This window comes from Rattus rattus, chromosome 1, assembly GCF_011064425.1.
Source record: "Rattus rattus isolate New Zealand chromosome 1, Rrattus_CSIRO_v1, whole genome shotgun sequence".
NCBI classification, from domain to species: Eukaryota; Metazoa; Chordata; class Mammalia; order Rodentia; family Muridae; genus Rattus; species Rattus rattus.
The window spans coordinates 165,537,525-165,607,291 of record NC_046154.1 but is presented as its reverse complement, the minus strand read 5'-3'; the positions used below and the strand labels follow the sequence as shown (position 1 = coordinate 165,607,291).

The following is a 69,767-nucleotide window of genomic DNA, read 5'->3' as shown; positions in this document are numbered from 1 at the left end:
AAACATGCCTAGCACATAGCAAATGTCGTGGAAGTGTCTGTTAAAAATAAATACAACAACAACAGGAGCAAACCCTGCTTACTTTTCCCGTTTTCCTATCAGGACTGAAAACCTTGGACTTAGTTTCAGTATCTGACTGTTGCGGGAGCTGTATGCATGCGTTTGTGTTTGTGCATGTGTGTGGGTATATGTTCGCATGCATATGTGTGTATACATGTATATGTGCACATGAATGAGTACGGAGTCAGAGGTGGAGGCCAGGTGTCTTCCTCAATCACACTGACCTTAGTTTTTGAAGCAGGGTCTCTCCCCAAACCTGATGCTGATCGGTTGGGTTAGACCAGCTGGGTGATGAGCTCCGGGCATCTGTCTGTCCCTACCAGGCATCTGTCCGTCTCTACCTCCGCAGTGCTGGAGTTCTTCTGAGCCAGGCTTTTCAGAGGGTGCCGGGATCAGAACGTAAGCCTGTGCGCCTGCGCAGCAAGTGGCGTAATGGCTTAGCCATCCCCAGTCCTGCCAGTATCGGGCTTCATTGCACGTAAAACCAATCAGCAGTCATTCCAAATACAAGCGATCCCAAGTACAGTAGCCCCGAATGGAGCAGAAGCCACCCGCGGAGCCTGCTTGCCTCGAACCGTTCCTGTTTGTTGCAGCTTGCAGTCAAACTCTGAGGGAATCAGAGAGGACCACTTCCGGCCCGGCTCTGGCTCTGCTCCGGATGGCGGGTGAACTAGTGATGATCTAGTAGTGGTAGATTCCTAGGGAGCTGATCCAGGTCCCAGATCTTTGACCTGTAATAGCATCTCGTATCCCTTGATTCTACCACTACCACCATGTCTTTGCTTTCCCAGTTAGTCGGGGCTAGCCCTTTCGTTCACCCCAGGCTGACTTACATAAGTCTCTAATGGTGAGGGCTTTCTCCTGTAAAGCGGTGTTGGTTGAGTCCATGCTTAGGAAGTACAGGGTTTCCGGCAACCTTATCTAGTACCACATCTGAATAATCCGAGGCAAGCCAGGTCTTTAGACAGATAGACTCTGGTTTTGTCTTGGCAAACATGGGCTTCTAAAAATGTATTTATTATTGTTGTGTGTGGGCATGTGCTTGTAGAAATCAGAGGACGACTGTGTAGTCAGTTCTCTCCTTCCGCTTCGATGTAGACTGTAAGGATCAAAAGTCAGGTCGTCAGGAGTGTCCGGCAAGTGCTTGAAGCTGCCTGCCTGTCCTGTTGCTCTAAATATCAGTTCTTTAGTTCTGAGTATACAAACTATTTTCCTCCTCCTCCTCCTCCTCTTCCTTCCTCTACCTCCTCCTCTTCCTCCACCTCTTCCTCTTCTTCAAGACAGAGTCTCACTATATAGCCTTAGTTGGCCTTCAGTTCAAGGCAATTCTCCTGCCTCAGCCTCTCAGCAGGACACCCCTATGCCTAGCTCTAAATAAGAAAATTTCAGATTTATACCAATTAATAATGAAAATTAGTGGGGTTGGGGATTTAGCTCAGTGGTAGAGCGCTTGCCTAGCAAGTGCAAGGCCCTGGGTTCAGTCCCCAGCTCCGGAAAAAAAAAAATAATGAAAATTAGTTTTCAAGGTCTTTGGCTATGAAGATGGCTAAATACTTCTCTTGGCAGTATCCTGCAGGGCATGATATTATGTTGTATATATTTATACATATTTATATATTGTTGTGTTATTAAAAGGATAAGGAGAGAGGGGGATGTGTTCTATGGAAGTCTGGGGAAAGAGGGCGCCTCAGCAGGCCTATGCTGACACATCCCTTCCCCCTGAGGGACCAGCCTCATGACGGTATAGTATAGAACAGAGTTTATTCAGGACACAGGGAGGGGAGTCAAGAGGGTGGTTGGGCAGAGAAAGAGAGAGAAGTAGAGAAATAGAGTAGGGGTCGGCCAGGAGCATGTGGAGAGAAGGGGGGAGGGGAATGGGGAGAGAAGGGACAAAGGGGTAAGAGAGAGCAAGAGGAAGCAGGAGCCGAGCAAGAGAGTGAGGAGGGGGCAAGCAGCCCCTTTTATAGTGTGAGGCACACCTGGCTGTTGCCAGAGAACTGTGGGACTAACAAACATAAAATATAAAATAAAAATATAGAGGTTGGGGATTTGGCTCAGTGGTAGAGCGCTTGCCTAGCAAGCGCAAGGCCCTGGGTTCGGTCCCCAGCTCCGAAAAAATAAAAAATTAAAAAAAAAAATAAAAATATAACGTACATAAATATAGACTTAGCCATTTTTATTAATCTTTTTACTGATCCTGCTGTTGATTTTTGAGACATGGTATCCCCGTGTGGCTCAGACTGGCTTTCAGTTCACAATCATCTTGCTTTTGCCTCCTGAGTTATCTCTAGGCCCACAGGTACTTGTCACCACACCCAGCTTTAATGTTAAAAACAAAATGACCTTGAAGGAGACTTTCCCCAAGTTGTTTCCTTCTTAGATTTTATCATTTCATGTAGCAATTGCGATCTGAGTAAGTCAATGGGGAGGAGCTCCATTTTCCTGTTATGCATAGTCTGGGCTGTATCCTTGTCTCCGAGGTGAGCAATATCATTTGCATTAACTCGGGGTGGGAAGTGCCCATAAGGAAATTGGCTGTCCACAGGGAGGTAGAGCTGTACTTGTTACATAACACACGCCATCAAGTTTCGAAGGAGCCCTACTCAGAAAAGTGGGTTTAAAGTGCAGCGCTCAGCTCTATCTTTTCAGATGAGAGCTACAGCTCACTGAGCATGCGCATCAGCCGAGATGGTGACAGGTGGAGCTCACTGAGCATGCGCATCAGCCGAGCTGGTGCTGACTCATTACAGCGGTGTCTAATCTAATGCCATTGCTCAGTGCTGTGTTTACTAGCACATTCTAGAACTTGTCACTTATAGATCTTTAATCTTGTAGTGTGGAACTATGCTAAAGTTTACTAACTCATCCAGTAACAGTTTCTTGGGGTGGGACAATGTGGACTCCAGAGTCTAAAGATAATATTTTACCCATCACACTTAAAAGTTGTGATACTGACTTTTGGAAGGTCCTTTTAGGATCTTCCCTGAACCTAAAAGTCTTGATTGTTTGCTTGTCTTTTGTTTCTAAAAGACCAAGGATGTCACAGGAGTCTGTGGTCCTCTTAAGATTATTTTTAATTATATGATATGTGTGTGAGTCTGTATGTAGGCGTGTACACACCAGTGCAGGTACCCACAGAGGCAGACGCATTGGATGCCTTTAGAATTTGAGTTACAGGTTGTAAGCTGCCAGATACGTGTGCTTGGAACCAAACTCACATGTGCTTAACCGCTGAGCCAATCTCTCCACACCCCAAGTCTGCGGTCCAATGGGATCGGAACACGTCTTATCTGTTTATTGCTTATTGGTTTGTTTGAGATGGAAGGGTCTCTCGTGTAGCCCAGCCTCGCCTCAAAATCTCTATGTAGCTGAAACTGGCTTTGAAGTCCTGGTCGTTCTGCCTCCCATCCCAAGTTCTGGGATTCCATATATGTACCTCAGGTGGCTTGAACGTTTAATCTTAGAAAGTGGGCACTGGAAAAGAATTGAGTTTCACCCCAGGAGAGCCCTAGTTCCAGCTTTCTGTGTTCCTTCTCCGAGCCCCATTTTCCTGGCTCGTCATTCCAACCTCAGATCCTCTAGAAGGACTGGGAGTATTCTTAATATTTCCATCCTAATCCCTTCCTTAATTTATTTTTTCTTTTGACAGCATCTGGTCAATTGTATATCCCTGGCTAGCTGGCTAGTCTGAAATTGCTTATTAGACCAGGCTAGCTTGAAACTTGCAGAAATCTGTCTGTCTTTCTCCCCCGCCCCAAGTGCAGGATTAAAGACATATTTAACTACCATGTGCAGCGTCTTTTTTATTATTGTTGGTGTGTGTGTATGTGCATATGTGTGAATGTATGCTGTGTACATGCATGTCTGTGGTGGTCAGAAGCAGGCAAGCACGGTTAGATCCCCTGAAGCTAGAATTACGGGCAGTTGTGAGCTTCCTGACACGGGTGTTGAGAACTGAACTCCAGTCCCCTGGAAGAGCAGCAAGTGTTCCTAACTGCTGAGCCATCTCTCTAGCTCCAAGAACGCATTCTCCTAATTAATGATTTCCATCAACCCTACGTACTCTGGTCCTTAAAAAATATTTTATTGTATGATACAGGGATACGATTCTAAAGTTCTCTAAAGTTTTACTGCTAATTTGTGGCTTGTTATGTAAATGGTACATCCCAGTCTCCTTTATTGCAAATAAAATGATACTTAGTTGTGTAAATTTGGCAAGCATAACTTTTATTTATTCAATAAAATCTTGTTTTGTCCTATGATACTTTTCACAATCCTGAGCATACATATTGTATTTGGCTTATTTCGTTTTGTGGTGTGTGTATGTGTTGATGTGTGGTCTATGTGTATGTACATGTTTGTGTGTGTGCACATATGCATATGAGAGTGTGTGTGTGTTGTGTGTGTGTGTGTGTGTGCAGATGTGCAGGTGTGCATATGCACACGAGCTTTTGTGTGGAGGGCAGAGGCCGATGCCTTTCTCAGATGCTGTCTCACTGAACCTGGAGTGTGCCCTTCACTCTACCTAGACCAGAGGACTCTAGCAAAGCCTGCCTCTCCCTCAAAAGCACTGTACCTAGTTCTCTGTGCAGGCCCTGGGGACCTAGCTTAGATTCTCATGCTTACAGAGCAGTTACTTCTCTGATCGAGCCATCCCTCGAGTCCCTGCTGTGTGTTTTGAGACATGCTCGCTCTTTATAGCCCGTACTGGCTTGGAACTCACTCTGGAGTTCAACCTGCCCTTGAATGTATAATCATCCGATTGCTTCACCCTCCCTACTCCTGGGTTAACAGGTATGCATCGCCATATTTGGAAGAACATAGGATTTTCTTTTTTTAGAGATGTGTTGAAGGTTTTCTGGTCAAAAATAAATATTTTGAATATTTTAAGGATGTGTCCCCCCCGCCCAAGGAATATTATGTAGTGTTTTGGAAACATTAAGTATCCTAGTGCTTTTAAAAACATGGTAATTATTAAACCCATTTGACGGTGGGGTAGACTGAGTCACCAAACATGTAAAGTGTCCTTTATGAAGTCATCTAGGTAAACCAATACAATAGACTAAAATCAGCATACTTCAAGTTCTCTATCAAAGATCACCCTCAACAGGGAGGATCTCTTGAGTTACACAAGATGAGCTGGAGACTGGGAGGGAAGGTGACTCCACAAGGAAAGGTCCTTGGCACGAGCCAAACCATGTAAGTTCGGTCCCCAGGACCCACCTGATGGAAGGAAAAGAACCACCCCTTCCATGGAGTTACCTGGTGACCCCACACTGGCCGGGTGGCACACATGAGTGCACACATGGATACGGATCTGTGGTAAGCCGTCTACTGAGCCGGCTGGCTTTGTAGAGAAGGCCGTCCGTCCGCACAGGAAATCAGGGCTAGGAAGACTCTCCCATGTTGGTGGTGACCTCGTTTGTCATTCTCCGCCTTGCTTTTCAACTTCTTCCTGGTAAAGACGTCACTTAGGTCTATAGGTGACCCTTGTTTTGTGCTTCAACCTGACCAAACAAGTAAGGGTCTGTTTGCCTTGTAAGCTATGCCTACAACGTGTTTTATGTCTCTCTTCTGCCTGGCTTGTGAGTTTGTTTGTTTTTTGTAAGTTCTTCCTGGTACCTCTGTAACTGTCAAGAAGGTCCTCTCATAGAAGAGTCACACCCACCCTTAGCCTCTGGCTACTTTGTGGCAGTGGTCTACCTTGGCGTTTCCTGTTCTCCACATCACTCTGCCTGATGATAATCCTTAAGCTACTTCCTGGTATGGAATTTCCTCGCTCCCTGGTGACTTCATAGCTTTTGTAAATCTGTCTTCCGGCAAGTAGTTCTGAAAAAATACTTGAGTCAAACATGAACAGAGATGGATTCCGGAGTCCTGTCAGGGACATAGGAAAATCAGCTGAGCTGAAGCTCCGTGGAAGGAGCCGTGAGAAATCATTTTATGAGTCTAGACTCTCTGGGGCAAGGATGCCAGTTGGTGGAGGAAAATGGAAAGTTGCTTCTAGAGTCATAGTGCTCAGGGCTTTGTGGGTGGGTCAGGATATTCCAAAGACTCAGCCAACGTTAGGGATGCAGTCAAGTGCCCAGTGTTCAGAAAACACCAGCCTTCGAGCCTAGTAACTCAAAGGGAAGTAGAGGCCTGGGCACGTACGGTCTATGTAGTTTCTAAGGGAGTAAGACAGAGTAGGGACTCAGCTAGAGAGGAAAGATGACAGGATAGAGGAGTGTTTGGGGGTGAAGTCTGTTTCGAGGGCCAGGAGGAAGCCGATGTGTGGCAGTTCCTACTGACTTCCAACGTGGAGAAAGGAAGGCAACGCCTACCAAGGGTTAGAGTCAACTCGCATAAACAGTGTTCTTCCCCCACATCCTCTCAGCAGGGTGAGCACCTACCACTGTGGGAACAGAACATAGTTTGTAGAGTATGGTTTGCACAACCCTGGAGGTGCCCATGACCTTTCATGACCCTCAAAATCAAACCTGTTCTCAGAGCAAGATGCTCTCTGCCCTTTCTACTGCTTTGGCCTTGGTTGTATAAATGCAGCTGTGGACAAAACTGCTCGTGGCTTAGCGAGGGGAGGATACCACCAGCATGGGAATTGTGGTGTTCTCCACAGGAGCTGGGGAAGACGATGTCTTCATGAAATAATAAAAGTTACCTTTTCCGGGCTGAAGGCGTGGCTCTTCAGAGGGCCCAGGTTCCATTCTGATGGGCCCCATGATGGCTCACATCATTAACATCATTAACACGGTCCTTCCTGTGTCAGAGACTTATGCATATTCTCTCGCTAAGTCTTCGAAATGCCATCAGTGGCGTGGATGGTGATATCACCTCCTTATGACTAGGAAATGAAATGTAGGAAGACATTAGCTAGCTCTCTGGCGAGCACAGTTAACCCAGTCACTTCCCCAGCTTCCTCTGACTACTTCTTCAGAACCCTTTTGGCCCACCCCACCTGCCTTAGGGGTGATGTTTGTGGTACTGGCGCTTGTGATAGGTGTTCCCTGAAGTCATGGCAGCTTTTGCAACTAGAGGTTGTGCAATAGACCACCATGCCAGGCACATCCTAGCCATACCTGGGGCTGAGCTGCCTCTCGGATGCAGAAAGGTTCCTCTAGTGCCTTCAGCCTGAAGAACCAGCAGGCTCTCCGTTAACATCGATGAACGTGAACTTAATATTGTTGCAGATTCGCTGCCGTCTTATAGCTATCAATGTGGGAAACAGACCTAAATTTCGAGAGTACTTAGGCGACCATTCCCCCAAAGTATCTGTCCAGACACTAGCTTGGGGGTTCCAGTCTAGCAAGGGGAGCGGGAGGGCCCAGTATTTGAGTCCCTTTTCATCTCAGGGTGTCTGATTCTCACTTAGTTCCCAACAGCTTATGGGGCTGTTAGATGAGTTCTATCTCACGGTGGGGAAGGAGATGTGGATGGTTGAAGAGCCTGTTTACGGATGCTGTGTCCTGCCCAGACCTGTCTGCCCTCCAGGGTGCAGGGATCACTTTCCTTAAGCAAATAAAGCTCCTTACAAGCACAGACACCCCAGCAAGAGACCTGGCTTGGTTCCCTCCCATATCTGCTCCGCTCGAGTGCCAGTGCCGGGTGCTGGCAGTGCCGGCAGGCGTGAAAAGGTGAGGCGCCTCCCCTCATTCTTAAGACCATCCTGCTTATCAGTGTCAGCCTCCCTTGTAATCTCAGTGTTACCCGCTGTCTGTAAAGGATCGTGGGGAGACCTCAGAAGACGCCTGTCTTCTCAGGGAAAGGTAAGGAAGGGGCTAGCAGTCCACAGCGAGGGGCAGAAACATGTTACACAATATCACGGCTTATCCACTGAAGCAAGTCAAAGTGGAGGGGCAGAGCAGTAGGCGAGGAGGAAGGGTGGTCTTATCCTGCAGGAAGTGAGGGCTCCTGGAAGTCGTGTTTATTTATGAATTTTCGATTACTTATTTTATATGTGCGCATAGACACATGCATGGTGCAGGGCGTGTGTGGTCAGAGGACAGCTTTTCAGAGAACTCGTCACCTTCGTCAGGTTGAGGTGGTGTCTCTCTCATTCTCTTTGCTCTTGTGAAGCCTGCTCCAGACTGGCTAGCTCGTGAGCTTTCGCAGGTCCTCCTGTCTCGGCTGTGTCCCTGTGCACAGGCCTGTGGCACCACATCTAGCTTTTCTGTGGGCTTTAGGGGTTAAATTCAGGTCAGGTCTTTAATATACATATTAATGAATTTTTTAAAAAGATATATTTACTTATGTATAAGAGTACACTGTTGCTGTCTTCAGACACACCAGACACACCAGAAAAGGACATTGGATTCCATTACAGATGGTTGTGAGCCACCATGAGGTTGCTGGGATTTGAACTCAGGGCCTCTGGAAGAGCAATCGGTGCTCTTAACCACTGAGCCATCTCTCCAGCCTCTATGAATGAAACTTAGGATAGTCACTGAACATTGAGATTTTAATCTGTAACCTATTAAAATAGGGATGGGCTTGAGCGATGGCTCAGTGGGTCGGGCACTTGTGGAGTATGAGCCCTGTGTTTGGTCCTCACACCCACATAAGAAGCTGGGCATGGCCGTGTCTACCTGTCACCATAGTGCTGGGGGGAGTAGACAGGGGACTGCTGAGCCTTGCTAGCAAGCAGTCTAGCTCCGGGTTCAGTGAGAAGAGATAAGGTAGACTATGTCCTCCTCTGGCCTCTGCATGCACAGGAACACACACTCCAGTCAGAGAACGGTTCTGTGGAGTCAGTTTTCTCCTCTCACCTTTACACAGCTTCTTAGGATAGAACTTGGGTCATTAGGCCCACACGGCAAGTGCCTTTACCCATTGAGCCATCTTGCCAGCCCCCCCTATAAAATTATCAATATTAATACTATTTGTATATGTATGGGGGTTTGCCTGTATGTGTGTCTGTGTACCCTGTACATGCTCATGGAAGTCAGAAGGCATTGGGTTCCCTGCGACTGGAGTAACAGATGGTTGTGAGCTAACGTGTGGTGCGGGGAATCAAACCCATGACCTCTGGAAGAGCGACCGGTGCTCCTAACCACTGATCCATCTCTCCAGCACCCTGGTGCCCCTTTTAAAATTAAAAGTTTACGTGTGTGTGTGTGTGTGTGTGTGTGTGTGTGTGTGTGTGTATGTCTGTGTGTGTGTGTTCGCATGCGTGTACGTGCGCTTGTGCACACATGCCTGCTTGTCTGGATGTGAACCGTTTGCAGATCATGCAGGTACCCATGGGGGAAGAAGAAGGTATCAGGTCTCCCAGAGCTGGGGACATGGTAAGGCAGTTATGAGCCACCCAGCGCGGGTCCTGTGCAAGAGCAGCATGTCCTTGGCCACCGAGCCAGCTGTCTAGCCCTTGCTTTGTTTCTGAGACAGGTCCTCACTGTATAACCCAGGCCCACATAGAGCTTTCAATCCTCCTGCCTCAGCTTGCCAAGGGCTGAGATTGCAGGTGTGAGCACAGATACGCGGCAACACGCTCAGTTTGTGCCATTTTCTTTTTCACACGATAGAGTGACAGGTAAGAAGTAGTTTTATTGTACGTGGATTTTGTTTTTGTTGTTGGATTGAGGATTATTTTCTTGGAACAGATCACTAGGATGGCTTTGTAAATCTATGTATGAACATTTCTGAAGTTCTGGAACCTTTGAGCTGGTCTGTACTTAGTAACCCTGCGAGGTCAATACCCTCTTGGTACTTAGTGCGCAGGAAGAAATCATAACAGGTTTCTCAGTGTCATTGCTCGACACCTTGCGAGGTGAAAAGCTGAGCTGTGTTTTGGGGATTATTGATAAGATCCAGTGTGTTCTGTTCCATTTCATTACCTCTCATTACTTATGTTCCTCCTGCAGTACTAGGAATAGACACCTTAAAGAGTGACAGCCATGAGCTCTGCTGTAAACTCTGTAAGCACTGGCCGAGTTAGTCATAGTTCTGTGAACCTGTCACCTCCCTGTCACCGAGAAGGAAAGGCTCCAGGAGTTAAATAAGTCACTCAGGGTTACATAACCAGCAAGACAGCCGGGACTTACCACTGAGGAATATGCCTGGAGAGTCCAGGATGCTCACAGGTGCTGGTCACAGTGTGAGACAGTCACTCCAGCATGCACACACACACACACACACACACACACACACACAGGCACGCACGCACGCACGCACACACACACACACACACACACCACACACACACACACACACACACACACACACAATGACTCAACTGCCTCAGTATTGTTCACAGACATAACTGCTACACTCGTTGGGGGTCTCAGGATGTGCTTTGCTCTTTACTTTCATTTATTTATTTTTTTGTTTTTTGAGACAGTGTTTCACATTGTAGCCCAGGCTGGCCTGTAGCTCCTTTTGTAGCCCAGGCTAGATTCAAACAGTCATCCTCCTGCCTCTGCTTTTCCAGTGTGTGTTCTGCTCTTGTATAAATGGATGAAGAGGAGTGGATATCAGTGATATCATAACACTCACATAAGAATTTATACATATCTTCCTCTTCTTGGGCACATTTCTGTACCCAAATGTACCCAGAGTCGGGCTGAAAACAACCTTCCTATTTCTCAAAAGGATGCTCTTAAGTAGAACTAAGAAAACACATCGCTGTACCATACACATTGGGGTCCAGTTCATGCCAGAAGGAAATAGTATGGCCCATCTAGGTTGTTCTCCTTGTTTTATCTTCCCTGTGGGGCTGGGGGCAAACCCAGGCACTCGTATATGGCAGGCAAGTGTGTTACCACTGAGGTCCATCCAGCCCTTGTCCACTGTGGTCAAGTTGTTCAAATTCAGGTAATATTCAAATCAAGGTAATACCGTCTATACTGTAGTAATTAATTAATGCCCCTTCTCCAGCTGTTTAGTTGTGAATTGAGCAGATTTAGATGAAGATCTCCATAGTGTAAACTTTATTTAGTCAGTTGGTCTCACACTACTAAACCAGCATGGAGGAGCCTTCTCTTCTCCGTAAGTGAGTCGAGTCCTGCTCTGTCATGACCATTAGTCACAGTCACAAGTCGAGGGCTCTGGAGCTTTAGTTCCCTCACCTGTAACATGGAGATGGGATGAGAGTTCATATAAAACACCTCCCACGGTTCCTGAGACATCGTCAGAGCATGGCTGACTCCCGCGCCATTAGTCGTCCATAAACATGATTCACAGCGGCCTAACAGCATGGGAAGATTTCTACAGCATAAAACCTCACGTCCTGTGAAAAAGGGGAAAACAATTTAAAATAGATGTTTGTGAAATATCACATCTTTGTTTGAGCAAGCTAAACGCAAAGGAGGGCTCCGCGGTTAAATTAGAAGCACTTGTCATTGTGGAGGACCCGGATTCTGTCGTAAGCACTCAGGATTCCAGCTCCAGGGGATCAGACGTCCTCTCCTCACTTCCATGGGCACCGAGCACACAGGTGGTGCATGTACATATATTCAGGCAAAAACATGCACACATATACATGAAATTTAAAAATTGTTGAAAGCACAGAAAAGAGCTGAAGAATACAGGCATTTGTGCTCTGTTCCTTCAGTGCTCGAGGAGGCACTGAGGAGATATAGACGAATAGGATCTCCTTGCTCTTTAAAAGGTTGTTAAACAATACTTAATGTATTTATTTTGCTAGCTATTTTTAGTTTTTTTTGTTTTGTTTTGTTTTTTTCTGAGACAGAGTTCTTCTATGTAGCCCTGGCTACCCTGAAACTCACTCCGTAGACCAGGCTGGTCTCAAATGCACAGAGATCCGCCTACCTCTGTTTCCGGAGTCCCGGGATTAAAGGCGTGCACCGCCACCGCCTAGCCTTATTGTAATGTTTTACAACCATGCGTCGGCCTGTGTGTCTGTGTGGGGTAAGTGCGTACGATTGCAGGGGCCTTGTGGAGGCCAGAGGCACTGGATCTCCCTGGAACTGGGGTTATACAGGCGGTCGTGAACCACCTAAAGTGCATGCTGGGAAACAGATTCAGGCCCCCGCAGGAGCACCCAGCCATCTCTTCATCCCGCGGGGGAAACTTTAGTGGAAGGCGGAATCGAGTCTGAGGTGAAAGGATGCAGGAAAGAGGAAGGGTGTGGCTGAGACGACAGCCATGGAGTTTGGCCTTGGTGCCGTTCCCCAGAGATGAATATGGGGAGGCTTCTAAGCGACACAGTAACTTTATGGTAGCCATGCTGGGGGTGTCCAAGGTAGCTGGTAGCCGGGCATGCGCATGTCTGGATGAGGTCTGCAGGCTTGGGAGGGCTTACTCTATGGATACGGCTCAGGCTTTGGGAATGAGTTAGAACTCTGGGAAAGACTGTGCGGTAGACCAGAACCCAGATCTTCATTGGATGCAGATACTGAGACCCATCTGTCCTTGTAGGGTAACACGAGTGATCTGGTTATGGTTCAGTTTGGCTACATACAGCCTCCAAGCCCAGACAAAAGCGGCTTAAAGTAGTAGAAGCACATTTTTCTTTCCTGAAATCAATCTAGGTATCAAGAGCCTGGCACTGGAAATCCGATATCCTGTATCCCTCAGCACTCGTCTTCCCCCTTGCTCTCTAAGGTGGTGCCCAGCCTAGCCATTGCTGGGAAGAGGGGTGAAGGGGAACGCACAACTTCCGTGTAAGAATATCTCCTGGCAGTCACATAGCAATCTGCCTGGACTTACTGGCCAACAGGTAATCACTTAGCCACACACACACACACACACACACACACACACACACACACACACACACACACACACACACACACACACACACACACACACACACACACACACACACACACCCAAAGGGAGGCTGAGAAATGAAGTCTTCACTTTAGGATGCTGTATGCATGGTGTCCAGTTAGTGATCCCGGTCACATCTTGCATTTACCTGTGGAATGGCTCAGACTGGCTCATCTGAAAGGACAGCGCAGCAGTTTCCACACAGGTGGAGACAGGTTTGTCTCTAATTTAAATCACAAGAATAAGGCAGGTGCCTGTGCTAAAGCCATTTGAGCTCCAGTTGGAGACTGACTAACTTAGGAGACACAGCGAGCCTCGTATCTCAAAAACAGAAACTAAACAAACAAACAAACTCAAAACAAATAAACAAAACACAAATGTAGACACTTTACAGGATGGCCTGCATGTGAGCGGACTTTGCTTTTTGGAGAATCCAGTGACTGCACAGTGAACTGAAAGCCTAGAACATGCTTTTTTTTCTGCCAAAGGCGAAATCCGCTAACGATTAACTTTGAGCCCTGTGGAGACCAGCAGCAGGGAGCCGAGTCTCAGAGTTCCTGAGAGTTTTGAAGAGTGAGTAAACGTTTTCAGTCCGTAGATAAATGATTTAAAAAGTACCAAGGTGGGAATATACACGGCTCTCGTCTGCTGTTAGTGGGAAAGTTTCGTGTTGGGGGATGGTGCGCGTGCCCGGCATGGGCTCTACCACTAAGCTACAGCCTGGAAAACTGATGTCAGTGCTTCCTGTGAGACTTAGGTCAGTCTCAGTTAAAAACAGGGCCTACCTGGCAGGTCCAGTCTTCATGCTGCACGTGGCCCATATGGGACACCCTGTTCCTCACTTTTTAAAGTAACTTGGTTTGCTTGCTTCTTGTGCATGAGCTTCGTGAGGTGACACATCGTGTGGCTGTGTTACAGGGTTGGACTAGCAGATCATTAGCTACCCGTCAGGAAGATCCTGGGCTCCTTCTGTCTCCCTCCCCTCCCCTCCCCTCCCCCGTCCCTCTTCTCTTCTTCTGGTGACTGTGGCAGTTTGGGCTTTTTAGGGGGAGAAGAAATAGGACAGGAATGTTCCTCACAGTATCAGGTTCCTTGTGATGTGTACTAAGGAGCAATGTAATCTCCTTTGATCTAGAGGACCTAAAAGCCAGCTACCATTAGTAATTAGTACATGGCTGGCTGGGGGTGAGCGTGACTGATCTCCAGTTTTATAAGAGTTTATCTGAGAGTTTACTGGAATGGAGGCCACGCCCCCCTGAGGCTCTTCAGGCGAGGGGTTTCCCACATTAAGAACTTTTCTCTTCCGGCTGGACGTTCCGGTTGGTGTGTTCCACCTAGAATGGCAGTCCAGAGCAGGAGTATTGCGAGCTCAGGGGGACAGGGACCGTATGGGGAAACCCTCTCTTCAAAACCGAACAAAGACGGAAAACCATTTCCCTTCCTTTGAAACTGAAGTAGGGCAGTGACTAGCTCACAGGAGTGTTTCTGCGTGCTCCAGCCGTGGGGACACCCGAGGCTCGTATGTACACGGAACACAGACGTCACGTAGCGCTTCCAGCCCTTCTAGTAAGTTGACTGAGGAAAGCAATGCCTTTTCTTCTCCCCAGGAACGACAAGCTCTGAGGAATGAGCGTGTGCCCTGGAGGAAGCAGCACGCTTGGGGCTGGGGGTGCAGATCAGTGGACAGGGTTCTTGCCTCGCCTGCGGGAAACACTCCTCATCCCTGAAATCTCAATACATAGTGAGTTCAAGGCCAGCCTGGGCTATGTGAGAGTGTCTCGAAAAAAAAAAATTAAATAAAACGGCATGCTTCATATAGACTGGGGATGTGTCCTTTGGATTAGATCATGGACAGGGCCTGGTGTAATATAATACGTTGTTGATAGTTCCTGTGAATGACTCATGGAAGGAGTTTATGAAAGCTTTCCAGCTTCAGGCCATGTCAGAAGAACACCATGCATGCAAATATTGATTACCTACCACATTCTTGGGCCTTCCAATACCTCATTCCACAACCACCACATGAGGTATACATATTATTTATCAGCACTTTACAGATGAGTAAACTGAGGCACAGAGGTGTACCAGGATGTGCCCAAGGGCACACAGCTCGCTAGCAGAAAGGCCAGACCGTGGTTTCCCCTCTACTAGAACATACTGCTTATCCGTAGGAAATTAAGGAGACGCAGCAGTGGGCTCCGCCTGGAGACTTGTGCAAGAGGGAAAAGGCCCCATTGAAGGCAGGATATCGGGTTCCAGAGCACATTAGGAGCTGGGATAGTGTAGCATGCTGGCCAGTTAAGCCTCAGGAGAACAGTCTGCATCATGTTGTCTGAGGATGCAGGGAGGTCTGAGTACAGAGCTGCTGGAAGAAGAGACAGAGAGGCAGACAGCTGGTACCCAAGAGCTCCTGCCAGCTAGGGAAGCCGCCATTACACACTCAGGGACTTTGTGCCCAAGCTGGTAGCTTGAAGTGTTTATACCACGGACTCTGGCATGTGCTACAAGTCAGGGCTCCTTCATCCTTAGCTGCACGGTTCTCTCCATTAACACCTAAAAGCATACACAACTCCCTCCACCCCCCTCACAAAACCCAGAAAAGTCAGATTCAGTCAAACCTGCAGTGTCTCCTCATGGAGCGTTCGCCCCAGGCATCAGGAAAACAAAGATTAGCCCCTCAAGCAGATAGTGCGGGGTAGAGAGAGGACTCACTGTGTCACCCACCCTGGAGTTAGTCATCTGTGAATGGAGATGGCACTAAATCTCCAGGGGCTGTGGCGAGGACTATGGAGAGGCTGTTTAGGCCCTCAGGCAGCGGGAGAAGTGAGAAAAGATGTCCTGAATGCAACCCCATGGGAGAAAGGAGGGGGACAGACTGTGTCTGAGGGGAGATGTCTTCGTGGGGTCATGGTTACCAGGATAGGATTTCAGAGCTCCCAGGATGGACGCTGTGTGGACAAAATCTTCTTTGGCTCTTGTCAGAAAGCTACTGCTGTTTTTGTATCTTTAGCATGTTGCTTTTTATAATTTTCGTTCCTCCCTGTACAGTAATTAACTGTGAAACAATGGGTTTATAGATAGGAACCCCTCGAGCTCTTTGTTGTTTTAAAGAAAAACTTTAAAAATGTTTGTGTATGGTTAAGTGCTTGCACGCATGTCTGTGCCCTCGGTGTGTGCCTGGGGCCCGCGGAGGACCAGAAGAGGGTATCAGATTCACCGGAACTGGAGTTGTGGGTGCTGGGCATCGAAGCCGGGTCTTCTGGAAGAGCAGCCAGCGCTCTTAACTGCTGAGCCATGTTGTTTGTGAGAGACGATCTTCAATGTGTAGCCATACCTGACCTAGAACTTACTGTAGCTCAGGCTGACCTAAAGCTCAGAGACCTTGAACTGTGCCCCCAGGGGCTAGGATTAAAGGTATGCACCACCATACCCAGGGGAACCCTGGATTTTTACCCGAACTCTAGCATTACCTGCTCTGATAAAACCCTTAACTTTCTACAGCCCTCGTTTTTTTTTTTTTTTTTTAGAATCCTATGGGGATTCATCGAGCGTGTGCGGAAATGGGCCAAACACTTCCTTGGCTTTGATCTACAGATGGGATCCAGTGTGTCTCTGTTTCGGCTCCCTTTACACAGAGAGGTACTGTTTCCTTCCTAAGACCTCAGTGCCTTTTTGCCTGGTGCTTGCTCCGCCTGGGGCATTTTGCTGGTGAGGTAGCTCAGTATTATAGCGCTGGGGTAGCCTCGGCCCTGTTCTCGTAGCTGAGGGCCAACAAACTCAGCTCCTCTCACCTCCGTTCTTTTTGTCTGTAAAATGGGAAAACCAAGACTATGGCCCCTTATCAGACAGTTGGAAGCACTAACTAAGTTAATTGCATACAACCTGGGTTTCCACATACCAAGCCCTGCCGGTTCCCATTCGCCGTCCCCCCCCACCTGTTATTTTTCAGGCTTTGGGTTAAGGCCTCTCAGCTTAGGAGCCCTCTCTTGTGATCGCACACTAGCATCTGCTTCCCTTCTGTGTACTCAGTGGAGATCGTGGACCAGCACGTTTGGGCATTCCCCATGCTCCAAGCACTTCCCAAGAAGATTACAGATGGAATTCTATTCAGACGACCAGGGTGTTTTCCCTGTTGTCCCAGCTTCCTCTTGAGATGGACTGTGCTCTGAAAAGTGAAATTCACCTCTCTGGAACTGTAGGAGACCCCCTTACATTTGTCCTGTGGAAAACATTTTTCCCCCATATGGAAAAGATACAATGGATATAAATTAATTAGTGATATCCCCAATCTACAGATTTAACCTCTGGACAAATATTTACTGAGCAGTCACTACGTGTACATACTGCATTGGGTGCTGGGCATACAGTGGTTAAAATAGGAATTGCAGTCCCTGATTCCCTCGAGGTTGTTTACATTTAAATCAATTAGATTTAAATAAAACAAACGGATCCACGCTCTGCAAACCATCTTTTAAGAGCTCAGGAGTTACTTGTGTACCAAGGTGGGGGAGCACAGATAAACATCACTGTCACTTGAAAGCTGACTGACCCTGCCATTCCAGAGGAGGCGGACACTGATCAAACAATCATAAATAAAACATAATCGCCACAGTGTGATCGCCATGTCGAATGACTGCCTGGCACTGTGACACATTTCATAGGACTTGGCCTCTTTGATGGCATCCTCGGGGAAGACAGGTTGGAACTGGATTTGTGAAGTACTTGGGAGTCGGTAATTAAAGGGATGGAGGGCGGGCTAATGACTGGGGTGAAGGGGAGGTTTGGGTTAGATGAGGAGGTGGAAGGGCCACAGGGGACCCTGTGGAGAGGAGATAAAGGAGTTGGAGAACTGAGGAACTTGCCTCAAGTTAGAATATCACCTGGGTTTTACTTCCAAGCCCCACTGAGTAATAAATGTCTGTTTCAAGGGGGTGGCTCTGCAGTCACCTTGTCCTTTTCTCTGAGGGACTGGCCACATTACCGTGTCTGGATTATTCCCTCAGTTCTGCCAGTATGACAGCTTGCTCTACTCATCCCCTTCTTAGAGGAGCAAAGATACCAGCAGGAGACCCGACACTGTTGCTCTCATCCTCTGTCTGCACTCCCTGCTTTTCCCTGTTCAGAATGAAGGAGTCCGGCCCTGCCTGCCAGCTCCAGTTCCCTTCCTGTTCTGCACCCTTGTCATACAAGTCCCCTCCTTAAACAGGAGCACTTTCCATTGGCTTCTGAGAGACTTTATCTTCTTCCTGCATCCTCTAGCTCCTTCCCCCGGGCCAGTTCCTTTTTCTCTCTGTAATTTAGCATTCAGGGCTGTCTCTGGGCCACCCTCATCTCCCTAAATCTACTTGCTCCCTGGGTGACTTTTATCTAGTACCAGAGTGTGAGAATTAACCTTCCGTGTCAACTTGACCCAGCGGTGGTCACCCACTCCTTTAGTTAAACACTAGATGCTGCTGCGAAGGGATTTTAGAAGTGTAATTAACATTGAACTCAGTAAACTCAAGAGTGAAGATTACCTCCCAGAAGGCGCACATACGTGTGCGCTTCAACCAGCTACCTCACGGCCCCCAGAGAAAAGCCAGAGGCCCACTGGAGAGGAAGCGCCCTCCCAGCTTCCTCAGGCAGCAGGGATGGAGCAGTGGCACTCGAGTCTCCAGCCTGTGGCTGGGGATTTGTTGACCTTCTAAGTCACTGAGCCAGTACGTTGAGACAGGGTCTCCTATAGTCTTGGCTGGCCTCAAACTCCCAGGCTAAGGATAACCTTGAACTCCTGACCTTTGGCCTCACTTCTCAAGCGAGAGCCCTAACTGTTAACTGGTTCCCTTCTAACCCCACGGCCGCTTTACACTCACATCCTACTGCTGGGTTCTCTCTCTCTCTCTTTTTTTTCCTAGAAAATCCCAATAGATGGAGTACCTTTTATCCTATTGCTTATTTAATTTTGAGACTCTTGGCTTGAACTCACTTTGTAAACCAGGAAAGCCTCAGACTCAAAGAGTTCCAGATCCCGAGCGCTGGGACTGGAGGCACGTGCCACCACCTTGCCCAGCTAGTGCATATGGTGTATGGTATTGTTTATATTGACTCCCCTACTTTCTCTCTGATTTTTACCTTCGGTTCTGACCTCCAGATCTATATATCCAGTTGCCTATTGGAAATCTCCATTTAGAGAGAAAATTAGAAAGTCAGACTATGGATTTGTACCAGGCTATTACGTTCCTTCCCCAACCGTCCCCGTCCCAAAGAGGGCCCCCACTTACCCAGCGGCCAAGGCCGACATTTTTTTTTTTTTGGTTCTTTTTTTTCGGAGCTGGGGACCGAACCCAGGACCTTGCGCTTCCTAGGTAAGCGCTCTACCACTGAAAATCCCCAGCCCCCGGACATCTTTATAGTAGGTTCTCATCTCTCACTTTCTCCTGTTCCTAACCCGTGTTTACCCTCAGAGGCAGGTGCTGCCTCACTAGTTCAAGCCTTTACAGCTTCTGCCTTTTTCCCTCCTGGCTTTTTGCTTCCTTCCTACCATGTCTTCCTGGCTCTCTGGCTGCCCCACTGGGTGAGTGCAATCTCTGCTTGGTGCTTCTTTGTTTCTTGTGTCCCATGCATGGGACATCCTCAGACAGTTTCCTGCTTTCTTGCTTCCTTTATTGTTCTTCGGAGTGTAGAGAGCTCGTCCAACACCCACCTCACCCCATTGCCTTGTGAAAGGATGCGGCGACAGCTTCCTTGGAACGAGAGGTGCACAGCGTGTTTGCATGACAACAAAAATGGTCAGGCACGGAACAAGAAATTGACGGTGACCGAGGGAGATGTTGAGTGGAGAAGGCAAGAGCCAATGGCCATGAACCTTGCTTTTCTTCTACTGGGAGCCATTTTCCTGGGAAAATGCTGGGAAGGCCTGTCTGGTGGATTCTGGTTTCTTAAGGCTGAAACCAGGTCATGAGCAGAGGGAGGGCAAGATGTGGCAGTGCTGTTAGAGATTCAAGAGAAAAAGAAGAAGGAAAAAGTGGAAGAGTCATTGTGGCGGCTGGGGAAATATGACAGGGAGAAAGGATTGCTGGGCAGGGACAGATTTGAGGTTTGTGGTCCTGACCTACTCTCTATGTGTTTCTGTACCCAAGTAGGGTACAGACGATGTGGACGGGCGAGCAGCACTAACAGGAGTGGCTCTTAGCCAGGGGGTAAGAGTGAGGGTTGGGGGAAAGCAGCGCACATCTTTATTAATCCCAGAACTTGGGAGGCAGAGGCAGGCAGATCTCTGAGTTTGAGGCCAGCCTGGTTCACAGAGCAAGTTCTAGGACAGCCAGGGTTACACAGAGAAACTCTGTTTTGACCGAACAAAACAAACAAACCTCCCCAAAGAAGGGTGGGTCTTGCCTTGTCTGGACCATTGAGAAAGCTGGACTTGATCTCAGGGCCCTAGAGAGACGGAGGTTCCATAGTGATTACTGTAGCTGGCACCCTCTGCAGGGTTTACATTGCTGTTGAGGCAGCAGGACCCCGGTCTTAGCCGAGACGACAGTTGAGAAACAGAAGGATTTTTCGACGTTGTCCGAGCTTCGATACCACATTCTAGGGGGACAAGAAATCAAACAAGGGTTTGCTTTTCGAAAGTTTTGATAGATTTAGGTGATGTGCAGTTTTTAGTAGGTACTTGGGGCCACAAAGAGGGAAGGGACAGTCATGGGTGGGAGCCCCACCCAGAGGAGGTGGCTTTTCAAATGAGCATTGACTGTGTTGGTTTTCAGGGAAGGAAGATAACATGCTCAGTCAAATCGATCTAAGGTGTTTGATTAGAGCGTGAGCAGACCTTGAGCTATGGGGGAAGGGGAGTAGGAGCCTCTTCCCGTAACCAGTAACTGACTGGACCAGAATACGGCTCTCTGCATCTCCTCACAAGCGGGGAGCTGTTTCAGCCTCCAGCGCGTGCTACAGTCTACTTATCTTAGGGGCAGTGGGGAGTTGAAGTGGCTTACGTGGTCTTTTCTAATATGCTCAACCGTGATCCCTCTGACCAGTCCCGGTAAGATATTTTCAGGGTCAAGCTATTGGAATCCTATAATCCTGGCATTAGTATGTTATTATAACCGTGATATAAAAGCCTCTCTCTATCCCATCATATTCTAGAAATAAGTTGCACTGTCTATATTTTTAATAATGAGGTACCCAGGACCTTCTTTTTACGGACTGTCCCTACACCTGAGATAAGGCAAACAGTGCTTAATGCAGACCTTGGCTGGGGAGTCAGGGGCAATCAAATTCTCTGTCTTTTGGCCTGAATACTTGCTTTGTAGCCAGTCCCTACATTTGAGAGTCAGGGGTTGCCCCAGTTCAAGCACTGATTGTACACACACAAAAGAAGTGAGCTGTGAGCAGTGTGGGAGAGGCGTCCGGTCAGCCTGTGCAGTTGTGTGTACATTTACGCAAGCCTTTTACTTTCACAGAGCCTAGAAGGAATGTGGGGAGAGCCATCCAGTTCTCAGCAGGTGTGGCTTCAGGCTGTTCGGAGCCAGCAACCTTCTCACCTATTTTGTTTTTCACCCAGCCATTAACTAAAGTAGTGGGTCAGACCGACCATTCATTCATTCATTCATTCATCCATCCATTCACTCGCGTGCCAAGCAGTCTTAGTAACCTAGGGGCAGGGAGGCATGAGAGGACAAGGCTGCCTCTGGTAGGTGCTGGTGGTGCTGTGCCAAGTGCTAAATATACTGCTTTCTTTAAGGTAAACAACACAACCCCAAGCCCGACTGGGACGAAGAGGAAGTATTGTAAGGAGAATTACTCATTTCTTTTCAGGGTTACTCAGGATGAAGTAGGCATAGTTTTAAAAAGCCAGGGAACTTCCTTAAGAGAATCACCAGACTTGACTAATCCTCAGGGCAGTGGGGGTCACTTAACTATGCAGTCAATTAGATTAACTTTTGCATTTTCTTAAAAAAAAAAAAACCTACTTGGCAGGGTCACAGCCAGTACCAGGGACATCAGAACATCTGTACAGATGCCGGGCGTCAATACGTTTAAAGTTCCTCTTGTGACTAACGCAAGCTTTGTAGATAGCAGCGCCTTAGGGCTGAGGCCAGCTTACTCACTCCACACACTCTTACTGGGTTCTGGTTCCCAACATTCTTTGAATAGCAGCGGCGGCCTTTGGGTCGGGGGGCGGTTCCGGGCAGCGAGGATGTTGCACGGTCCAATTAGGAGCTCTCACTTTGCGGGGAGGACAGGCACAGGTTGCCGGGGCTGCGCGAAGACTGGATTTTTGCTTTGTCATTCTGACACGGGCAGTTCGCCCGCCTACTAAGAGCAGGGCGTGGCTTCCCGGAGCCACTAGGAACCAGCAGCTCTTTATCCTCAGTGTGCTTCCGTCAGGCCTCGCATCCACGCGGGAGGTGCGGGACGCCGACGCGGCGGGGCGAGAAGAGCCGGTGTTTTCATCCTCCTTGCTCATGTAAGCTCTACGCCAGCTCCTGGGGACCAGGGATGCCCGGGACAGTCGCTGGCTGACCTAGGAGCATCGCTCCGGGGTGGTGATTTGGAAATATCCGGGAGGGGACCATTTACTGTGTGACTGAGAGGACTGGGAACAAGCTAGGGTAAGCTCTTAGAAAAGGTGCAAGGACAACCCGAGTCACAAGCTTCAGTATATGGGGACTTGAGTCCGGCCCTAGTCTGCTGGTGCCTGCCTGGCAAGCTACCAGAGAAAATGGGTATCCCTTGTAGAGCAATGATCTTGAGTTATATGCGACACTTTGAGGAATATGTATATAGGTCTGTGATTGCATTAAGAAGTTTCATGCCTTTACAAATGTTTTCATACCATAAGCCCCATGAAACTCCTTGGAATTGCCATTCGCATGTTTTCAAAGTGGCTTGCCCTCCTTGACCCAGGTAGTTCCCTAACTGAAGGAGGCGGTGCAGGCTGGTGGTTAAGAACAGAGACAATCAATCCTGCCTGGATTTGAGTCCCGCCTCCAATGTTGACAGGCAGCTCGAACTTGTCCAAGTTGGTTGACAATTTGTAACTCGGTTTCCCAACCTGTGAAATGGACGTGGTAACACATCTAAAAGTACAGTTGTGAAGACTAAATGTTTATATGTACATATATACATTATATTTATATCTCTATTGGTACTAGCACTGAATAACTGCATTTAAGTGCTGGTGTCAGTAATATATATATATCTGTGAGCTCCATTTTTAATAGCCTCATACTTTTCCGAGTTCACTCCTTTGTGAAATAGGACCATCCATCCTCCCCTGATGTCATCCAGAGTGTGGATGGATACTGTCTTAGTGGGCCTTCGTTTTGCCCGCGGTTTCAGATTCCAGGAAGCCCAGGGTGTTGAATTCTCTCGGCAATGCGATCAAAAGCCAGACCACTCTGTGTTAGCGAGACTGGGAGCCTTTAGTCGCCCTGCAGAGCTTTTCTGAGTTCAGGAGGTCCTGGAGTCTTCTTGCTGGCTCGGCTGCTTGCGGGTCGGAGTCCACTGGCGGGAGTGACCGGAGGGCGTGTGGCGTCCCGGAAGCCCCGCCCGGAGGAAGGCTCACTGCCGCTCTGCTTTGTGCCACAGAGGGCGGCGGGGCCTTGCAGCGGCGCGGGCGAACGGAGAGGCCGCGGGAGGCGGCGAGCGGGCAGAAGGCGAGGGCGAGCGGAGGGCGGCCATGGTCCAGCCCTGAAGGTAGGAGCCGCGCACGATCCCGGATTCCCGATCCCCGGCGCCCCGGCGCCGGGTCACTGCAGGCTGGCGACCCACGTGCTCTGATCCCTGAACCGGGAGGAGCCAAGCCAAGCCATTTCTTCTTTTAAAACGACCAACTGTTCAAAGTACCCTTTGTTTGGATTTCCCCTCTTACAGTCTTCATCCGCAGGGTGAGTAGCATGGGGAAGTCTTGAGAAAAAGGGCATTAGGAAATGCTTACCCCTTCCTCATTAGGCCCGCCCCATCACCTTCCTCTTAATTCTCTAGGGCATGAGGTACCGAGAAACGCAGGCTCCGGGAAACAACCAGGAATCCCCTGGGTTGAATTTGTTTCCCGTCAGGCATTTCTTTCTCTAGCTCAGAGCTGAGTGGATATAAAGATCTAACCTTCCGTGTCAAGTGTGCTGGACGTATTTTTTGGTCTCTCCACTTGGATGGAGGGGTAACAGCCTGCAGAATTGCAAAAATGCAGGATGAGACACCAGACGGATGTATTGAAGTTGGAGGACATTGTGAAGTCTGTTCTTAACTTCCCCTATGTGGATCGTGGGGATCAAACCTCAGTCTCCACACTTGCCAGCAAGTGCCTTTCCTCAGAGCCATCTCACCAGCCTCTCTGATTTTCAAAAGTAAAGTAGACTGGGACATTTGCTTTCTCAGTAAACCTGAGGCCTGCTAGGCATAAAAACATTTAGATGTATGAGCCATTAAGAAGGATATCAACGGGGTTGGGGATTTAGCTCAGTGGTAGAGCACTTGCCTAGGAAGCGCAAGGCCCTGGGTTCGGTCCCCAGCTCCCAAAAAAAAAAAAAAAAAAAAAGAAGGATATCAACAATAACTTTGTATTTTTATTTAGTCTTCTAAAAGAAACATTTTTGAAGAGTGAATGTGGGGAATGGAAATAGCAAATGGATGGAAACTAATTATGGGAGTTAAAGGCTTTCCCTTTAGTTAAAGGACTTGCCCACTTAGACCTTCAGATTGCAAGTTAAACAGCACACCTAGCAATGGTCGTCCTGGGGGCGGGGCTCCTGCCGGGGTGGTGAATGTATATCGAGAAGTTGTAATCATTTGTTTCTACATAGGCCTATCTCAATCGTGATTTTTAACATCAGTGGGAGTAAAAATGCCTTTATAAGCTTTGGGTTGGATTGTATTGTCGCATTTCTCTGACCATTTCAGTTTCAGTTTGGGCATTTGGTGAGGTACAGAGCCATGAGTGAGGTTGTAACATGTGCTTCCCATTCGCTCCATATATCGAGCTTAAGTGAACCAGCTGTACTGTCTCCTCCTTTCTCCTGGCGTTAATGAACACTAAAAACAAAAACAAAACAAAACAAAACAAAAAAACCGGAATGGACAGGACAGTAAGACTACGGACTGGCTTGAGACTCTTGAACCATTTGCTAGACATGGTGAGTATATTATAGATGGGAGAGAGAGATCTTTGGGAGGACTGGAGAGGCACAGTTACTTCTTAAGGGGGAGTTTGAATGAATGCCCCCTTCCACCCCTGTGCTTGTGCCAGGATTGAACAGGGCTGCAAGCATTGTAGGTCAGTGCTCTACCTCAGAGGTGTGTCCCCAAGGCAGCATTTGGTGTGTAACGCTGAGAATGGAGCCCAGGGCCTTGCACACAAGCAGTTGTTCTACCGCACATTTCTAGCCTTTTTCTTGTTGGCTTTCTTTCTTTCTCTCTCTTTGGAGGCAGTCTCTTTCTGTAGATCAGGTTGGCTTTGAATTTACTGTGTAGCCTAGGCTGGCCATGGAATTACTGATCATCTCCTTGCCTCTGTCCTTTTGAGTGCTGGGATTACAGGCGGGTGCCACCAGGCCTGGCAGCATTTTATTTTATCTTTAAGGCACAATTACAAGGATTGGAATATATAGGATTCCAGAGGTTTTCGGGGTTTTTTTAATCGCATTTATTTGTGTGTTTGTGTGCGTGTATGTGTGTGTGCTTGTGCCTGCCCGAGCACCATGTGTGTATATGAAGGTCAAGGGACAACTCTTTTTCCCTCCTTCTACTATGTCGGTCTTGGGGATTGAACTCCGATTGTTAGGGCTAGCAGCTGGTGCCTTTCCACACTGAGCCCTCTCCACGCCCTGGTTCCAGAGTTTTGAAATTGCCTGTGCAAATGCCTCTCTTGGTGGCACTGAGAAGGGCGGGCACAGCGAGTGGAATACTACCATAGTTAAGCCTTCAGTAACATGATAGACGAGTCTTGGGCTATAGGATTAACAACCGGCTGCCTGAGACTTGGTTCCTTTAAGGCACTAACAGAAGAGGAAGCTGGCAGGCAGTGAAGCACTGTGAGACTCATGTCCAAGCAGATGTGCCAGTTGTGGTCAGTCCCCAGGGAAGGTTAGCTGCAGCCCGCCTCTTCCTGATAGCCATCAGAGAAGGTGCTCATTTTTCTTGCCCACACTACTTCAAGCTTCTCACACCTACCACCCTGAGATCTCCCTCCCTAACCTGCCCAGGGCCGTCTTCCTCAAGGCTGCTTGCAGGATGAAGGGCTCCCTTTTCAGTTCTTTGTTCTGTGCCTTCTTGGGCCAGGGCCAGCCTGGTTTTCTTCTCATCTCTGCCCTCAAGGTGCTGTAAGCTCCTGGGAATAGTGACAGCTGCAGTGCCTTAGATTTCTCCACTCTGCTGGGTTCCTTACCTCAGTTCCTGTCTAGACCACCTTTCCAGGGGTGTACCTCCTCAGAAAACTGCATCATTTGGCCAAACTACTCGTGTAGGAAAGGAGGAGCCTGGTCAAGATAATTTTCTGGCTTGCTTATAAAAGGGAGAGGTAGGCTTACTTACTTATGCCTGTGTTTGCAAGGGTACATGGGTAACTCTGGCTGAATGTTCCTGTCGGTAACAGCTCTTTGTGTTCTCACAACTGTCTGGCGAAGGGTATGGTGTCATCCAGTATTGCAGATAAGAAAACGAAGACCTCCGCAGTTACCAGGGTGCACAGCTGGCTACCAGACAGAGGCAGGGCTGCACGCCAGACCCCCTGCCCGCAGAGCTCACTGCTCTGCTCACACCTCTGGCTTTGTGCGACTGAGACACACACCTGCCTCGGGTGTGATGCTTGTGCCTGTGAGTCAGGATGGAGCCCAGCAGATCGCAGTATTCCTAACATAGTTCTGGCATGGAGTAGACCGCCCGCCATTCGTGGGAAGCCTTACTGGATGGGACTTCATTCCACTGTGCCTACTACATCAGAAGGATGACACACTTTTCCATCTTCCGTTTGTCCTTTAGCCGCTCATATGCATTCCATAAATTAGCACTTCATTCGTAGACTCATTCCTTAAGTGGCAGGGCATAAAGACTCACTTCAGGGAGTTAACAGGTTCTGGTTTCATCGAAGGTGGGTCGTCAGACATGAAACTCTGAGCTGTTCAGAACTGGTTCTGGGTAGCACATTGGGAAACGACTTAGAATTTTATCTCTGATAGTCCCAGTGCCTTTAGCTTGATAGGCAGGTGAGCCTTGTCAGTCAGAAAGAAAGAGGTCACTTCGTCAGGCACCTGTGTTGTCAACACTAGACTAGGCGGTACCCTATCATCGCCAACCCAGATCTGTGTGATAATACATACACTTAAAAATACTTTTGTTAGGACTTGGGGTGTTGAGGGATTGCCTGGCATGCCCTACTAGAACACTACTAGAAAATGTCATCTTAGGGTTTCCTTGCTGTGAAGGGACACCATGACCACGGCAAACTCTTGCAAAGGACGACATTTAATTGGACCTGGTTTGCAGTATCGGAGGTTCAGTCCATTATCATCATGGTGGGAAGGATGGCAGTGTGCAGGCAGACATGGTGCTGGAGAGGCCCAGAGTTCTACATCTGGATCCTCAGGCAGCAGCAGGAGACTGGACCACACTGGCCATAGCTTGAGCATAGGAAGCTTCAAAGCCCGCCCCCACAGTGACATATTTCCTTTAACACCTCCTAATAGTGCCACTCCCTATGGGCCAAGCATTCAAATACATGAGTTTATGGGGGCCATAAACAAACCACCACATATGCTAACAAATGTTTCTCTATTTAAAAAAAGGGGGTCAGTAAGTTTTTAAGGTAGAGTGGAATACTCAGTAGACTAATTTTGCAAATGAGGAAACTCAAATACTCCTACAGGGAAAGTCTATGGAAATTAAGGAAGCATCTTTTTCTTTTAAAGATGTGTGCATTTAAATGTGGATATGTGCACCCTGAGTACAGAGGCTTGTATATCCTCAGCCTAAAAATATTGTTCTTTTCCTAAAACATAAAACGGTGAAAAATCACTGCTTTGCATGTAAAAGTATCTGAGATACTTTGGGATGTAGTAATTCTGTGCTGTACTCAATAATTAAAACCACTGATTGTATAATTTTAATTATATGTTCTAATTTCCATCTTACAAATGAGGGACAGTGGTGGCTTGCAGGTTTAGCTGCCTGTCTAAGCCAATACCATGTATGGTAGGTAAAGACTGGGACGCAGGCTTTTCTTCCAGTTTGTTTTTAAATGTTAAATTGTGTGTGTCTGTATCTGTGTGTGAATGGATACCAAGTGTGTACAGGTGCCAGCAAAGACCGGAAGAGGTCGGAGTCCCTGAGGCAGAGCTGCAAGTGCTGTTAATCTCTGAACCATGTCTGTAGCCTCTTCAGTCCATTAAAAAAATAAAATTAGTATATGACATATGTATGATGTATGTTTAGGCATGAATGCCATGGTCCATGTGTGGAGTTCCGAGGACAAGTTTGTGGAGTTGGTTCTTTTCCCTCACTTTTTTTTTTTTTACTGGTTTTGTCTTCTTTAATGATTTATTTTTACTTTTTTAAAAAAAGATTTATTTATTATATATAAGTACACCGATGCTGTCCTCAGACACACCAGAAGAGGGCATCAGATCTCATTACAGATGGTTATGAGCCACCATGTGGTTGCTGGGATTTGAACTCAGGACCTCTGGAAGAGCAGTGAGTGCTCTTAACCACTGAGCCATCTCTCCAGCCCAAGGTTCATTTTTAAAAGTGTGTGTGAGCGCGCGTGTGAGTGGAGGCTAGAAGAAAGTGTGGGAACTGGAGTTACAGACAGTGCTTGTGAGCTACCCCGTGGGGTGCGGAAGAATGTGCCAGGTCAAGCTTTCTGAGGTGTGAATTGGGCATGCCCCTGCTCACATTGTTATATCGCTGTGTACTGTAGCTTGAGCCACTTAACTGCTCCTTGGGTCACCCATAAGCTGGTTTGTGTTTCCCAAAGCATATTTTTCACCCAGTGGGTGACAACACTGAAGGAATTGAAAATCTTCATAGTTTGCTCATCTTGTAGGCTTCAGGTTAACCCCCTCTGTAGTGTATACCAGCCTTTATTTAGCCTTTGGAAGGCCTCCAGAGAAACAGCTCCTTTGCCGAATCCTGCCTGCCCACTGTTCTTCCACCCTTGAGCGGAGACGCTTCAAGATCGCTTTTGTGTAATGCGGGGGTGCGTCCCTCAAGGCGTGTGTGAATTAGCATGTACTTCCCTCTAGGCAGAAAAAGAAGCCCGGCTGAGGCCTGAAGCAGGTCTGCTGGAGCCTGGGCTGGAGGTGTGGTCATGGGTGAGCTGGGGGTGGGGCTGCCTGCGCGTGGGCAGGAGCCCTGTGTTCCAACCGCTTTCAGTTGCCCTCGCGTCGCCACCGTTGGTAGTAGCCCTTGGAGAGCTGTTACCTGCGCTCTACCAACATGTCTGAAGAAAAATGTTCCCTTACTGGAGGCGAAGAGAAAGGAGAGGAGCTGGCCAGAAGCCTGGCGTGGCAGCACCTGGTGAAGCAGGCGATAGAAGACGATGATGATGACGAAGAGGCACTGAAGAAGGAAGAGGAGGAGGAGGAAGAGGAGGAGGAGGAGGAAGACGAAGAGGAAGAAGAGGAAGGCCCGGATAGTAGCTCGGATGACCTGAGCCCCGAGGCCCCCTGCATGCACCCAGACCTCCTGGAGCTGGCCGTGGACCGAGAGAAGTGCCGCAGCATCCGCAGGCAGTACCGGCAGCTCATCTACACCGTGCAGCAGAACCGCGAGGACATCGTGAACACGGCCAGCGACTCGCTGACGGAGGCCCTGGAGGAAGCCAATGTGCTGTTTGACGGGGTGAGCAGAACCAGAGAGGCAGCCCTCGACGCCCAGTTCCTGGTTTTGGCTTCTGATCTGGGTAAAGAAAAAGCAAAGCAGTTAAACTCGGATATGAGCTTTTTTAATCACGTGGCCTTCTGTGAGTTGCTGTTGGTGTTTGTGGGTCTCAACTGGATGGAAGAGGAGTGTGAGGAATTGAGCGAATGCGATGAAAGCATAGCGCTTTCCTTCTGGAACATGCTGCACAAGGAAGCGACGGCCTGGATGCTGCAAGCCGAAACGTTCCATTTCATTTTTGGTTCATTTAAGGCAGAACGTTCTGCACGAAAGCCCCGGCAGGAACATCACAAACGAGCTTGCAAAATGGAAGGAAATGGGGATATGCCTACAAAGTTGAGGAAGCTGGATGTGCATGCTAATCAGGAGACGACAGAAAAAGAAGTGGAGAGAATCTTGGGATTGCTGCAAACCTACTTTCAAAAGTACCCCGATACTCCAGTGTCGTATTTTGAATTTGTGATCGATCCAAACTCATTCTCTCGCACCGTGGAGAATATCTTCTACGTTTCTTTTATTATTAGGGATGGCTTTGCAAGAATAAGGCTTGACCAAGACAGACTGCCAATTCTCGAGCCAACTAATGTTAACCAGGTGGATGAAGAAAATGACTCGTGTTCTTACTGCAGGAAACAAGGAGTTATATCTTTGAGTTTACAGGACTGGAAGAATATTGTTTCCACTTTTGAAATTTCAGAGGCTATGATCAAAAATTCATACTAAAGAGTTTTAGTCATAGTGTATGACTCCATCTTGATCTAAATCTCGAGATGGGATCTAAAAAAGCACACATTCTAGTAAACTATTTTCAGGAACAAATGAAATTGTTTACTGTGCACTGTGTTTTCCTTGCTGACTTGAGGTTGTAATCTTAAAAATTCACTGTCTTGCGTATGAGAAGCTTTTTGAAATCCACATGACACTTTCAGTAAGCTCCTGAGTTCTTAGAAGGTATTAGTTAAAAAAAAACCAACCAACCAAACAAAAAAAACCAGGACTCACCGTGATACTGAATTGCTTTCTCTGATATGGCAAACTAAGGGTAAGGGGCTTTTCACCAAGTTGGGGAAAGATTGAGGAAAAAGACAAGAAAAGTCAGTTGTTGGGCAATATTAAGATTAAGAAAATCTAGGCGACATGATGCTTTTCAGAGTGGATCTCTGTGTTCTGAACTTTCTTTGATCAGTGAACTTAATAAAAGTGTGTGTGTGTGCTGTCAGTCAGAAGCAACTAAGGCCCAAAAGGTAGGTCCAGTTTAGCCAATAGGGAAGGCATCCTGGGCTTTGAGACAGGGTCCTGGAACCCACAGTGATCTGCCTGCCTCTGCCTCTCACCACACTAGGCGGGAAGGCATTCCAGGTAAGGTCAATGTGAGCAATGGAGACAGGTACGAACGCGAGCGGATGCGCAGATTTATAGAAAACCTACACTCGATTAAGAAGCTGGCTGGAATCTCTACAACCTCACCGGTGTCCTCAGGGGTGCACAGTATTTTTTGTCACTTTCACTTTTGAGCCTTATCTCTGGCTAATCTGTCACGACTCAGTGCCAGCGCCATGATTTCTACCAGCACAGAGTATCCCTCAGAGTCTGTGATGTTTCATTGTGTAATGACCCTGATTGTCCCAATTAACCTCACTTTAAAATTTGCTCTGTATCTGGCCTCTATACCAAGAATTCCCCATCCTCCCCGGTGCTCGTGCCACAGGTGCCAGGTTTCTTGTGGGGCCTGAGTTGGAACAAGGCGCTGATGTGAGGAGTTCTGCTGACGTTGTAGCCCTTTGCTTCTGGAAGATAGCAAAAGAGGAAACTACAGAGCAGCTGGGGGTGTGGTTCAGGGGGTAAGCGCTTTCTTAGCACGGGTCCTGCCTTAGCCTCTATCCCCAACATGAGTGGGGTGTCTCTCTGCATGGAAATTATTTGATGGTCAATGTAGAAAATGTGGTTTATGAAAATAATCTCAGAGGAGACAGTGGACATGCCCTGAACGTTAAATCTTAGGAATGTAAGTCTTTGTTGGTGGAAAACTGCTGCCACTGATGTGGTTGGCGGTATTTTTATTCCGCTTAATAGTAAGTTTTCCTACTAAATCTGGAGTGGTTCAGGGGAGGGAAATCCAAAGTCTAAATGATGCCAGGATCTTTGTGTGGAGAAAGTCCATTACACCGGCAATGCACAGAGAATCCAGGAAAACACCAAAACCCCTTTCTGTGGTAGCTGTCTTTCCTCTTCCCCCACAGGGGAAGTATTAACCCTTCCCGGCACTGGCCACACTTCAGGATGAAGGAGCATCCTTTGGCCTTGCTACTCCTCGTCCTGACATCTTGGCAGCACCCTGGGGTCTCCAAGAGATGTCTGTCCTTTGGCAAGAGAAAATTGGGTGATAGGAGATGAATTGAATGGTAGAAAGTAACCAAATTGCAAATCTGCTTGTCAACACCTTAAAATGAGAAGATTCAGTAAAAGAAGTAGGGGGATCTTACGGGTTTTGTTTTAAAGTTAGAACTTTATTGAATAAAAAGGTCCCTTTATGATCATATCAGCCCTACCCTGTAAACCTCAGATGCTGGTTTTGGAAGTAAAAATCCCCCCTGTGTAGAAGGTTGTAATCCCAGTCCGGAGCTCCCATACTGCATTGGTACATGCAGTCCCCAGATAAAAGACACACACAAGCTTTATACTTACAATAAGCCTTAAACAGCACAGGCGCTGCCAGATATCTGCCCTCTGTGCTGTCAGAGTCTACTTTCCTGTCGATAACCCCGAGTTAGTACTTTAGTTAGTATTTTACCTGAGCTGCTCTTAACTCAAACTGGCCAGCCCTCTGGGCCATGCTCTCTTGAATTTACCTAACCTGTGGCGGCTTCTCTGCCACCCTCCTCTCTGGGTTTACAGCAAAGATGTTGAAGAAATGGTGCTTACAGGGCACCCACTGCTCTTGCAGAGGATCCGATCTGAGATCCCAGCACTCCTGTGGCAGCTCTGTACACTTCCGCTGTATCTGAAACCATTCTGATGGCTCCAGGCACACATGTGGTACACATGCACACAGAACACTCAACACCTAAGAAGGCATGGGATTAAATTAGAAAGGTGTATGTGAGAAGTGTTGTTACTAGGTATGCTGTCTGTCAGGAAGAGCAAGAGAGTAAAAAGGTGTGTTTGAGTGCGATGTTTGTGAATGTGTGTACACGCGTGTGCACCTGCTTGTGTACGTGTGAAAGGACAGCCCCTTCCCTTTTTGAGAGAGAAAAAAGAGAGAGGGAAGGGGGGGAAGAGAGAGAGAGAGAGAGAGAGAGAGAGAGAGAGAGAGAGAGAGAGAGAGAGAAAGAGAGAGAGACTTACTGTGTAGACTAGTCTGGCCTCAAGAGCTCCATCTGCCTGTGCCTCCCTCCAGAGTGCTGAGATTAAATGTCGCCATGAAAGCATAGCTTTTGAAAGTTGGTCCTTTTATTGTGAGAGTTGGGATTGCCCTTAGGTCATTATGAGGTTTTACTGGCTCCCATTATATTGTTATCAATTAGTTAATTTATTTGATGTGCATGGTTATTTGGAAGTCAGAGGACCACTTCTGGGAGTTAGTTTTCTACTCTCCCATATTGGTTCCAGGAATTAAGTTGGGCTTAGTGGGTAGTGTTTTTAATCTGTTGGTTCATCTCACCAGCTCGGGCAAGTTTAGTGCCATAGCCAGGCCTCTGAAACAGAAGGGACATCTGTTTAACTATCGTGAGGATTTGACAGGACATAACATATGCGGAACATGTCCAGTGCAGTATTTTGTCTCATTGTGGACGTTGAGTCCGTGAATTGCACAGAACCACCTTTTTCCGTGTTGACATTTCTAGTGGTCAGTTTTCTCCAGGTCTTGTGCTTTTAAACTTTCTTACCTTTGTTCTGGGGGAGTCTATCGCCAACTGACTGTGATGTGCACGTTGGTAACGGACACAGTGGCTGGTGGGCACCCAGTATGCCAGGCACTGCGCTGGGCGCTGGAGGAGAGTGGCGGAGCCCTGTCCATCCAGAAAGGGATTTAGTGTCCTGGGTATTCTATAGCTTCCTGCTGCTGCTGTAACAAATTGCCAAACACTCGATGGCTTTAGACGACACTACATATGGAGTTGTGGGGGCTGGATGTCTGGCCAAAGCGGGTTTGGCTAAACTAAAACCAGGCTCTGTCCTGCGGAACATTTTGAGTGGGACTCTGTTTAGCAGGAGCTGATGGCCAGTTCAGTTTTTCTTTTAAAGATTTATTTATTATATATAAGTGCACTGTATCTGTCTTCAGACAGATCAGATCTCATTACTGAGCCACCATGTGGTTGCTGGGAGTTGAACTCAGGACCTCCGGAAGAGCAGTCAGTGCTCTTAACCACTGAGCCATCTCTCCAGCCCCCAGATCAGTTTTTAAGTATGAAAGTATAGTTCTAGGCTCAGGCAAATGCGTCAGATGTCCATGTCTTGCCAATTACACCTTATAGGGTCCTTTGGCACACTTTTTTTTATAAACTGGCTGGTTCAGTTTGACTTGAAGCTTGAACTGTAAAAATCCATGCCCAGTACAGAATTTAGTAAAAGAACAGTAGAAACCTTTGGAAGAGAGGGCACTTATGGCCTTTAGGATGTTGGGGTGCAGGAGATGCACCTGCTCTCCCTTAAGGTTTAGGTGTTGCAAAAGGTTGGCTCCAGGGGCCAGAGGTTTGTAATTTTCTCCTGTGTCCCCATCTGCCCTAATAACATGCACTTAAAATAAATTTGAGATGATAATAGTTAATCTTTTAAGTCAGAAAACTTTTATGGGCTTTCAAATGTGATTCCTTTGTTGTTCATGGAGGTCGGTGAAGTTCAAGACCACCAGCCTATAACCCTCTGGTTCTTTTATGAGTGAAATAAGGACATATTTCTGAGAACCTCAAAGGTCTTCAGCAGAGATCTTTTGCATCCAGTTTCCTGGACAGTTTACTTCAGGACAGGTCTGCCTCTGCTTGCTGACATTGACCCATCTCTTAAGAATGTGACTTCAGATCACATTCATTCCTCTAACATTCCGAAGACTGTGGATCTGTCACGCTCTGATGCAAGCCTCCATGAACAGCAAGGCGGGGATTGTGATTGGTATCCTGTCCACGTCACAGGATACTCGTCTGTTGACTGATAAAGGGAATGTTGGATTTCCGTCATTGTTCTCTCATTACCTATGCTTTCAAATGCGGCACCAGCACCTTCTCACATGTGACGCGGTCTGCGTCTGTAGGCTTGTCTGTGTCACAGCTCATGCTTGGCAGTGGTTCTGGGGTGCAGAGAGGATGCATCTTGTGCCTGTGTCCTATGTATCTGTTCACTGACTGAAGAAAAGCACACACAGTGCCACCAGTTCTTGTTCTGGTTTATCTTATGTGTGTGGGTGTTTGTCTGCATGGGTGTCTTGACCACTCGTGTGCTCAGTGACTGTCGAGTTTTAGGAGCTGCTGTGTGGGTGCTGGGAACTGAACCCAGGTCCTCTGGAATAGCAGCTAGTGTTTTTGACCACTGAGCTATACTCGTCCCTCTCTTTTAAAGGAGATGTGTATGCATGCAAATGCTGGTGTCTGAGAAACGGGGTCTACAAGAACAGCACACCCAGCTGGTTTATTGCCTCAGCCCCACAATGGTTACTCTTTTTTTTTTTTTTTTTAAGAACATTTGTTTAAGTTTTCCCCTTTACCCTTTAAAACCAATAGGTGAGCCTAGGGAGCAGTCACAGTGGCTAACTGACAACGTTTACCTGCTACTGTGATCTGAGTGGCTGTTTTTACCAGCTTGTTTCCCCCCACAGTGCCCTGCATTGCAGGAGAAGCCCTGGTCATCATGCCAGTTGATGGATGCTGGCTGTGCTTCCCGACTTCCCGAGGTAGAGCCTTTGCGCAGACTGTCTGGGTGACGTGCACTTGCCCCAACTGTTGCTGGGTTCCAGGTTTTTTCCCTCCAGTCCCCCAGCCACTGCGTGTGCCCTGCGTGCTGCCGAGGGGCTCTCGTGGAGCTGTGCTTCCTGCTTCACATCCCTCCAAGGGACTCCCCTCCTCATCCCAGACGCCCCGCCCTGCTGACCCCGGTCTCTGCCCTCCACCCTCTACACCTGAGAGTAGGCAGGAAAAAAATACACTACCTGGGCTGGTAAGTTCATGGCTTTGTAGACATTAAAGGTAAAGCTGGATTAGAAACTGTTTTTCCTGTACTTGCTGACTTTTCTGTCATTACCCTCATTAGCCCAGGACTTGATTAGAATGTAATAATGAGTATATTGCTAAAGCAGCAGTCCAACCCAATGTGGAGTGTAGCACGCTTTATATAAACCACATACGCTAGTATACACCAGAATGAAAGGGTGTCTTAGAAATATTTAATTTTTTTCTTAATACCTACCTGTCTTTAAATCCTGTACATATAAATACTGAAACACTAGACAGGACTTTCCACCACAGGGTAAAGCGGTGAGCCTTATAGAGTCCCGTGTACCCTGCCTATTTACTGTGTCTTGCAAGGGCTGGGTGGTAGAATACACGATGGGTTTGACGTTAGGCCTGGTGCCACACACCTTTCCTTCCTGCGCTTGGGAGGCAGAGGCCGGCCTCCATACTGGGTTCTAGGACAGCCAGAGCTGCAGAGTAAGACCCTGTCTCAAAAACAAAACACCCAAACCTATAAGGTACCTTGTAGAGACATAGACTTCTAAGTTTACACGTAGATCACTTGTTGATTTTTTTTTTTTTTTTTTTTTGCAATTTTTAGATGTTTCCTTTCAGCTACACAGTGTAATAAATAAAGTCTTAGTCCAGGCCCCCTGTTCAGTTGCCGTCTTGACATCATTGTGATGGCTGACCAGACTTCTTAGCTTCTGACCTTAGCCCACTGATTCTGTCTCTGACAAGAAGGTGAAGGTGATTGCTAGATTGTACTGCTGACGCTATTAAAACCGTGCTGAATACTTAAATCTAATGACCGCATGTTATGTAACCGGGAGAATTTCAGTAGAAATTGTGTGTCTCGTGTTTTATTTTCCCCAAAGTGAGGGAAACCTGACTTAAAACCTAGTTTAAAAACTCTAGGAAAGGGGGGGTGGGCTGGTGAGATGGCTCAGCAGACAGAGGTGCCTGTTATCAAGGTGATAAACTGACTCCGAAATTTTCCTCCGATTTGTACAACCTTGCTGTAGTAGGTGCCCTCCCCCACAGACAGACAGATTTAAAAAAATCAGGGAAGAACAAAAAATTCCTGGACAGTCAATATGAAAATGTCACAGTTAAAATCATTATGTATGACTAGTATGTGCCTGTTTGTACTAAATTCTGAGAGAGAGTGTTATCAAACTTAGTTTAACTACGTCAGTTCCAATGGGCTGTCTGAAGAATGTGCTAACACTTGACAGGAGGGGCCAGGCCCGGGAAAGGGCCCTGGGGGATGCAGTTCTCTTTGATAATGGCCTAGATTGGTTTCTCTTCAGGAAGCCTGGATGTTTCCATACACAGCTGAAGTGAGAGTCTGCATTCCCTCTTTGAAAATGGCCTTTGATTTTCTTTAAAGAAAGATTTGCCAAAGCTTTTCGGGCATTGCTGCTTTTCTGTTAAAGTCTTTTCATTTATGTTGTTTTCCTGCAGCCAAACAAAAAAGGCCTACTTCGCAAGCTGTCAACAATGAGTGACTCTAAAGATGCCCCTAAGTCCTATGACTTCGACCTGATCATCATCGGAGGAGGCTCGGGAGGCCTGGCGGCAGCTAAGGTAAAAGCCTCTGCTGTGGCGTCCGGTAACGGTTAGGGTACAGTACTCCCTCCCCTGATGGCCGTCTGCATTCTCTGGAATTGTCCGTCCGGGCGTGTGTGGGTTTTTTTTCTGTTAACTTTGGCAGGACATACAAAGAGACGACTCCGTAAGTCACCTTTCCAGACTAAAATGTTTCCTCTTCATGTGAAAGTTCAGAGCCCAGTGATTTAGGGCATGCTTTGTTTCATTTTTAAGGTTTCATGATCGTTTTGTCTTGTCTGTTTCAAGTATTGTAAAGGTGTGTGACAATGGTTAGAAGTTACGTGTCTTTTTAAACTAACATTTGACTTTTTTTCCAATTCGTCAGCAGTCTCCAATGAACAGTTAGATTTCTTAGACTTGATTAAAACTGATTTGCCTTCAGTGTATATGACGTGATTTGAGAACGGCCAGTCCTGGGCTTGACTGGGAAGAGAATCTACCAATAGGAAAGTGAAGCTTCTGACTGCCACACCCTTTTCCTGTGTGAACAGATTTTCCAGTGCGGTCTTTCTAAAGGAGAAAGTGATCACACTCCACTCCGGTGGGGCCTCGTGAAGGCTCCCAGATGACTCCTCAGTAGCACGCTGTGGGTCGCTCTGTCACAGTGGCCTGCTTGAAGGACACACGGCCTCCAGTGCTCTCCAGTAACTTTTGCTGGTCCAGTGGCCAGTTTACCACACTTCTCTGTGAGAAAGATAAAGTCTACAAGAAAGACAATTTCAGAAAAAGAAAACAAACCTCCTCCCATACTCTGGTTTGAACTAGGTAAACTCAGAAGTTCCTTTAAAGATGTCATCTCCCAGGCTGCAGTGGGAGACAGGCACCTCTGGCCTTCGGTCAGATGGCTTTCCCAGGTGTTTACCATTTGTTTAGAAATGGAAAAAAAAACATTTTTCAGATTTGTGTGGTGTCTGTTGATGTTTGAGGAGAATCATGCAGGGAGTTAGCCAGGGCTGGCCAGCTGTTGGTAACAATTTTGCAGCTGTAATCTGTGTGGTCTTTGAAGCTGTCAGTGGCATGGCTTTTATCCTAGAGCCAATTAATCAATACAGTGTGTTATGTTCCTAGACCTCGACCTGTGACTGGTTGTACCTCAGGCTTTAGAGCATAAGAAAAGCGGTGTGGGTGCCAGCCCTCATCTCCACTCCGTTGTTGACTCACTTGAGTAACTTTATTTCCCAGGAGGCAGCCAAATTTGACAAGAAGGTGATGGTCTTGGACTTCGTCACACCAACTCCTCTCGGAACGAGATGGGGTGAGTTTCTGAGGTAGCGCACCATGGTTTCCCCTGGTGGAGAGTTCCTAAAAGCCAACCTAAAAACAGAAAACAACAGAGAGGAAAAATGACAAAGCCCAGCTTTCCTGTGTGAACTGAGTCAAGAGGATCCAGTTACAAGCTGTAGATTTGGGTTCCGCAGAAACCTTGGCCACAGCTGGCTTAAAGGTCGACCTTTGCGTAACCTGTTATCCAGTAGAGTAGAGTTGAGGCTTTCTAAGCACTCAGGTAGTTAAGTAAGGCAGCCGTAGCCATCTGAGTCTTGCTGAATTGCACATTGCCTACTCATTCAGTGAATGTGTGTCAGTGACTTGTGAACCAGGAGCATGGGACTGTAGCACTGAGCTCTGTGGAAGAAGCTCCTGTCCCTGTGGGACTTACACTTTTTTTTAACATTTTATTTAATGTTTTGTTTTGTTTTGTTTTACACTCCAGATTTTATCCCCCTCCCAGTCCACCCTCTGATTGTTCCACCTCCCACCCGCCACCCCTGGGGCCTGCAGTCTCTTGAGGGTTGGGTGCCTCTTCTCTGACTGAACTCAGACCCAGAGTCCTCTGCTGTATATGTGGGGGCCTTCTCTCAGCTGGTGTATGCTGCCTGGTTGGTGGGCCAGTGTCTGAGAGATCTCAGGTTAATCAGAGAATGCTGGTCCTCCTACAGGATCGCCTTCCTCCTCAGCTTCCTCCAGCTTTTCCCTAATTCTGCCACAGGGGTCAGCAGCTTCTGTCCATTGGTTGGGTGCACATATCTGCATCTGACTCTTTCAGCTGTTTGTTGGGTCTTCGGAGGGCAGTCATGGTAGGTCCCTTTTTGTGAACACCCCATAGCCTCAGTAATGGTGTCAGGCCTTGGGCCTTCCCCTTGAGCCTGTTGTTGCTGGACCTTCTTTTCCTCAGGCTCTTCTCCATTTTTGTCCCTGCAGTTCTTTCAGACAGGAACTTACACTTTAGTGGGAACGTGACTTGGCGGTGAGTAGTGAGGGGGCCTCCCGGGAGGTCAGGAGAGCAGAGCTCTGAAGTCCTCAGGCAGGGAGGGCTTCTGAAGAGATGCCCGATCACTAGAGCACTGCAGGAGACGATGGGGAGCATGCTGGGGAGCATGCGCTGGAGCAGAACCTGCAGGCAGTATTGCTAGCGCTCTCCCAGAGTAGACTCACAGGCCCTGAGGTGGTGGGAGGCCTCTGTGGGTGAGCTGGGTCGTCAGAACGTGACAAGTAGAAGTGGAAAGAAAGGCAGGTCAGCCTTTACAGCAGCACTTTACGGGCCTTGAGGACTTTGGCCCAGTGTAAGCAGATAATGAGGAGTTCACGGGAAATGCTTAGCACATTTTATGAAGGGAATCTGCTGCTCACATTAGCGCGAGGCGTTGGCAGTCGTGCCAGATAAGACGACAGCGCAGTCTGTTAGCTCGTGGACCCTGCAAGTGACTTAAGTCTCCACTCTGTGACCTGTGGAGTTTGGACTTCCTGGTGACACTGGTATCTTTCAGAGGACTTACCTTGAACTGTGAGCTCCAGAACCACCTCCCCTCTCTGCCCGATAGAAAGCTGTTACTATTCTGGGAGAGAGGAGTTTTAACATAGGAGTTCTTTGGAGAATCAGGGGAAACTATAGGCTGCCCCCCCCATTCACATAAACATCAAATTTTATACATATTTTTAGACCTGCATCTAACCACGCCTTGAGTAGCAACCCCATCATCATACCAGGCAGCAGGTCTAGAGTTTTGCATATAGTAAAGTTTTAATTTTTGCATCACCGTTGACCATTTTGAATCTGGACGTTATAGACATTGCAGAAATCTGTTTCAGAATGACTACTTTGCTCTGTACATTAGTCTCCGTGACTTCAGAAATGCTATGACGCTTGGGAATAAATTTTAACAGTATTGACTACATTAGACTGACGACGACAACGATGATGGTGGTGGTGGTGGTGATGATGATGGTGGTGGTGGTGATGATGATGTCAATGTTGATGTCTCATTACCCCTTAATACTCTCGGGGAATACTTAATACTTCATTGCAGCCCCGCAGTGCCGCTGACTTCTCTGTCGTTGCAGGTCTCGGGGGAACGTGTGTGAACGTGGGCTGCATACCTAAAAAACTGATGCACCAGGCGGCTCTGTTAGGACAAGCTCTGAAAGACTCGCGCAACTATGGCTGGAAACTCGAGGACACAGGTGAGGGGGGAAGGAGGGGCTCAAAAGTTGTGGTCTTGGCAGTGTGCCTTCCAGATACCTGGACCTCGATGAGGACTGCCTATCCCAAGTCCGCCCGGGTGAGCCCCAGGGCTCTCGGTTGTCAGGTTTGAGAAACACTTCTTGAGCCCTCTGAGCTCGCACTTCAGGCTGTGGGCCATACTGAGTCATACTGAGTGCCTCACATGCGAGTTCGAATCGTCGGCTTTAGGGCATTAGGTGACAGCTGCAGTTCCACTTCATTGTGACTAGAGCAAGCGACTTCCCTGGATTTCAGGCTTGTCTCCTGTCACTTGCTATCATTGGGACAAGTCTGCTATCTACTTAAAGTACAGTACTTTAAAATAAAGAAATCAAAACCAGACCCAGCCCACAGAAGAATAGCTGTTGGTACCGTATTGGTAATGATCATAGGTGGTTGGCCTGTGGGGCAGGGTGTGTACCGTCCTTTTCCATTGCTGGTGGACAGTGAGTTCTGCTCTTCTGCTGAACCGAGGCCGGCCAGGCAGGCTCTCCCAGGCTTCCTACAGCAGCCTGCCCCAGGCACCTTGGCTCCACAGCCCCTAAAGTGTGTGACCTCTTCAGGAGGGCTCTAGTTCTAACATTCACGGCGTGGGAATCGAGTGTCTGCAGTTTAGGCCCTACCCAAGCCACAGGCCGGCCGTTGTGCAGTCCTGGGTCTCACGGGCCTGGTTCTGTCTTGTGCTCAGTGGCCGGCTCCTTGATCAGACTTCGTTTTCATGAGAGAAACCTGTTTGTATTGTTTCCTCTTCAGCCATAGACTCCCTGGGACTCCCTCCCTGTGTCCTGAGTGTGTTTGATCTGTGCCCAAGTCATTAGTAACAATGATTAACCAGTGACTAGTGGGGGATAGTGGTGGTGGTGGGTTTGGGTTTTTTTTTGTTGTTGTTTTGTTTTTTGTTTTTTGGTTTTTTGTAGACAAGGTTTCTCTGTACAGCCCCTTATGCCCTGGAACTCACTCTGTAGACCAGGCTAGCCTCAACACAGAGATCCACCTGCCTCTGCCTCCCAAATGCTGGTGTTAGACACATGCTGTTTCTAAGACTGAAGTGTTACCCTAGAGTCTACACTGGCCTAGAACAAACTGAGAGGCTCAGCTGCCCTCCTGAGTACGGTTGTAGACATGCGCCTGTCAAAAAGATGATTGATTTTTATCCGTTGAAATTTTGAAATATCGTTTGTACTGTCTTGACTCAAAGGATTAGTGATAGAACCGAAATTTTTCTTTTTTTCCAGGTCAGGGTTTGGGGACAATGAGATTCAAGTTCTCTGAATAAGAAGCCAGCAGACTTGCAGATAAAGCAAGGATTTGAGATGCTGGGGCCTGGCCTACAGGGGAATCACTCAGCTCTGTTTTCATACTGTGAAAATAGCTTCAGATGAAATACAAATGAATTTGGCTATATGTCAATAAAAGTTCATTGATCAAAATGATGCCAGGCCGTGATGCCACATCCACCCACACTGAGCATGCCCAGCTACAGTGTAGTAACCCAGTTCTGGCTGCAGCAGAGTCTGACTTTGTAGCAGATGCAGTCCTAAGCCCTAATGGCACCCTGTTCCCTACACAGATCAATGTTTATAATCCAAAGGAAACCACCAGTTCACTTCTTCATAAAGGAGGGAAGAATTTGTGTTGTGGTTTTGAATACAGGACATGAGAAAGCAGCTTTTGTGCCCCTAGAGAACGTGTTCTCCTGGGTTGAAACTGCCTGGCTCCAGGTCAGAGTTACTGAGGAGCTCACCAGGCGGTCTGAAGGACTAACTTCTCTCTTCTCACGCAGTTACGCATGACTGGGAGAAAATGACAGAATCTGTGCAGAATCATATCGGCTCGCTGAACTGGGGCTACCGAGTAGCTCTCCGGGAGAAGAAGGTCGTCTATGAGAATGCTTACGGGAAATTCATTGGTCCTCACAAAATTATGGTAATTGTAAAGTTGCAGTCAGTGCCCCTCCCCTGCCTTTTCAAAATAGCTTTCATTGGTGTTAGCAGAGAAAACCGTTTCAAATGTGTTTTTTGTTTTTCTTTTTCTTTTTTTTTCGGAGCTGGGAACTGAACCCAGGGCCTTGCGCTTGCTAGGCAAGCGCTCTACCACTGAGCTAAATCCCCAACCCCTCAAATGTGTTTTAAGAGATCAAATAAGGAGCAAAAATTAAGGCCGCTGTGGCATGGATTGTCCGGTTTGGTCACTTCGATGCTATGCTTTGTGGGGCCTTCTGAGGAGCTGGAGAGTGTCACAGTCCTGGGCCAGATTCCCTGGATGTGAGGCTTGCTCTGTCACCTTGTAGTAGTATTGCTCAAGCCAGTCCTTCATCTGCTCAGCCTTTAGTTTCTCTTACTGTTAGGGGGACTGAGGAAGGCACTGTGTGGGTTGCCCTGTGCTAACCATAGGTTCTAAGGGATAGTCCTGCCTTGGGATTGACAGTGTTTCCTTTGCAGGCAACAAATAACAAAGGTAAAGAAAAAGTTTACTCAGCAGAACGGTTCCTCATTGCCACCGGTGAAAGGCCGCGCTACCTGGGCATCCCTGGAGACAAAGAATACTGCATCAGCAGGTGAGAGAAACAGGCCGCATGGCTGGCCTTCCGCCTGGTTCTTTAAACCCACCTGGTTCGTTTCCTGGACGAAGGAAAGAATTCTTGGCCACGATTGTCCTTGGGGATTGAAAGGAAAAGGATCAGGGACTGACATTTTTAAAGGTTACAAGGTACAGGCATTGGTCACACTGCCAGGTAGAGTGAGCGCGTTACCCTGGCAACATAAGGAAGTTAGAGTTACATTTCTCTTTGCACCTGATCTTAATTTATGTGTATTTGTCACCCAGGTGGGTATTTTGTAACGTGAGTGTGGGCTACTGTACCAAAGTTTATTTTGTGTAGAGGAAGGACCTTGTTCCTTTGTCAACTCCAGGGGAGTGGAGACAAAGGGTTAACTCGTGGCTAAGCATCTGCTCGAGGCTTCTGAGGCTTCAGCCCCACTGCACGGCCCCACTACACGACAGTACCCCGTAGAAGAGCCTTCTAGAACATGTCAAGAAAAAAGATTTTTCTCATCAAGGGATAACACTACCAGCACTGATTTTGAGGAGTTTTAAATGACAAAGTCATTAAGACACACAGACAGTCTCTGCTATTTTGGATGCTCTTTTTTGCCTGGGAGTTCTTGGATTCCTCCTTCTAGAATCTGACTCCCTAATCCCTGGTGCAGGGGCAGCCTGGCTCTGTCCCTATACCTGGGATGTGTGGTCTGGCTTACTGTGTTTGGGCTGTTGTAACACAGTGATTAACTGGGAGCTTATGTGTAACAAACCGCCCACAGTTCCGGAGGTTCAGACATCGTAAGCTTGAGGAACTCATAGGTGGCATCTTCCTAGAGTGGAAAGGATGGTGGTGTCTCTGTGGGGTTCTTGTATAGACTCTGGCCCTGTTCATGAGAGCCAGACTTTTTTATGCCCTAATCATCAATTAAAACCCTATTAAGAGTAATGCTTGCGGTAGAGCACTGTGAGGAATTTTAATATTTGGACACACAGACGTTCAGACCTACCAGGGTCCCTTACCTGTGTTTTATCTTAGAAATAGGGTTTCCCTATGTTGCCTGGATGAACTTGAATCCCTGGGCTCAAGCGATCTTCCTGTTTCAGCCTGAGAAGCTGAGTCCACACGCGTCTGTCACTGTGCCCAGCAATTTAGGATTTTGGTGATGATAGGCTGGAGGGCACTGTACAGCCCAGGCAAGCCTCAAACTCACTGTGAGTCCATGATCCTCTGCTTCTCCCGCCCATGTGCTGGGCTGTGACCATGCACCCCCTTATCCAGCTACCCTGACATACAGTTTTTTGTTTTGTTTTTCCTTGTTTTTTGGTTTTTGAGTCAGGGTCTTTCCATATAGACCAGTCTGGCACCAAACTAAGACCCTCCTGCCTCTTTCTCTGAGGACAGGGATTAAAGGCACTCACCACGATGCCTGTCCATTTTTGGGGTTTCTTTTAAACTCAACCACAACATTTTTGTTGAGTTAAACTTTGTATAATTACAAGGATTAAATTTTCAAAGCCTCCCCACCCCCCACTCTTGCTACTGGATTTTCCAGATAAGGAAGAAAACCTTTTCAACCCAGGAAGGCAACTGAGTGTAGGTCAGTGGGGTTGGGGTTTGCGGATGGGTCATATTTCCACGCAGTACAAAATGGCCGTGGGATCTGATTGGTGCTAGAAGTTACGCCATTGGCTGTGTTTAGCATATTTAAAGACCAGTGGGGTATTGCCCACAAAGACCTAGTGTCTAAGACCTTTTAGAATTTTGTCACATGCCCAGTGTCCTATCAAGTGTTTATATATTAAAGTTCTCATTCTTTGGAGGATACTCGCATCTTTATTCATACGTGAACGTTTCTTTTTCTTTTCTTCCCAGTGACGATCTTTTCTCCTTGCCTTACTGCCCGGGGAAGACCCTAGTGGTTGGCGCGTCCTATGTCGCCTTGGAATGTGCAGGATTCCTGGCTGGTATCGGCCTAGACGTCACTGTAATGGTGCGGTCCATTCTCCTTAGAGGATTTGACCAGGACATGGCCAACAAAATTGGTGAACACATGGAAGAGCATGGTATCAAGTTTATCAGGCAGTTCGTGCCGACGAAAGTAAGTGCGTTTGCTGTGCAGTGCTTGGGTTATGTTCTTGGTGAGAGGCAAAAGGACAGGATGGCGGTAGAAGCAGACAGACCTTTGAGCATTAGGGGCTGTCAGGAGCGCCGTGCTAATGCCCGCGCTGACTCCTGCCTCAGTGCCATTGCTGTGTCCACACCAGCGACCCCTTGCCTTGATGCATTGACAGCATCCGTTCATGGCAGGGCCCCTGGTCTACATCACTAGAACTCTGAATGCACACATCCATATACTAGACTCTCCCCTTCGCCCCTCTGTGCTTTCTGCAGGAAAACAGTTTCTTGGACACACTGCCATCACAGGCACTGTATAATCCCGCTGTCTTGGAAATAATTGTTCGTGGGCTGGCTTCCCCACTCCATTTAATCTTTCCCATAAGGGATCTAAAATACAAGATACGAGCTATGTCTATGACTTCGTCACCATTACCTTATAAGAGTGGTGGCCCTGTGCTGGGGGCAGAGCTCAGTGGCAGAGCGCATGTCTAACAAGCAGAAGGCTCTAGGTTCCGTCTACACTCGCACATGCATACATGCTACAAGGTCAAGTGGGTCGCTTAGCATCTTAGACCAGCAGTTTCTGCTCATATGGGTGAAATGGCTTGGTTTGGCACAGTTTAGAAATGCTAGGCTGACTGTTTTGTGTGACTGACTCTCTAGTGCTGGCCTGGCAAGAAAGATAGAGTTTTGGGATCAGACTCACTTGCCTGTCTGTCTGTTGCTGAATGACTTAGAGAGTTATTTAGCCTCTCCAAGCCTTCATCTCTTCTGTACATTGAGAATAATGGCGGCACCATTTTTTCACATATTTCCTGTGAGGTGCTAGCCAATGTCCCTGTGGAGCACAGCGTGGCTCTAACCTTGCCTGTCTGACCAAAGTGTGAGGGCTGAGCTTTGGATTTCTTGGGAGTTACCAGTACTTCATCTCTGTACTTAAGTGGTTCTCAACCTGAGTCGTGACCCCTTTGAGGGCGCCAACGATCCTTTCACAAGGCCATCAGAAAGCACAGGCACTTACATTATGGATCATAGCAGCAGCAAAATTAGTTATGAGGTAGGAATAATTTTATGGTTGGGGGTTACAACATGAGGAACTGTGTTAAAGGGTCACAGCATGAGGAAGGTTGAGAACCACTGCTCTGGCTGGTTTCAGGGAACAGGCATAGCCCCCGTTTTCATTCCAGCTGTGATTAGGAGACAGCTGTGTGTTGTGCTGTGGGAAATACCTGCTTTTCTGAACTGAAACTCCTCCTGAGTAGTGTCTACTTTCAAGGAGTGGTGGACTGTTAGAGCTGGTGCCCTTAGCCTGTAGGCTGTCACAAATGTGGGTGCTGTAGGCTGTCACGAACACCGGTGTGCTCTAGGTCATCACAGACATCTGCGTGCTGTAGATTGCCAGGGGCATCTGCATGCTGTAGGTTGCCAGGGGCATCTACGTGTTGTAGGATGAGGGTGTTCTTTTTCCTGCTAATTCAGGAGGCTACTCACTCCTTTTCTGTATCTGCAGCAGCTGGTGAACTTGTACTTAAACATATCTTTCCCACTGTGAGTCCTGGGGCTTTCTGACTTCCATTTAAGTCCTTGCTCACATACTTTACCATTTTGTCAGTGAAAGTGAACATTTGTAGTCAAAAAGGGATGCTCTGACGTTGAGTAGCCGTGACTCCCATCGTATGCCCTGAGACAGCAGAGGGTGATGGGTCCGTCTTGGGGATGTTCTAGGATTGGTCCATCTTAGGGATTGTGCTATGATGGGTCCACTATGTGTTCTCCACTTTCTTTTCCACTTTCTTCTCTGTTCAAGAATTATTTGAGCAGAAGCCTCTTAAGCAAGCAGTGTTAGCGAGGTCAATGGAAGTTGCTTCTCCAGTGTCGCTATTGGGGGAGATGAGGTCCCTGTCAGTCCTCTGCTTCCGAGGATGAAGCATATGGAAATAGAAGAAACAGCTGATCCTCCTTGTCTGCATCTTTGTTTTCCTTTTGTAGATTGAACAGATTGAAGCAGGGACACCAGGCCGACTCAAGGTGACCGCTAAGTCCACAAACAGTGAGGAGACCATAGAAGACGAATTTAACACAGTAAGGAGTGGGCCCAGGTCGGGCTGGGCGTCAGTTACGTACTTGGGGTAACTTTTCCTCTCTAAAATGATCCTGTTCTTTGCACAGATGTTCTAAGACATCTCAGTGACTCTGGTGTTAGCATTCATTTTATCACAAGGATGGCTTGCTTCAACCCTCCTTTTGGTAACTTAATATCCTGTACGCCAAGTTTCACAGATAGGCAGAGGTTGCTAATGAGCTAGCCTCGGCCCATGCGGTCCCTTTTCACCTTTCCAGACTGTCGCTTAGCACATAATTCAGCTATGGGCCATGCACTTTGTCCTTAGGTTTGTCTAACTTAACTTGGGCAGCAACTCCCTTTCTCGTAAGAAATGCCGAGAGATGTTTGCGTTGTCTGTTCAAAAGACTGAAACAGGAAAGGTCTTAGTTTGCTTACACTCCTGACTTTTATTAATGAACGGTGTTTCCCAAGCCCGTGTTAAGTAGTTTATGCAGTGGTTTTGCTAATACTTTATTATTTTTTTCAGGTGTTGCTTGCAGTAGGAAGAGATTCTTGTACAAGAACTATTGGCTTAGAGACCGTGGGTGTGAAGATCAATGAAAAGTAAGGGGACCACACGGCGCGGCTCCTCACTGCTTCCCTCGCTCTGCGGCTGCCGGGAGCTTTGCTGAGCATTTTGACCCCTGTGCACTGTTGTGCTTTGTTAGTAACGGAGCATTGCTCTTGAGAGGAGAAAGGGTATGTGGTGTCATGTCACTAATCGCAGCAATTCACGGTTGCAGGACCGGGAAGATACCTGTCACAGATGAGGAGCAGACCAATGTGCCTTACATCTACGCCATCGGTGACATTCTGGAGGGGAAGCTGGAGCTGACCCCCGTGGCCATCCAGGCGGGGAGATTGCTGGCTCAGAGGCTGTATGGCGGCTCCACTGTCAAAGTGAGTTTTGTGTTGTCACCTGCTGAGACAGTGGTTTCTGTCGTTGTCTTGCCTCTCTTAATTGCTTTTTTCTCCATTTGACACAGTGTGACTATGACAATGTCCCAACGACTGTGTTTACTCCTTTGGAGTATGGCTGCTGTGGCCTCTCTGAAGAAAAAGCTGTAGAGAAATTTGGGGAAGAAAATATTGAAGTAAGTTCTTTTCCTCCTTTTCACGTTGCCTTCTTCAAAGCGTCAAGATGGTTTCAGATGTGCAGAAAAGTGCAATTAAGCAGATGAATGAGTCACGGGTGCTTGCAAGCTACCAGGCGCTCACAACGATGGCTTCAACAGCCTCTCTGTAACAGTACAGCGTATGTCAGTGGCCACGGTAGGCAGAAGTTGCTAACAAGCTAAAGAGAAGCTGGGAATTGAACCCAGGTCTTAACTGCCGAGCGTTGTCTCAGATCTGTGGCCATGGTCATGATCCACTGCCTGCTTTTATAATTACTGTTGGAGGATCAGTTGTCTATCAAAAGTATCTAGCGGCCGGATGGTGTAAGAGCACTTCAGTACAAGCTTAAGGACCTGAGTTCAGATCCGCGGCACTCACAGAGAACGTGGGTCTGCATGTATCGGTGGGCGGGGCCAGCAGGCAGTATCCACCCGATGAATGCTGGGCCTTTGCTGGCCGATAGCCTCAACAAAGAATGGTGTGCTCCAGGCTCAGGGGAATAAGGCAGGGCGTGATAATAGTGCCCTATATAGTAATATACACTATACTATACATATAATAGTAGTCTTTTTTTATATCCTCATGGGACACACAGGCCTGCACAAATGTTACCTTTCTAGGTTTTTTTTGTAAGTATTTTTATTTTAAGGCTGGTAACCAAGTCACGTTCACACAAAGCCTGCATTTTCTTACTTTGCTTTGCTGTTTTCCTTACAAAAGTAATATATTTGCACTGAAGAAGTTTTGAATGACCCAATTAAGGAAGTAGGAATCAACCACTCACAGATGCTGTTGTAATGTAGCCGTTTGGAAGGGTCCCCTAGTCTTTCCCTGGGTAATTCTATGATGTGTCGCCCTTTCGTGTATCAGATCACTGATCTGGTTCCCAGCGTACTCCGAGGCTAGTCCTTAGAGGAGGCGGCTGTCTTGTATGTCATGCCCAAGACACATCCTCTGGTCCCCTGCTCCTCCCTCCTCCCTCCCGTGCTGTCCAGTGAGGTACCCGGAGGAGATTTCTGGAAGCAGGAAGCAGCATCAGCTAGGCGGTTGTCCCTGCCAGCTCCCCGGCTTTTGTTCACAGCCATCATTACTCTGAGCGAGTGACGCTCACCCTCCCTGATGCTGTGACCCTTCAGTACAGTTCCTCAGGTTGTGGCAACCCCCAGCCATAAAAGTATTGCAGTGATATTGAGAACTACTGATCTACGCTAGCCAGGTGGTCACCTTGTATTTTTTCTTTCTTTTTTGGAAACATGAATATGTCTATTATGTCAATCGATGAGGCTGTCTTAGAACCCCCTATGTAGACCAGTATAGCCTCAAACTCAGATCCACCTGCTTCTGCTTCGGCTTCCCAAGTGCTGGCCTTAAAGGCCACGTGACCACTGTGCCTGGCTTGAATTCTTATGTAAGACAGTAATCTCGTGGTTTCCTTGGTTTTTTGTTATATTACGTAAGGTTCACCAATCATGTTGAAATAGGCAAGATTAGTCGGAGGGGACTGACAGCAAAGGTTCAGGTGTTTGCCTTTCGGCCAAGTCAGTTGATTCTGCGAGCTTTAGTAACAGTGCTAGTTAGTAAATTACCTCCACCCGTACTGCTGGACAACATCACCCTTGAGTCTGAACTGTGCTTGTGTCTTCCAGGTTTACCACAGTTTCTTCTGGCCATTGGAATGGACAGTTCCATCCCGGGATAACAACAAATGTTATGCAAAAGTCATCTGTAACCTTAAAGACAACGTAAGTGCAGTAGTAGTCTTTGTGGAATCTGTACCTTTTGAGACAGCTCAGGTTTGACCATGAGATACGTTAAGATTCCACCCATTGGTGTCCGAAGCCCCAGAGGCAGCATCTGAGGCTCCCCTGCCTGCTGCTCATTCATCTTTCCTGGTCCATGGCCCCACTGAAGGAAGTCAGGGGACTCTTAGAGCTTCTCTGGGTTGATGAGTGAAGAGCCGTGAAGTCCTAAGCTACCTAAAATAAAAAGAACCAAAAACAAACCAAAACCTTGATCCTCTGTGGCTGGCTCTGAGGGACAGCTGTGGTGGGCAGAGCTCGGACTTGACTGGGCTCCAAATGGAGATGTAACCCACGGCTACACTGGTGACCAAGCCTGAGGGCAGACTCGTCCGCCTCCCAGCTATTCCAGACCCAGAGTGAGCGAGATTGAGTACCTTAGAAATACATTTCATGTTATAGCCCAGAACACATGTGTGCATACACACGTACTATCTTTCGGTATTGCCCCAGAAACTGAATTTTTCATATTCAGCACCTGACCTTAGAAATCCCTTCAGGGGGCTGGGGATTTAGCTCCAGTGGTAGAGCGCCAAGGGGAAGCCCAAGGTTGCCCGGTCCCCTTGAAAAAAAGAACCAAAAAAAAAAAAAAAAAAAAAAAAGAAATCCCTTCAGGAAAAATATGAATAAAGCTGAAGCCTTGAGTCAAACCCCCAAGGAATGTGTTTAGATTACTAAAATAGTCTTATGGTTTGTCTGTAACGAAGACAGACTTTATTTAAAAACTACTGTTTTACATGAGACAGATTTCTTTTTTCAGAATCCAGAGGGTTTCAGGCCATGGCCTTGGATGCAGAGGTCATCACTGACGTAGACATTTAGTAAATGAATAGACTAGGTTAACCCCTAATGAACCACGCACTGACATAGGGACCTATTGCGTGTCACTTTCTCTTATCTTCAGACGTAAGTTTTATTAAAGCATGATATATCTGAGTGTCATCTGACTTCACAGTGACTGAGCGTCCTTGGTTTTAAACAGCTTAGCGCTCCACATGTGACACATGTAAATACACACTCACACCCAGAAGCGCTTACTGCTCACCGCTCAGGTCAGTGAGCCCCAGCCTTTCCTGGGTGAGAGATCAGCAGTGCAGGTACAGTTCATAGCAGCCCCGTTCCCTGGACACGCCGTTCCACCGCTCAGCATCTCTGTTAGTCAGTGCTGAGATAGCGCGACTGTGACCGCTGATGATTCCTATCTTCTCGTCCTGCCCATGCTGTGGCCGAGGACACTGATAGGGTGCAGTCTTTCGCCTAGCAGAGCTGTTAGATGCCAGCCGTGTGGCAGCCATGTCAATGACGTCACTCCCTCCTCCTATGCTTTCACTGTCTTACGCTCTGTCCCTACCTCTTCAGAAGTGGGTGTCTCTCGCCTGCTCGTGTGTTTACCTATGTATAAACATTACGCCGTGCTTTGGGACTTAATTAAAGGAGTCCTCCTTGGTCAATGGAGCCTGGCACCTTTTACAATTAATTCCATTTTTTGAGAAGAAGGGATGAAGCTCAGTGGTAGAGGAGTTGTTTAGTTTGCTCACAGTCCTGGGTTCAATCCCTGGGACTGCATGAATAAGACCTGATTAGATTTCTTATGCTCTCCTATGTTATGATATGCAGACCTTGGGGATTTTCAATGTTTTTATAGCACATGGGTGCACCTCATTCACACCCAAACCCCCAGGTGTCTGACGTAGGTTATGTCACAATACTGACCGCAATATTGACTGCTTCTAAATATTTACACGCAACTATTTTTTTTATTGTTTCTTACTTGTTTTCATTTCACATGCATCGATGTTTTGCCTACATTTATGTCTGTGTGAGGATGTCAGATTCTCTGGTACTGAAGCTACAGGAAGTTGTGAGCTGCCATGTGGCCACTGGGAATTGAACTCAGGACCTCTGGAAGAGCAGCCAGGGCTCTTAACCACTGAGCCATCTCTCCAGCCCCAGAGGTTCCCGTTTCACACACCTATTTTTTTTTTTTTTTACTTTTATTTACTCTCCATTAGTTTAAATCCGGGATGGGTACAGCATCACACAGATTCTGTGTCCAATGGCCTTTGCAGGAAGGTTGCTTCGGAATTTGGCATGAACCATGCCACTGTTTCCATGGGCCCGAGTTACTTTTCCACAGATCACTCTGGTTTTGTTTGGTTTGCCTCCAGGAGTCACTGTATTGTTTTTTGCTTTGTACACAAAAGCACACCTCTTGCCTAAGTAGAACTCAGTTTCATCTCGGGCATAAACACCTTCAATTTTAAGAAAAGCCATGTGCTCTCTTTGGTTCTGGAGGCCTTGCGTGTAGCCAGCAAAAATGGCCTTGCACCACAGCCTTCCAGACATACTTGCTTTTTTTTTTGAACTCCTGTTCCCAGCAGGCCCCAGAAATCTGCCCTCAAAGTTCAGCAGCAGAAACTCTCCTCCACCTATTTTTTTTCTTTATGGTTTTTATTTATCCTTTGACTGTTTCTAAGGAAGTCTCTGCACGTTGGCTGGCAGCCCATGACCTGCATTGCTCGTTTATTCCAAGCAGAGCGACTGGTCTAGTCTGTCAGCTCTGAAAATGTACCCACGGAACTGTGAGACATGAGATTTCTCTTCCTGGCAGAGATAATCTGGGCTTGGCATTTCGATTTTCTCCACACCAGTAATTCCCACACAGGCACTTCAGACCCCAGGCATTTCGGAAGGGTCTGGACGGTACCTGAGTTGCACTTCCTGTGCCCAGAATGTCAGCTAAATGATCTTGAAGTTGAGTGACTTCCCTTAAGCCTCAGTCACCACAGAAAATAGTCAGGCTCTGAGAGGACCTGAGACACTGCCCTCTGCTAGAGTTGTCCGGAATGGCCGTGCGGCTAAGGAGTTGCAGACGCTGCACTTTCCCTCAAGTTCATGTGTTCTCCTCCGGCTTCTTGTTCTTATGACAGACTCATCACTTGTGCAGCACACAGTGGGGCTTTAACAGCCCATGGTCTGTGGAAGTCCCAGGGCTGTGGGGAGAGACTGGAGAGACCAGCTTACCCAGATCCCTCTCTCTTGCATCGTAGGAACGTGTCGTGGGCTTCCACGTACTGGGTCCAAATGCTGGAGAGGTGACGCAGGGCTTTGCAGCCGCACTCAAGTGCGGGCTGACCAAGCAGCAGCTGGACAGCACCATTGGCATCCACCCGGTCTGTGCAGAGGTGAGTCACGGGCGGACACTTCCCAGCTCCACTGAAAAGGCCTCTGTTACTTTTATTACTGTTTGTCTTAAAGTGTTTCTGTGGTGAGTATTCTGTGGTAGTGGTTTGGGAAAGCCTCCAGGCGGGTGATAGGGTGATAGGGTGTGGGTATCCAAGAATGATGCTGGGAAGTGATGCATCTAATGACAGAGCAAAGGATGGTGAAACTGGAAACGGCCTGCTCTGGGCCTCTGGGTGCCAGTGTCAGTGCTCGCTGTCCACGTCATCTAGGCCTTAGCACTGTTACCATGGCCTAGAGTGACAGGAAGGACCGGTGTGAGTTAATAATGGCAGCTTTTATCTGTGTGCCATAGCCACATAGGAGGGGCGTGTGTGTGTGTGTGTGTGTGTGTGTGTGTGTGCGTGCATTCTTACTGGATCCTGCTGTGCTTGTGTGTGTAGGCACATAGGAGGGGTGTGTGTGTGAGCGCGTGCATTCTCACAGGATCCTATTCTGCAGTTCATAACTGGTTGGTTTCTGTTTCCACTTGTGTTGAACATGTCAGCTTTCAGAAGACACAGGAAGGAAGGGGGCTGAGGAAATGGCTCATGGGTAAAGTGTTTTTTGCACAGAAGAGGACCGAGCACGCTGGTGTGGTGGCATGACTGTAATCCCAGTATGGTGTGGGGCGGGGGTCAAAGGGTCAGGGAAAGAAGATAGATGGATACCGGAAGCAGGTTCAGTGAGAGATTCAAAATGTAAGGTAGAGATCAACAGAAGAAAACACCAGAGGTTTCGTGACCCCGGCCTCCACATAACCATGTATACACATGCATGTGCTTGAGCACACACACACATGACACACGAAAGGCTTGAGTGTCAGAGGGTAGAGTGCCTGCCTCAGCATGCAGAAAGCTGAGTTTAATCCCACGCCACACAAACTGCGCCCGGTAGATACACCTGTGATCCCAGTACCGAGGGGGAGGCAGGAAGATCAGGGAAGGATCATAGGCTGCAGACCCCTATTCTAAGCACAGCCACAGCCGTGGGAAAGCCCTGCACTTTGCATTTCTGTCACAGAGGTGATGTCCTCCTCCAGGTTGGCATGTGCTAACTTGATCGGAAACATGAAATACTAAGCCCTTCCTCCAAACAGGCACGGCAGAGAGGTAGTGGGACATGAGTCATAGAAACCGCCATTTTTGACATTTAAAAATGTCAAAATAAAAACTTTTATTTTGAAAAAACTTTGAAGACTGAAGAGTCTACATTAATACAATTTTTTCGTTTTTTGAAACAGGGTTTCTTTGTGTAGCCTTGGCTGTCCTGGAACTTACTTTGTAGACCAGGCTGGCCTCAGACGCAGAGACTGCCTGCCTCCCGCCTCCCGAGTGCAGGGCTGAAGGCGCGTACACCGTGCCCTTCATCTTGGGTTACATTAGCTTGACAGTGCAGCGTCACAGACTGCCTCATGGGGACGGTGTCAGTGGGTTTTGTTTTGATTTAGAATATATTAACAGTGTCACAAATGTATAATGTCAGAAAGTGGAAACTAGACTGGCGGGATGGCTCAGCAGTTAAGAGCTTATACCCCTTTTGCAGAGAACAGAGTTCAGTCTCAAGCACACTCATCGGGGTTCACAGCCCCCAGCAACCCTAGCTCCAGGGAAACCGAGGTGTCTGCGACACTTGGCGTTTGGTCACAGGTGCACATAAATACTTTCTAAGGTGATAAAAGCCAATAATAAGATCTTGAAAAGAAACAACAGAAATGTATCTTCTCCCTGTTCTGGCCACCCTTTCCCCACTCCGAGCATCTCCACCTCAGAAGCCTGGAAATGTCTCCGGACGGCTTCAGTACTGAGGGAAGGGAACTTGGAGCACAGAGTGGAGACCCTGAAGACAAATTTGAGTTAGTGTTGGTAAGACCTCTGATAACTGACTACATGAGGGCCTACTGTGTGTGCCAGGCAGTGTGTTCTCCCTGTGTCAGTTTCTTTCCTGAGGAACCTGAGGGCAGCATCTCCTGGTGACAGACTAGGCCGTTGAGGACAAATTGCGAGGACTTGGCCCGCGGTTGCCCAGCCTGAGTCGTGATCTTACTCAGTGAAGTCTGGCACGGCTTAGCTTCTCAGTTTGGCTTGCAGCAAAGTTACCTAAGCTAGCACGGGAAGACGCTCGCAGAGTGGGTAGGAGGGGGGTGTTTGAGACTGTGGCAGCTGAGTCAGACTGGGTAGCTGTTTCTCCCCAGGGTCCTTCACACACACAGAGGGTGCGCTGGGCTGAAGGTTGCCTGGGTGTTTGCAGGAGCCGACTAGGTTTTGTAAAACCACCTCAGGCTGCCTTTGTTGTTTTGCTTTGTGTCTTTGCCTGTGTGAGCTCTCCTTGATTAGAAATTAAAATGTTGGGAAATCGATGGGATAGAAGTAAAGGGGGTCAGAAACCCAAGCCACTTGACAGTTGTAGCTAATTGAAGATTGGCGGCTAATTTACATACCTGTCACATTCTCATGTTCCTCAGGCGCTTTATTGAATTTCACAAGTGTCAATCCATTGATGGATTAGAAATAATGGTGACTTAGGAATGGGTCCTGAGCTAGTGTGAAGTGCTCCTGGGCCATCTCAGCCCCGCCATCTGTTGCCCTGAGGCAGAGCACACGATGAACTCGGTCCTGCTGCTGCTTAGAGGAACTTAGGAAACAGCATGGTCCATTGTCCGCCTCACTGGAGCGGTGGCCGTGGACCCGGGCAGACTCCCCAGCTGTGAGTTCCCTCTGGAATTTCTATAGGAAACTCCACTCTTATTCTAACTGGAGGTCTCTGAGGATCCCCAGGACCTGGAGGGTCTCTGATACGTGGTTCCAGCTAATCAACTTCACTTGTGAGGAGAAAAAGCGAACACAGAAAGATCCTCCAAAGCTTTCCCTTTAAAATGTCTACTGTCTTAAAGCACAGGCTGCATCCGGTAGGAGAAGGAAATTGGGGATTCCAAGCTGAGCCCAGCTTGAACTGCACAGTGAGACCTTGTCTCCAGAAAACAACACAGACCGTCTTAAAATGCATCAAGAGCTTTTTTGTTTTGTTTTGTTTTTTAACGTTTAATACATTCCCATTCTCCAGAGAGGGTGGCAGCCTCGTGGGGCACCATGAGCCTGGGGCCAGACTGGACGGCCCCGGGCAGATGCTTTCGACAGCACCCGGACCAGGACCTGGCTCTGTGTGCTGCCCTCCAAGGTCGCTGTTTACAGATAAAAGCTTTTACAAACATTCTGAAGCAGGGGCAGGAGAGTGCAGCCGTGACTTACCTTCCTCTTCTCTCTAGGGAGCCATCGGTGCAAAACACAGATAACATCTTTTTTAAATTCCCCCACTTCTTCATGGGCTAGTTCTTATCCAAGCCTCGTTCTGAATCTCTCTAAACCCCAAGAAACAAAACAAACCTGCAGGCTTCAGGAGCCAAGAGTCTGTTTAAATATCCACCCTTGCCCATTCCTTTCCTGACATCATAAACACTGAGAAGAACTTGTCTGATGGTGTCTTCAGTCATACACACTACTGCTATTCTGACAGCTATTTTCAGGGTCCCACACTGTCGTGTGCCCCATCCCCAGACCCCATCCATAACGCTTTCTTTTTAAACAAAGGAATCCCTTTTCAGAAACAGTTGGGCCGGCTCAAAGCGTGTTAGCGTTCACTGTAGGGTGCTAATGAGCCTAGTGCGATTGGGTGGGAATGTGCTTTTCTGTGTAGTACAGAAGGGCCGAGTTCCGGTTTTACATCCTCACTGACAAAGGTGATCTCCCATTACAGTTCCTTGGGTTTGAATGTGAATTAGTCATATTTTAAGATTTGGCCCATAAGTCCTCAGGTCTGAAGATTTGCAATGCTCCTGCTGTGTTGTTACGGGAAAAGGCTGTGTCTGCCCAAGGCTAAGCTGGAACAGAGGCTCTTCTCCGGACTAGAAACCCCCTTTCTTTATTCAGAGGATGCTTGCCTGATTCCGGTTGCTCTGGTCAATGTACATCAAGATGGCCTTGATTTCTTGCTCTTTTCTTCTTGTTTTACATAGTGGTGTTCATCTGTGAACACTGGTTATTTGGAAGGCTAAGGTAGAAAAAAGTATTGCCATGAGCTTAAAATATATATTGGTTTCTTAGAACACTAACTTATCTATCTATGCATATATATATATTTAGAACCAGTGAAAGTATTATTTGGCAAAACCAAAGTTTGTTCCGGAGTGTCAGCAAAGACGTATGCAGTCTGTATCTGCTTCCTCTGGGCACCCTTCCACATACACTGTGGCCTGTGGTTAAGGAGACTCCGTCTGGCAGGGCAGGTGGAACCTCCTGGAAATGGTGTAAAGGTTCCCAGGCCCATGCTGACATTCGCTGTACTTAGAGATGGAAACAGTCACTGTTGGTAGATGTAAACCTTTGTGGTCAAGCCATTAGGGAATGAATGGCCTGATGAGCGAACCTTGGGACCGTTCCAGAAAAATAACCGGGAGGGGTTCAGCAGCCACCGTGCCCTGTTGGCGGTAAAGTGTTATCTGAGGAGGAGGCTCCACTGAGTCATTCTGTGTGTGGCTCAGATCGCACACATCCTGGTCCTCAAGGAGCCACTGACAAAATCTGCCCTGAGGATCTGACATCAGAGAGCTAAGGTGGAGCCCAGCAGGGCTTTCTGGCCATTGTCACGTCGCCTGTGGGTCAGGGAGAGGAGACTGCAGGGTCTCCCTGCATCTCAGCTCTGACCGGATATGGAACAGAACAGGCACAGGAACCCTGTTGGGAAACCAAAGGGAGAGGGTCTGTGAGACACAAGAAATGCTACAGAATGAGGTGGTCATTTGGTCCCCCAACCCCCCATAGGACAGCAGGCGTCCTTTCCCCGGGCTGCAGTCTGGTGAGTTGGGTTAGCATTCAGTGTGGGAGAGCAAGGGTAGAGAGTGCCTCCAACCACCAGATGTTTGCACACAGGAAACAGCTCGTTTTAATGCAGTGCCTCCTGCTATCCTCTGGAGAACTAGAGGACATCTTCGGTTGGAATACTTGTTCTGTTTCTTTTACACGTCACCTAAGTCATTTTAATGCATGTGGCCCTGTCTGTGAACTTGTTTGCCCAGGAGTTTGACATGCTCTGCCTTCCTCTTCCCTGCAGATATTTACAACGCTGTCGGTGACTAAGCGTTCTGGGGGAGACATCCTCCAGTCTGGCTGCTGAGGTTAAGCCCCAGTGTGGATGCTGTTGCCAAGACTACAGACCATTGCCTGCTTCCTTGTCCACACCCAGGTGAAGTTCAGGAAGGCTCTTGGGTTCTTGGCACCAATTCAGGGTGCTGTCCTAAGGCCACCAGGTCCCTGGGATCTTGTGGGTAGGAGGTGGCAGGTAGAAGAAGGCTGCAGCATCGCACTGGGGTCACCATGACGGACTCAGACTGACATTCGGCAGAGCATCACAGTGCGTCCATGAAGTCACTAGCCTCAAGCCCAAGTGGTGGGCAGTGACAGAAAGCTGTCGATCTGTTGGGTTCAACCTTTCCCTGTAGACTGTTTTAGTCACGCCTTCAAGCTATGTAATGTCAATTCTGTTTTTTCTTTTCTCCATGGGGTTAATGATACTAGAGGTAGGGAATGTTACCAATCAGTTTTTGTCATGGCTGGACTATCCACAGCACGGTCGTTACTGTGTGGAAGGGGGTCAGATGGCTTATGAGAGCCAAACCAGTTTATCCTGAGAAAGACGAATTACCCTGTGGCTAAAATACACTGTTTTTACTAACCTGTGTAGCATTGTCTCCTTTAATAAGTTTAGGTCTTCTGTCCAAACTGAGAAAAACCATGGTCACTTTGGCAAGTTTCCGGCACTGTGTGTCCCTGCCGCTGCTTAGCAAGGGTGGCGGTGACTTGGCTAATCTACTCGGACTCCATTGCGTGGCTCTTGGGTATCATGGAGTATTCCAGCATAGAGCCTGACCAGCAGTAAATGTCTCTCCTGGTACAGTCTGCTGGTCTAAGTGCGCTGAGACGGTTCTCAATGGAGAATGCTTAATTTGCTTTTAACTTCTTGTTTTTGTGAGGTGGGTTTAGTTTTAAGCTTATGTCCCATAAGAGCTCCATTCACAGGCAAGCAGCTCTTTCCGCACACAGCATATGCATCTTCTGAGGTAATGGCTTTATAAGGAAGCTGTTCATAACATAAGTTATTATTATTATTGAACACAGGTGGATGTGAAGGATTTTTTTTCATCGAAAAACCAAATGGTTTTTCTTTTTTCTGTTCAGTGAGCCCACAGAGACCCTGGCAGGACAGCATTGCTGCCAGCATTGCTGCTGGGGCTTTTCCAGTGTAGTTCTTGCTCCTAGGTCACGTGACAGTGATCACGCTGCCTGAGGACCGCGCAGACGGGTTTCCCACCGCACAGCCGCCATGGTGCGGTAGCTCCTTTTCTTGCCCTCCCCTCTGCCCGTCTCCACCTGCAGTACTGAGTGGCGTCTCCCAGTACCCTTTGGGGCCACCTCAGGGAACGGGTTTGCCTGGTATTCAGCCAGCGGCACCCACCCTGCCCCACGAGGCCCCCTCAGATCCGCCCCCCATCCGTGTTGAGGAGGAGAAAGGACCAGGGAACCAAAGGAGTGGACTGTTGAGTCTTATTTATTTATTTTTTGTTTTTCTTCTCCTAAGTCTGCCAGTCTCTGAGATCAGAATGACAGTGTAGGGTAGCCGCCTAATCATGTTGTGATTCTATTGGTGGGGTGGAATGTTCCGCCCCCACGGAAGGAGTACACTTCGTCGTTTATGTTCTGTAATCGCACAATGTACTGTAACCCAAATTCCAATTCCATGTATTTTTATTACAGTTTTTCTGGAAAAAAAAATGTGAACCAATAAAAGGTGTTGATCACATGTGTGCCTGACTGAGTGCTACTCTGGGCTTCTTTGACTGCAGAGCATTGAGTCGGGCCCCTGGCTCTGTACTGAAGGCTGAAATCTGTCAAGTACCAGGCCTCTGTGGTCCTCTGCTATTGCCCGGGCTGAGGGTGTCCTTACAGGATGGTGGCTCTTCAGTTCTGACTGGTCCAGCCACACCATTAAGTCACCTTCTGGGTATCCCAGGAACGTGTGCATGGGGAGCTGCTCCCTCTTGCTCCCAGTGGAGCAAGATGTGAGGGTGTGCATCTTCCTGTCCACCACGCTAAATATTCCCTCAGCCCCTGGAAACGCAGTCTCTGTGATTTCAGTTCCATGTACAGCAATGCTGATGTCCTGTGCACTGTGCCATATTAGCATCAGTCTTTAAGCAAAAGCCCCACTCTGTTAGTTCTTAGCAAGTGTTTTCCCAAAATATATTTGCTCTGTACCCTGAGCAACTGCAGGCTACCATCAGAAACAGCTCCATGAATGCCCCTGAGGTACACGCCAGGCGTAGGGCTTGACACACACCAGCTGGCTTATCCTCAGTGCCCTGACAGAAAGAATGGTAGGTAGCTTGATCCCCAGAACGCTGGCAGGAGGTGGGAGTCGCTTTTTTTCAGGATTTCAGTCGGTTTTTGGTATGCCAAGTCAGAGGCCAGAGCCAGGCTGTGGCACCAAAACCCAGCCTCAGTTCCCTCGATGGACTAACTGACAGGCGGGTGTAACCTGAATTTTTTTAAAAACTTATTATTTTTTTTTTTTATTAACTTGAGTATTTCTTATGTACATTTCACAAGTGTTATTCCCTTTCCGGTTTCGGGCAACATCCCCTTCCCTCCCCCTTCCTTATGGGTGTACCCTCCCCACCCTCCCCCCATTGCCGCCCTCCCCCAGACAGTCTAGTTCACTGGGGGTTCAGTCTTAGCAGGACCCAGGGCTGGGGCTGGGGACAACCCCCTTCCACTGGTGCTCTTACAGGATATTCACTTGCTAGGATATTCACCTATGAGGTCAGAGTCCAGGGTCAGTCCATGTATAGTCTTTAGGTAGTGGCTTAGTCCCTGGAATAAAAACTTATTTTTAATGATGGTTCTTAAATGCTTTAACCTCCCTTTTAGCCTATCACCCACCAGAAGTAGTGGGGAAAAGAAAGGATACAGGGACAACTCCTGTCTGTGTTTTCTGGAAATCAGCAGTTCAATTCACAGGTCAGCAGCAGCTGGACCCACTGGCAAACACTTCAGGGATACACCACAGTCCAGTTCAGTAGAGTCGGGATAGCAAACAAGTCAGCCGTGGCTCAAGGAAGCAGCCAGAAAACTCAACCCCCGCCCCCTCCCTCGTCAGTGTCCATCAAGTTCTGTTTATACCTTCTAAACATCACCGGTCTTGCCTCAGCATGTGTGTCTGTCTCAGTTGACATCACTGCCAATCAGCCCGAGACCTTGCAAGCAGCAAGAAACTGCAGCACGCCACCAGAAGTTTTTTTATGCATCTTTATGGAGTCCCAATAAATGCAGCTCAACCATGCAATGTAATGCGGACCAATACATGCGTGTTCTTAGCAAAGAATCCTTCATCGTATCCTTTCTCCTGTGTCTGCTTCAGTGAAGTATTCCCTCACGGTCCACCTTAGTCTTTTACCTGTGTCCGATTCAGAGAAACACTCCTTCACGTGTTTGCCCCAGCAAAACACCATCGAGCCAACTTTCCAAATGACCCTTAAGTTTCCACTTCATAGCCCATCTTTGAGCAGGAGTGCTGTGAGGGAGGGTAAGCAGGAGTCCGGGAGGACAGGAGCCCCATCTGAGGTACTGGTATATAGGGAGTAGTACTCACGGCTGCCTGGGTTGAGAATCACACTTCCGCCTTACCCCAATCCCTGCCCTGGGTGTCTTAGTTCAGGTTTCGTTGCTGTGAACAGACACCATGACCAATGCAACTCATAAGGACAACATTTAATTGGGGCTGGCTTACAGGTTCAGAGGTTCAGTCCATTATCATCATGGCGGGGAACGTGCCAGTGTCCCAGCAGGCCTGGTGCTGGAAGAGCCTAGAATTCTGCATCTTGATCCAAAGGCAGCAAAAGGAGACTGTGACTGGATGCAGCTTGAGCCTAGGAAATTTCAAAACCCGCCTCCCCAGTGACACACTTCCTCCAAACTAGGCCACACCCACTTCAACAAGGCCACACCTCCAAATAGCCCCACTCTCTCTGAGCCTATGGGGGTCATTTTCATTCAAACCACCACACTGAGTAACTGCTGGTTAGTGTTTACTGTCAACTGGACACAAACTAAAGTCATCTGGGGAGAGGGGACAACTGAGGAACTGTCCAGATCAGACTGTGGGTTTGTCAGTGGCTGGTGCCTGGACAAATGATTGATGTTGGATGGCCCAGCCCACTGAGGGTGGTGCCATCCCCTGGGCTGGTAGCTCTTGAACCAGATAGAGTAAACAAGTCAATAAGCAGCATTCCTATAAGGAGCTGGTTCTCAATATTTTTTAAAAGATTTATTTATTTTATGTATGTGAGTACACTGTCACTGTCTTCAGACACACCAGAAGAGGGCGTTAGATTCCATTACAGATGGTTGTGAGCCACCATGTAATTGCTGGGAATTGAACTCCAGACCTTGGAAGAGCAGTCAATATTCTTAAATGCTGAGCCATCTCTCCAGCCCAGTTTTCAACCTTCCTAAGGCTGTGACCCTGTAACATAGTTCCTCATGTTGTGGTGACCTCCAACCACAGAGTTATTTTGTTGCTACTTCATAATGAAATTTTGCACTGTTGTGTATCATATTGCAAATGTCTGATATGGGTCTCAACCTACAGGTTGAGAACCACTGCTCTATCTATGGTTTCTGCTTCAGTTCTGGTCTGTAGGGCCCTGGGCTGACTTCTCTCAGTAACGGATTATTACAAGTTGAAGTAAAACTTTTCTTCCCAAGTTACTTTTAGTCAGCATTTTATCACAGCAACAAAAGAGCAAACTGACAGGCTGCCAAGGGAGCCTAGGTTTGAACCTCACCTCTGCCTACTGGTGGACTGCCGCTGTTGGAGATGCTGCTTAATGCCATTGTGCCTCAGGTCTCCCATCTGTGAAATGGGAGCTCGCACTTTGCAAGCTAGCGGACAGATCCATCTTGTGTTCAGTGATGAGTCGGAAGCTGAAGGACCGAATTTTGTACCAGGGCCTCCCACTCTTAGCTTCTCCTCCACGGGGGCCTTTCATAGATGCTTGAACTTGGCCTTACTTCCCACCACCCAGCTCGCACCGGGACTCCAGGTTCATGTAGGAATTTTACCCTTTCTTTGGACTGAAAAAGCACACCGTGACATACTGTAGACTAGGACTCCTTTCCCGCGTTTCCACGGCAACCGCCCCCTTTCCACTTTCCTGCCTCTCTTGCTGATTTAGACTGCCTAGAGCAATCCATCCAACAGCACTTCACGTTAACTGCATAACAACCCAATACGTGCCACAGCGTGCCTACTCCTGTAATCCTCAGGAGATCCGGGAGGGCTCAGCGGGGTCTGCCAGTGAGGGGAGAAAGTGGCTATCGGGGTTCTTAGTCACCCACAAGCATCCTTAGTGTTGCTAAGATAGTGACAGCAGGGTCATCCCAACCACTAAGTACCACGAACAAAAGCCCAGCATTTGCTACAACCCTAATTTAAAAAAAAAAATGCTCCTGCAGGTGAAGGCACAATGCCTACATAGTAGGATCTCAGCCTTGAGCTGGTTGGATCTGGTTCCCATACAACCTAAAGACAAGCTCCTTTTACTATGGAGCAGTTTGGGGTGCCGGAAGACGGCAGTTGAGGAATACACACGTGCAGGAGCGTGAAGACTTTCGTGTAGGCCTGAGGGGCCGTGGGGAGAAGCATTATGCATGGGAACCTGGGGACACTCAGTCCGTCACAAGCTGGGGCTCACAGGCCTGCCTGTGGCGCAGGCGACTCCTGAGCCCGAGAAGGTCTGCCCTCTGGTGTCTTCCCTAGGAACAACACGTTGGCTCCTACCAGACCACCATGGTGTTTTATAAGGACAGACACGCAAATGAGCAAGGACACAGAGCCACGAATCACTAGTCCATGATCGGATGGCTTGGTAGTGAGAACTGAGCCCTCATCCCTGCACCCCCAACCATCTCTCAAAGGCCCTACCATGGATGGGCAAGATGGGTCAGTTGGTAAATGCACCTGCCACAAGCCTGCTGACCCCAGGAGGGAAGGAGAGAACTAACTACCTCAAGCTGTTCTCTGAACCCCTTCACACACGTACCTCTCCTCCCCCTGCACACACACAAAATAATTACTAAATATGCAAATGTCCCCCACTGTTACTTTTACCCCATTAACATATATGCATACTTGTATACGTACACATAAACACTTATATTTGTATAGTGATATTATGTGTTTGTGCTTACACACATACATGCACACACACACACTGCATGCAAGTGGTTGTGCGTTTGTGAATTCTGGCCCACACATACTGTCTTAGTTAGGGTTTTGCTGCTGTGAACAGACACCATGACCAAGGCAACTCTTAGAAGGACAACATTTAATTGGGGTCGACTTACAGGTTTAGAGGTTCAGTCCATTATCATGAAGGTGGGAGCATGGCAGCATCAGGAGGAGCTGAGAGTTCTACATCTTCATCTGAAGGCTGATAGGAGAAGACTGGCTTCCAGGCAGCTAGGATGAGGGTGTCAAGGCCACGCCCACAGTGACACACCCACTCCAGCAAGGCCACACCCACTCCAACAAGGCCACACCCACTCCAGCAAGGCCACACCTCCTGATAGTGCCAGTCCCTGGGCTGAGCATCCCATGTGCCAGAGTGTATGTGTGTCATGGCAAACACGTGAAGGTCAGAGGACAACGCTGGGTAGTGGCTCTCACCTTCTACCTTGTTCGACAACAGGATTTCCTGTGACCTGCTACTGTGACCACCAAGCTCACTGGCCCTTGAGCTTCCTGATATTCTCCTGCCTCAGCCTCACCCCTTGCCATAGGAGTTCTGGAATTACGGATGTACTACGATGCATGCCAAGTGTTTAAGTGGGTTCTAAGAATACATATCCTCACGCTTGCATGGCAAGCATTTAACTACTGAGTCGTTTCCCCAGCCTGGGGATGAAATTCTGTCTGAGCCTCAGAGGTAACCATGTCCAACCGTGACAGCACATCCAGAGGTGGTCTCTCCGAGGTCACTGCTTCTGGAGCCACACGGGTGCGTGGATAACACGCCACACTGGATCCCAGCTTTAGCTCTCTTAAAGGAGACCCTTTAGTACTCTCTAAACAGCTGGTCAGTTGTTTACTGTTTTCCAGAATTTGTTGGGTGAGCTGTGAAAGGCCTCATTACATTACATAGGGGGTTTCTGGAATTTTCCGTCTTCCCACCTCTGAGTGGAAAGCAATTCTGACCCGGCAGTTATTTTTGGAAAACACCAGCTTCCCTCAGAAAGGGCCCTCAGTGCAGAATGCCCCTGGCAAGCCAGTTGCTGGACTCTGTGGGTGAAGCTATGAACTGTGCACCCCAGGCAGCTCCAGCTAGTTCTGTTTCCTTCTCTCTTCCTTCCCACTTCCTCTCCCCCAAGCCTTGTCTAACAGCCAGGCGTTTGTGTGCTTCCTTGGGACTGTTGGGCACAGGCCTGTGTGGTTGCCTCTCTGTTCTGTCTCCACAGACCTGAGCTGCTGCCCCCCTCCCCAGCGCCCCACCCTGGCTGACACACACAACCTTCGCCTGTTCTCACACTGCCCCTCCCAGGAGGCCTCTGTCCTGCATGAGAGATTGGCTTTCTGTGGGAGCTGTGGGTATCCTACCTGAGGTTTTGTTGGTTGCTGGTGGGGTCTGTCCCTTCATTTGCCACACAAAAATCAATCTCGTGGGAGGTCCAAGCAGGGCTAATTGGGTACTTGCCCTGCCCACCTAGGTTACGAAGGAGCAGGGTACCCAGGCCACTGTGGCAGACCAGCCATTTCAGGCCACTGAGAAAAACACGACTGTTGTGACTCTTGTTGACTAACCTTCCATCCAAACCCTTCCACGCTGGCTCTGGTGCTTCAGAAGAGTCTGGGCTTTGGTTCTCCATGTTTCCTTGGTCCATCCTGGCGTGACAGGCAAAGCTGTGATGTTCTAGTCTTCAGCACCGGCAGGGACAGTCTGAGCATCACACAGGCTTCATCCTTTGTTACCTCGGCAGCCCTGGCTCAGGTGTGCCCCTTACCCAGGAGAACACTAAGACCCACAAAGGACAAGCCACTGGCTGGGGTCACCTACCCTGTCAAAGGTCAAGACTCAGACACAGATCCAGAGTAGGTGACTTTGTCCTTATCCTGTGCCTCCCTTCTTTCTTCTCCTAAGCTATTGTCCCTTGCAGGGAGCTGAGACTTCCTAGGGTCCACTCTCCAATTAATCCAAACTGTAAACATTCCTCTCTCTCTCTCTCTCTCTCTCTCTCTCTCTCTCTCTCTCTCTCTCCTCTCCCCCCTTTCCGTTCTCCCTCCCTCTCCATCTCTCCCTCCCTCCCTCTCCCTCCCCCTCCCCTTCTCCCCTCTCTCCCCTCCCTCTCCGTCTCTCTCTGTGTGTATAGTGTGCATGTGTTATATGTGAGTGTGTGTATGTGTGCATGTGTTATATGTGAGTGTGTTTATGTGTGCATGTGTTATATGTGAGTGTGTGTATGTGTGCATGTGTTATATGTGAGTGTGTTAAGTGTATGTTGTGTGTGTTATATGTGAGTGTGTTAAGTGTATGTTGTGTGTGTTATATGTGAGTGTGTTAAGTGTATGTTGTGTGTGTTATATGTGAAGTGTATGTTGTGTGTGTTATATGTGAGTGTGTGTATGTGTGCATGTGTTATATGTGAGTGTGTGTATGTGTGCATGTGTTATATGTGAGTGTGTGTATGTGTGCATGTGTTATATGTGAGTGTGTGTATGTGTGCATGTGTTATATGTGAGTGTGTTAAGTGTATGTTGTGTGTGTTATATGTGAGTGTGTTATGTGTATGTTGTGTGTGTTATATGTGAGTGTGTTAAGTGTATGTTGTGTGTGTTATATGTGAGTGTGTTAAGTGTATGTTGTGTGTGTTATATGTGAGTATGTTATGTGTATGTTGTGTGTGTTATATGTGAGTATGTTATGTGTATGTTGTGTGTGTTATATGTGTGTTATGTTTATGTTGTATGTGTGTTATATGTGTGTGTGTGTTGTGTGGGTGGGTGCTGCGTGTATGTGGTGCACATGCTTGTGTGTTTGTGTGTGTTCCAGGCTATTGAGCACCTGAAGCAGAGAAAATGAATCTGTGAATCCCCCTGGGTCTGCATACAAAGGAGATATCTCGTCAACGCTCTAAAAAAGATGAAGATGGGGGCTGGAGAGATGGCTCAGTGGTTATGAGCACTGGCTGCTCTTCCGAATGGACTTGGGTTCAAGTCCCAGCAACCACATGGCAGCTCACAACTGTGATCTGATACTCTCACACAGGCATACATGCCGGCAAAACACCAGCACACATAAAATAAAAATAAATTATTAAAACAAATGGATGTTGATAAGGATGAGTCAGACAGCAGATCTGAGTCCGGCATGCTCTCGTTCATTCTCCTCCTGTCTCAGGTCAGAGGCTGGGGAAGGACAGTGCAGCCATTTTGTGTGTGGACATTCTGCTTCCTGGCTTGTGACCCAGCCAACAGGAAGAACATAGCTGGGATGGCCTTGTCAGCACGAGTCTGGAGATGAGGATGTGATACCTGGGCATGGATAGACAATGGGGACCAAAAGGACATTTACTCTCCCCACAAGAGCCACTGCCCCTCCCCAAGTAACAAGGTACACAGAAGTGTAGTTATAGACGGGAGCCTAGAGGACCTCAGGGGCCACTGGCCTATATTGTCTCTTTGGAAATGAATGGGGACACAAAAAAGGGGACATTTGTAAGGGACAGACAGTGGTGATCTGCAGTCTTCTTGCTCCATCCGCCCCTTGACCATCAGATTTGTCAGAAACCGTTGTCTACTTACCTTCCAAAATGTGCAGCCACCGGCAGCTTCAGGTCACCGTGGGATACTTTCAGTCTTTCTACTGTGGTTTTAGATTTTTTTCCTGTCTTTAATATAAATCTAGCTAACAGCACTGAGTACTCTATGTCCAGATGTTGCTCTAAACAGCTTCCGAGCAGCAACTTGTGTTACAGTCTCACAATAACCCCTGTGGAAGAGCTCAAGTGTGTGTGTGAATGTGTGTGTTTGTGTGTGTGTTTTGTACACACATGTATGCATGTGTGAGTGTGTATATGAATGTGTATATGTGCATGAGTGTATGTGTGTTTGTGTGTGTATGTGTGTGTTATATACATACATGTATGCATGTGTGTGAGTATGTATGTGTGTATGTGAGTGTGTATATGTGCATGAGGGTATGTGTATTTGTGGGTGTGTATGTTATATGCATACATGTATGCATGTGTTGAGTATGTATGTGTGTATGTGAGTGTGTATATGTGTATGAGTGTGTGTGTTGAGAGTGTGTGCTGTGTACACATGTATGCATGTATATGTATATGTGAGTGCGTATACGTGTATGAGTGTGTGTGTATGTGTGTGTTGAGAGTGTGTGCTGTGTACACACATGTATACATGTGTGTGGGTTGTATATGTGCATGAATGTGTGTGTCTTTGTGTGTGTGTGTCTTTGTGTGTGTGTGTGTGTGTGTGTGTGAATGTCTATGTGTGTGAAGGACTGACATTGTCTGTCTTTCTGTCTCCATCATATGTATTCTTGTAAGTCAGATGCTCACAGAATCTGGACTCAGCCATCCAGGGAGACCGGCTGACTAGCATACTCCAGGATGACCCTGCCTCTACCCTGGCCCAGTTAGAGTTGCAGATGTGGACCTCAGAGTGTGGGTTTTATTTGAGTACCAGGGATCCAGATTCAGTTGGACATTTGTACAGCAAGTACTTTACCCACTGTGCCAATCTTCCCAGCCCTGATCCTGTATTGTTTTTAATTAATTCTATTGATTGTGTGTGTGTGTGTGTGTGTGTGTGTGTGTGTGTG

General features: G+C 47.8%; 3 protein-coding genes and 1 long non-coding RNA gene across 6 annotated transcripts; 2 read left to right on the top strand and 2 right to left on the bottom strand.

Annotated features, from left to right (window-relative positions):
* Window positions 1-19,410: 19,410 nt before the first annotated feature.
* Window positions 19,411-20,247, bottom strand: LOC116907612. Its single transcript, XR_004388832.1, has 2 exons — window positions 20,136-20,247; window positions 19,411-19,753 (listed from the first exon to the last, which is right to left on the bottom strand). It is a non-coding gene; the product is annotated as an uncharacterized LOC116907612 (long non-coding RNA).
* Window positions 20,248-22,127: 1,880 nt separating this feature from the next.
* Window positions 22,128-60,673, top strand: Txnrd1 (thioredoxin reductase 1). 3 transcript variants are annotated; one of them, XM_032910625.1, is made up of 15 exons: window positions 22,128-22,234; window positions 23,359-23,466; window positions 37,275-37,397; window positions 38,604-38,676; window positions 40,761-40,880; window positions 42,704-42,846; window positions 43,362-43,477; window positions 45,335-45,560; window positions 47,570-47,662; window positions 48,172-48,248; window positions 48,428-48,584; window positions 48,671-48,778; window positions 50,447-50,542; window positions 53,650-53,784; window positions 58,928-60,673. In XM_032910625.1, the coding sequence occupies exons 3-15, from the start codon at window positions 37,311-37,313 to the stop codon at window positions 58,988-58,990; spliced, it is 1,494 nt and encodes a 497-aa protein (XP_032766516.1). In that variant the 5' UTR covers window positions 22,128-22,234; window positions 23,359-23,466; window positions 37,275-37,310; the 3' UTR covers window positions 58,991-60,673. The 3 variants fall into 3 exon arrangements, with proteins under 3 accessions (XP_032766516.1, XP_032766508.1, XP_032766524.1); XM_032910617.1 differs by lacking the exon at window positions 23,359-23,466 and having other exon boundaries at window positions 22,145-22,234; XM_032910633.1 differs by lacking the exons at window positions 22,128-22,234; window positions 23,359-23,466 and adding an exon at window positions 35,444-35,793.
* On the top strand, window positions 28,697-30,612 carry Eid3 (EP300 interacting inhibitor of differentiation 3). Its single transcript, XM_032910647.1, has one exon. The coding sequence runs from the start codon at window positions 29,200-29,202 to the stop codon at window positions 30,364-30,366; it is 1,167 nt and encodes a 388-aa protein (XP_032766538.1). The 5' UTR covers window positions 28,697-29,199; the 3' UTR covers window positions 30,367-30,612.
* Window positions 52,597-52,945, bottom strand: LOC116907604 (60S ribosomal protein L35a-like). The gene has a single exon (XM_032910659.1). The coding sequence runs from the start codon at window positions 52,943-52,945 to the stop codon at window positions 52,613-52,615; it is 333 nt and encodes a 110-aa protein (XP_032766550.1). The 3' UTR covers window positions 52,597-52,612.
* Window positions 60,674-69,767: the final 9,094 nt, after the last annotated feature.

Bases quoted from the DNA above. Each gene is read 5' to 3' on its own strand.
- Eid3 (XM_032910647.1), top strand. From the start codon at position 29,200: ATGTCTGAAGAAAAATGTTCCCTTACTGGAGGCGAAGAGAAAGGAGAG.
- Txnrd1 (XM_032910633.1), top strand. From the start codon at position 35,488: ATGCCAGTTGATGGATGCTGGCTGTGCTTCCCGACTTCCCGAGGTAGA. The intron at 43,478-45,334 runs GTGAGAGAAACA...TTTTCTTCCCAG, and splicing joins AAAGAATACTGCATCAGCAG to TGACGATCTTTTCTCCTTGC. The intron at 48,249-48,427 runs GTAAGGGGACCA...TCACGGTTGCAG, and splicing joins GGTGTGAAGATCAATGAAAA to GACCGGGAAGATACCTGTCA.
- LOC116907604 (XM_032910659.1), bottom strand. From the start codon at position 52,945: ATGTCTGGAAGGCTGTGGTGCAAGGCCATTTTTGCTGGCTACACGCAA.